We start from the raw sequence: 72,089 nt of genomic DNA, 5'->3' as shown, positions 1-72,089 counted from the left end.
CCTTCCTAATATAACTTGCCTTGGGCATGTTGTTTTATCATAGTAGTGGAAAAAGTTATAATATGGAGTTTAACATAAATGTTTTATTTGTGACTGAGCACTGCATATGTACTTATTCTCTGTACTTTGGTCAGTTCTAAGTTTCTGCACTGACCGTCATGTGCTGAGCAAAGAAAGTTCTCTGATTATTGGAGGAAGTATTGAGGCAACTCAACGTAGTTAAAAGAGAGGTTTATTTTGTGGTGTAATTTACAAGTAAAGGGATAGGTTACAGGGTCCAGGAAAGGGGAAGTGCAGTCCAGCAGTGTTCTCTGGAGAACTCTGCTCAGTCTACCTCCAGCATCCAGGATCCAGGAACCAAGAGAGCCAGCCCATGAGGATCGTGGGTCTTAAGGGCTCCTCTCTCAGCCCTGCCACATAGGTGTGACAGTTACCAGAAGCCTCAATGGAGGTAGTACTTCCAAGACAAAGCTGGAAGAGCTGCCCACTATATCTGATGATACCTGAAAGCTGCACTAATCAGTAGATGAAGAGCTAGAAATTTAGAGGGCAATTTGAAACTGTATACATTTAGAAAATTAATAGTAGCTAAGTTCACTTTGGGGTCTGTGAGCTCCCCAACCACAGGGTCCTGGCCTTTTCTACAGTATTAGGCATAGGTTTCCACCTCTGGAGTGGGCCTTAGCTTCACTTATAAAGCTGAAGATTACACCCATAAAATTCACGCCACTATTGCATCCTTGAGCATAACTTGCTGTGCTGGCCACTACTATAGCTCATAGATGAGTAAGACTATTTTAACTCTTCCCCTCCCCACAGCCTAAATAGGACCTTCTGGTGTTATGAAACTTTTTCAGAGGAGAGGAAGCTTCCTTGTCAGTAGCAACTTGATTTCTCCATGTCATAACGTGTGTGGTATCTTCTCCAATAGTGTTTTACCATCAGGCTATGGTGGGAAACCTAGACCAATGACAATCAATAGTCTGTGTTGTTTGAGGAGTTGCCAAGACACCCCTGACCCACAACTTGAGGGAAGATTTTCTACATCATGCATTGGTACTTTTATTTGAAAACATATAGTTTCTGGGATGAGCGTAATTCCCACTGTAGGGTAACTCTAATTGAACTCTATTATGTGAATATTTAGGATAGCAATTCTTATTTCATTGGTGTTATGGAGCAGAGCATATTCTAGACCTAAAAGGACAAGTTAAACTTTCCAAAAATGCATGGGATGACTTGAATTTAGAAAATAAATCATGCAAAATCAAATATAAAGGCACTGCATTTAGGATGAAGACACATTTTACCTAGCAGCTAGGTAAATAGAAGAACACAGAACTGGAGTAATGAACAAAAGCTTCTTTAAACAATAGAATAAGTACACCAACCAAGATCCTACTATTCAAATCCCTTGAACTATTTCATACAAAGTACTGAGGAGACTATCTAGAAATGGAACAAAAACAGTATGAGCTCACAAATAACTGTTATCAATGCATACTTTAGAAATATAAATAGAACTTCAAGTTAAAGACATTATTATTACTCAGGTTATATGTGCATAAAAAACAAGGATTATGGAGTATGTCCTTTGTAGTACATGCCAACATTGTCATTATTTGGCTTTTTACTTTACTCTTAGTCACCATAACACTTAAGATAACCAAGCATTATTTGGTATCTTTCATGGGGAGTTTAAGGATGTGTTTGCATTTAGGCAAACTTTTCTGTTAAATACTAAACAATAGATATCATAGACTTTGTGAGCCAGGGGTGCCCTATTACAACCATTTCGTTTTTGTAGCATCAGAGGACAAAGCAGCCACATTTGGCATAAAAGCCAATGAGGGTTTCTTTGTTTCATTAAGACTTTACAGGAAATTAAAAGAAAGGAAGAATGAAAGAATGAATGAATAAAGGAAGGAAGGAAAGGAATGAATGAGGGTGGAAGGAAGGAAGGAAAAAAGGAAGGAAAGAAGGAAAGAAGAAAAAAGAAAAAAAGCACATGATTAGCTGGTTTGAGAAGGCAAGCAGGTGACTGACTGGTTTTGATTTCTTGGATAAAGTTTGGCAACATTTGCATTAAATTTGAACTAATTTTCCCTGTGATTGTCACTTCTAATGTTTAGAAAGCTACCTGATAGAAACTGCAAAATTGTTTTTTCCCTAATGGCTGATAGAGCAGGAAAATCCTCACCACAAAGAAAATTCCTAAGTAATTATACATCTTGGATTTAGATTTTGACTCTGCTATGTATAAGCTCTATTATAAAGTTGCTTTTACTCCTCAACAAATTATTTATTGTATTTATCTTCAGTTGAACTGTTAGTTACCTTTCTTGTGGATCTGACAAGAAGCCTGACAAAAGCAACTTAAGTAAGGGTGAGTTTATTTTGACTTATGGTCTAAGGAGTTAGAGTCCATCTTGCTGAGGAGCCTGGTGGCAGTTGGTCACATTGTATCCACAACCAGGAAGCAGAGGGTGATTAATTCTGATAATCAGCTCACATATGTTCTTCAAATATTAGATGATTTTTTAAATAAAAATCTCAGGGCCAGATATCAGGGTAAAGCTGAAAGATTAGACAAACAGAACAGGCAGCCACTAGTTCTTACCTCTACAAAATCCTCAACCTAAAGAGAGTGAGTTCCTGTTTCTTCATGTCCTATATACCTTTCTCTGCTCTGCCATATTACTTCCCAGGATTAAAGGCATGTGTGCTTCTCAATCAAAGCTATGGGATCTCAAGTGCTGGGATTAAAGGTTTGTGCTACCACTGCCTGACCATTATGTCTAATCTAATGGCAGGCTCTGTCCTCTGATCCTCAGGCAAGTGCTATGGATATCACTCTATATAAATAAAACACTGATGGCCAGTGACCAGGCAGGAAGTATAAGTGGGACAAAGAGAGAGGAGAATTGGGGAAACAGGAAGGAGGAGAGACACTGCAGCCACCGCCAGGATAAGCAGCATGTAAAGATGCCGGTAAGCCACTAGCCACGTGGCAAGGTATAGATTTATAGAAATGGGTTAATCTAAGATATAAGAACAGTTAGCAAGAAGCCTGCCACGGCCATAATAATATAAGCATCTGAGTGATTATTTTATATGTGGATTGTGGGACTGTGGGGCTTGGTGGAACCTGAAGAGAAGCTCTCCAGCAACAGGCAAGTTTATTAGGAAATACAATATATCACTGCATTTCCCCTTTTTTGTCTAAAATAATAAAAGGTTATATCTAATATAAGAAAAACTATACACAATAAGTACATTAAGTATATACAGTATATGCAGTCAAGAATTACATTAATAATGTCCATTCTATTAACATTTGACAGATTCAGAGAAAATACTCCATTATTTATCCTGTTTTGGTGAGTCCAAAATGTAGTACCTAATTCACTTTCTATCCTAACTTGTATTACCAACTGAAAACTATCTTTTTGGTGTTTTTCAAACTTACACACTTTACACATCTTTAGCAAATTTCTTTTCTGAATTTGTTAATAAGGAAAACTATAGCTATCTAATCTTCAACTCCCTCAGGGACCTGAGAAGGAAATAATAGTACCTAAGTAAGCAGAAAGTTCAAACAAGCAACTTTCAAAAAATGTGAGAAATAACAGAAACAGCTGGCTCCTTAGACAGTCACCCCAAGATTTCTCTACAATGTTGGGGCATCCATCTTTGGCCTACAGTATATCTGACAGACTCATTTGTGAAGCAGGATTTTCTAAAAGGCCTTCCTACTTTGTCTTGGCAAGGTTCAGCAGTCCTTTCTTTTGCATCCTGCTGGTCCATTTCAGACAGCATACTGTAAGCAGATGAGGAAAAGGTATTTTCTTGCCCAGTGGCTAACCTTTGCCATAAAGAAAGTAAACTCCATATGGAGTTTCTTCAATGTTCATCATTTTCTCTAAAGTAGATCAGTGCTGCCAGGAGCAGATATGTCTCACTGTAATAAAAAAAAAAGAATCTCTGTTATTAAAACATCTTAAATACCATATTTTGCAGATTTCTGAAATGTTTAAGATGACCTGTTTATATAAAATATATTTCTGTTGGACCTTGAAAATATACCTAATATGACTACAAGTTCAATTGTAATAGGTGACTAAATATTTTTTATATCCCAATTAGTTCATAATAAGTTTCAATGACTAGCAATTTGCATTACATTGTTAAATTAACTGTATGGGTTCAATATCTTGAACCAGATTAGAAATGTATATACAGAATGTTCTAACAAACTAATCTCAAATTTGTATCAATATATACAATTTGTATGCAATATACAAAAATCCAATCCAACATATAATATTTAAAACTAGTAGTTACCTTTTAAAAGTAGATTCAATAATCAACTTTTTTATCTTATTATATCCATATTCTCGTCTTTTGTTTTCAGAGTAGATTCAATAATCTACCTTTTATCATATATATATATATATACATATATATATATTCATACATATATATGATATATCTTTTTTGTCTTTTCCTTTTTTGTGTTTTTTTTTCAAACAAGAATACTAAATCCAATCTCCTTTGTTTAGTCTTTTTTCCTGACTATTAACAAAATTTGTAACCAACCACCCTAAAGTTGGGACAAGGTTTCTGGCTGATTCATCCTTTTTATTCAGATGTCACATTTGTCCATGTTCTTCAAATTCCTTAGCTTTCATTCTCCTGAAAGACAAAAACAAAACCCTTCCCCAATCCTAATTTTAGGGAGGTTCCCCATCTAATCTCTATCGATTTTGATTTATAGTTTCTATTTAAAATTTTGTTTTACTTTGTAAAGGTGTTCTATCATTCAGACAAGTATGGTTTCTTACAATGGTCATTAGGTTCTTTAATTGCTCTGGGAAGGAGTTTCTTCCACAATGACAGGAAAGGACTGAAGAGAATTTGACTGCAAGAGGTCCCTCAGGGTGTTTCCTGGTGGCAAAGGCAAGGGATTACCTTGTCTGTCCCTTGTTGATCTACATTTGTTAGTCCAGTTTCTGCCTTTGCCACACCTTCTGCATAATCCAGAAGGGAGGGGTGTTCTATTGCCATTGTTCTTTGAAAAAAAAGCCAAAAAAAAAAAAAAAAAAAAAAAAAACCTTGTTTCTAGGAATGCCCTGTTTATAATCCCTTTTTAGGTAACCTTGTTTACCACAATTGAAACATCTGACATTCCTATTTTTTTTTCAAACATCTGGAAATTACCTCTCCTATCCATGCACCACCATGATTATGGGATTCAATATTTATTGTATCTCAGATCCATTCCTCCAAGGGTGTTGATCTTGCCTTTAATGGTCTAATTACCCTTTTGAATTGTGCATTAGCATTTTCAAAAGCCAGCAATTCAATTATTATCTGTTTAGTTTCTGAATTTGGTATCATTCTATTTACTGCTGAGGACAGCCTTTGTAAGTAATCAGTAAAGGTTTCTTTTGAGCCCTGTATAACTTATGTAAATGACTCAATTTTCTTTCCTACTTCTCCAGTTCTGTCCCAAGCATTCAAGGCCACCATTTGTCATAAAGCCAGGGTATGGGCATTATACAGAGATTGCCTTTCAACATTAGCATAATTTCCCTCTCCAAAAAGTTGATGTTCGAGCCGGGCGGTGGTGGCGCACGCCTTTAATCCCAGCACTCGGGAGGCAGAGCCAGGCGGATCTCTGTGTGTTCGAGGCCAGCCTGGGCTACCAAGTGAGTCCCAGGAAAGGCGCAAAGCTACACAGAGAAACCCTGTCTCGAAAAACCAAAAAAAAAAAAAAAAAAAGTTGATGTTCGGAGATTTCCATATCTCTGGCCCTACTTCATTGTTCAACGGTCTTAGCCTCATCCTTCCACTGGGTCCTCCATTGTAATTTGGTGACAGCTTCTAAGACAGCTGTAAATAAAGCTCTCAAGTCTTGAGGGATAATTCTATTACAAGTTGATAACGAATTTAACATCTCCTTCACAAATGGGGAATGCATACCACATGATACTATAGCTTTTTTGAATCTCCTCAAGTTTAACATTTGCACAGGAGTCCAGTCAGCTCTTACACAGCCTTGAGAATTTGGTAGTTACTGTAAGGTTTTGAGATAGATTAGAGTTGGCTGTTAAAAGCCTTAGGCTGTTTCTCTATAACCATATAATGCAATGCTGAGGTTGCCTTACCTTTAAATTCTTCTGTCTGGGTCTGAATTTCTCTATGATCTGCTTTAACAAGTTTTTTCTAAAATTTTTATCTTGGTCCTCACATAATCCAACTTTTTTAATGATAAAACAAAAATGATCAAACAAATAATATTTATAACTGACATTACATAAATCCCATCTACATTAATTACCCTCTTATTTAATTGTTCCATTTTCAGACCATCAATTGTATTATACAACAGAGATAAAATTACCTCATTGTAAAAAGTTTCCCATTTTTTTTTAATGTGGAAAAAAAATCTCTTTTTAACTAATTTCTTCCTTTAAGAAATCCCAGTTGTCTCACCAAATCTGCAGACAATGACGATTCAGATGTGAGGCTCACTGCTTCTGCATAGAACAGTAGAAGTGGGTTTTCTAGGCAGCTATGTGTGTGGTAACAGCCCAAGATGGGGATCCAGGGAGAGCCCACAACTCACCAAGAGAGAAGAATCCAAAGAGCCAGCCATCTGCATTAGGGAACAGGAGAAAAAGGCTAACTCCTACAGTTTTGGGAGCCCCCCAAATCCTATGGAGTTTACTGAAGAAAGGCTGCAACATAAATTTAGCTAGCAGGTTAAGGACTTTGGCCCATGTTGGGTGAAGACTCTGGCTGTGTGGAGATTAGGCCTGAGCTGGGACCTACAAGACCACAGGCAAGCAGCTTTTTTTTTTTTTTTAATTCATGCCATACAAGTTGGATACCAGATGTTGTATGAATTTCTAAAGGACTTTCAATAAAAACCCAGAGTCAGATATCATGGTGAAAGCTGAAAGATCAGGGTTCTTTCCCTAGTTCTTCCCTCTACAAAATCCTCAACCTAAAGAGAGTGAGTTCCTCTTTCCTCATGCCTTATATACCTTTCTCTGCCCTGCCATATTACTTAATGGAATTAAAGGCATGTGTGCTTCTCAAGCAAAGGCATGAGATCTCAAGTGCTGGGATTAAAGGTGTGTGCCATCACTGCCTGACCTCTATGTCTAATCTAGTGGCAGGCTCTGTCCTCTGGTCCTCAGGCAAGTTTATTAGGGTACACAATATATCACCACACACATAATCTTTTTTTTTTTTTTTTTTTTTCGTTTTACACAGTATAAGATCAACAGTCCATGAGAGGGTGATGCTCATATTCAGAGTTAATTTCACCTCCTCACTTAATATTCTCTGGAAATACCCTCATAGCTATACCCAGAGGTATGTTCTAAGATATTTAAGATTTAAGGTAATTTTATATATATATATATATATATATATATATATATATATATATTTCATGTGATGGTATTTTGACTGCATGTATGTGTATAAACCATGTATGTGCATGGTGCCCATAATGGACATAAGAGGATATTGGATCTCCTGGAATTGGAGTTACACATGGTTGTAAGCCATTATGTGAGTGCTAGGAATCATACCTGGGTCTTCTGTCAGAGCAGCAAGTACTCTGATGCACTGAGTCATCCCTTGTAGCCCTCCCCAGGTGATTCTAAAGCCCTTCAAGTAGAAATTGAAAATTGGTCATCACATTTGACTCCTAGGAGTGATGTCAAGACTTAGTAACAAAGTATGCAGAGTCCTCTCTGCTTCATTGTGCAAGAAGTACATAAAGACTTTGTTGGTAGAAGGACACTGAAGTGATCTCAGCATTGCATATACTTACCAAAGTGCATCTAGATTTTAGAAATTTGCTATATAGCACCATAAAACCTATTTTACATTTCTCTTTCCAGTTGTGATAAAAGCCCAAATTTTGATTTTAAAACTTTTGCTAAAGACAGCCCAAACTCTTGAACTTTGTAGCTTTTGCTGAAGGTGATTTTTCAGTACAAATAAAGAGCTTCCAGAAAGTCAGAAATTAATAAATGGATTTGGGTACACACTTAATGGCTCTCCCATTACTAGATAGACTAACAAGGTTCCAGCATGAAGAAAGATAAATGAGCTCCAGCAATGTAGGGAGGAATACATCTTTTTTCCAAGATAATCTTTTGCAGAATCAGCAACTTTTCTCTGATAGCTTTTTACTGAAGCCAATACATGAACCAAGCATAAACTAGTCATTCTTAGAGGGTATATCATGAAGAGAAGAACCCTAGGCTTGCTTTGGTTTTAATATGAACTCCTGGAGAGGTCCAAACAATACCAAGTTGTCCCAATCATCAGCATATCATTGGATTCATCAAATAAAAATTTATTTTGTAGAATATTCTGGAGTATCCAATCCCTTCTGCAATTCCAAGGAGGCCAAGCTGAAAGAAAATAGAAAAATCTAAGTATAGAGAGGGTATACTCAGTCTCTTATGCTTTCCTGACCATGGGGCATCAGACAGAATACATTTTCATGAGAGAAAATATATATTTCATTACCAAGTAGTTAATCAAAGAAAATAACTTTAGTAAATGAGAAACACCAATTGCTTTTAAAGGGTCTTCAGGTTGATTGATTGCCAATTTTCTGAGAAACCACTATATTGATTTCCGAAGTGACTACACAAGTTTGTACTCCCACCAGTAGTGGAGGAGAGTTCTCCTTGCTCCACATCCTCTCCAGCATAATTTATCATTAGTGTTTTTGATCTTAGCCATTCTGACAAGTGTAAGATGGAATCTCAGTCATTTTGATCTGCATTTTCCTGAGGGCAAAAGATGTTGAACAATTCTTTAAGTGTCTTTTGGCCATTTGAGATTCTTCTGTTGAGAATTCTCTGTTTAGATCTGTACCCCATTTTTAATTGGTTTATTTGGGTTTTTTGCTGTCTAGCTTCTTGAGTTCTTTGTATATTTTGGAGATCAGCCCTCTGTCAAACATGAAAATATTTCCCCATTCTGTAGGCTGCCATTTTGTCTTGTTGACGGTGTCCTTTGCCTTACAGAAGCTTTTCAGTTTCAGGAGGTCCCATTTATTAATTGTCCATCTCAGTGTCTGTGCTACTGGTGTTCTATTCAGGAAGTGGTCTCCTGTGGAATATGTGTGAAGCTATTTCCCACTTTCCCTTTTATCAGGTTCAGTGTAACTTGATTTATGATGAGGACTTTGATCCACTTGGACTTGAGTTTTGTGTAGGGCAATAGGTATGAATCTATTTGCATTCTTCTACACATACAAATCCAGTTATACCAGCACCATTTGTTAAAGATGCTCTTTTTTCCTTTGTATAATTTTGACTTCTTTGTCAAAAATTAGGTGTTCTTAAGTATCTGGACTTATGTCAGTGTCTTTGATTCAATTTTATTGATCTACCTGTCTGTTTTTATGTCAGTACCATACTATTTTTGTTACTGTATCTCTGTAATAGAGCTTGAAATCAGGGGTGGTGATACCTCTGGGAGTTCCTTTATTATACAGGATTGTTTTAACTATCCTGAGTTTTTTTGGTTTTCCATAGGAAGTTTACTATTGTTATTTTGAGATCTGTAAAGAATTGTCTTGGGGTTTTGATGGGGATCACAGTGAATCTATAGATTGCTTTTGGTAAGATGGCCATTTTTACTATGTTAATCCTAACAATCCATGAGCATGGGAGATCTTTCCATTTTCTGATATCTTCTCTAATTTCTTTCCTTAAACACTTAAAGTTCTTATCATACACGTCTTTCACTTGCTTGGTTAGAGCTACCCCAAGAAACTTTATATTATTTGTGGCTATTGTTAAGGGTAACAGCAAATATTTTAACAGCATTCCTGGAGGCACTGTAAGACAGTAACACCTTGACGATGTCCCTGTACCCATTCTTGGATACATCATAGAATGGTGAGTAATTCTGATAGCTAGTAATGTTCAACAAAGCATTTATGCTGTAGCACAATTCCATTAACTTCAGGTCCCTATGACTGTAGGCTTCATGCAATGGTGTCCATCCAGCATGGTCTTTAACATTTGGGTAATTTTCACTTACCTCTTGTAGAGTTCAACAGAAGGTATATCAACCTTAATAGAAGCAAAGTCTCTCCTCTGTTATTTCTTTTTTTCCCAATTGTAATACTGGTGTTGGGCCCTGGCCCCTGTTTTTGGGGAGCTGTTGCCTTGCTTGCTAACCTTGATCAGATGTCCTTCCTATGCTAATTCCCTGCTAGTTTCCTTCCTCCTAAGCAGCTTACCAAAGGTTCATTGTTTGTGTATCCTGTATATTGGTGTAATGCTAAATGTAAAACACCTGTAGCTTACTTTTGCCCTCCCAGTATCTTCCACTGTACTGTAAGTCTGTATTTAAGGCCTCCTCCCTCCTTCAATAAAGGGCATTCTACTGGGACGAATGACCCGCTGTCTTGTCTCTCTTTTTAATCCTTAGCCCCTTTCACGGACATGGTGAATGGGTAGTAATTCAGGTGTTGCTACATACTGGGTGACAGCTTCACTATAGAGAGGCTTGACATCATCTGTCTGTGAGTTGAATTACTCAGCAAAGGTGGTGAGGTATGCCTAGTGATAGTCTATGGAAGTCATCTGATACTTTACTGTTTCTCCTCAGTATGATATCAACTGGAAATGAAGGTAGTAAAGAACAGTCAACTAACAGTACATTTTTCTGAAGGAAGTAAAGTGTAGTCAGAAGATTTCCTGTGTCCCAGCCTGTTGGTGGTCAGGACAACTCTCTCCCAAAATGTGGGTCAAGAGTTTCCACCTAAAACCCAAGAAAAATAAAATAAAATAAAAATAAAACAGAGCTAAAAACAGCTTTCTAGTTGTGTCTCTAAAGGCCAGTTGCAGCTTCCATGGTGGGTTCATGGCATGCAGACCTGCAGCATGGTGGATTCTGGCCACGGTGCACAGAGGCTTCTCTAAGCTGTGCATTACACTGTGTGGTGGATTTAGCCTTTGCTAGTAGAGCAACAAACAAACAAACAAACAAAAAACCTGGGTCATGATGTCCAATTGTCTGTTTGTCTTGAGGTTTAGGATCCAGGTTGGAGTATAACACACTGAACATTCTGATCCAACACAGTCACTCATACAATCACTACAGGAAATGCACTCACAATCTCCTAAGCACATGGCTCCTTCAGAATATTAACATAGTGGGAACAGTTCAACCGCTTCTCCAGGCAGATGAGTGCCTCACAGCTGTGGGCTCAGGGCCTCTCAGAAGCCAGCTCCATGGTCAACACTGGAGAGGGCTTGTTCTCCAAGAGAAACCTTGACAGCTATCCCCTCAGAAGGTAAGAGGTCAAGTGAGCTTGGGTGCCACAGGATGTCCTACTGATGTCCTGATCCTTTTAAAGTGTACTTTTACAAAATATATATGACTCAATTTCCTCAAATGAGCATAACAAACCTATAAAAAGCTTAAGTGGTTAAATATACATCTTTTAAGTCAGTTTCTGTTAGCCTGAATAGATCATCATAAAGTTAGAAATTTATGAAACTTAGTCATCAAACATATTTTGTTTGTAAGTACTGTCATCCATGAACAAGGTTTATGGTTTTGTCCTCAACTGCTATTTTTACTCTTAGGACAGAAATCATTATATGAATTCCATTTTTATCCAAAATAGCTCCTTTAATAAATTATAAAAGTGACTGATATTGTCTCCTTAGGAAGACAAAATAGAATCAACCACCTTGGAGCCAGGTGTAGTCTCTTTAGTCTAATAAAAAATCTTTTTTCATAAGCAAGATTTGAATAAAATTTGCATATATGGTATGCTGTAGCAAATTAAAATTATCTATAACCTTTTAAAACTAACTTTACTGCTAGGGATTTTACAGAATAAAAGTATAATAATATACCCAATGGGTCTTACAAATCCTAAGATAAAGTTTACATTTCAACAAAAACATCAAAGACAGTAAACAAAATCAAGAAAAAGATGTGTTCGTATTTAGAGAGCCAAATGTTACACTTAGTTGTTAGTAACTTCTATTCAAAATAGTTTAACTCTTATCTGTTTTCAAACTTATGTGTCTACTTCTGGCATGTTCTGTTTTGTTGGCCTTCTCCCTGTCACAGAGTCAGTCTGACCCTGAACAGAGGCTTTGTGGGAAGTTTTTTAATGAACATACTTACATATGTAGTAGGCAGGCAAAATCTCATCTCCAGAACTAGCCTTTTAGTAGACTAGCACAGCACTTAACAATATTCCAATGTTACCCATACCCAATAGACATTCAGAATCCAGTGATCAAAGAGAAGGGGGGAGGGGTGGGGAGTAAAGGAATCTTAGGGATAAGTTTTTGAATCATTTGCTTGTGTGGTGGCAGAAACTGTCACAATCTGTCAGAATTTGAAAATCAAATGTGCCATTTTTTGGCCATTGATACTGAGATCAAGCCATTTGCAATAAGATAGCATGACTTCATAGGATCTCTAAATTCAAGGAAGGAAAGTGATTAGAGAAGATGAGTGAGAAAAATGAGAAAAAGAGGTCATAGACATGGTAAGGGAAGGAATAAGTACCACAGGGACAGAGTCTCAATCCGAAGGCATTCCCAAAAGGAAAGAGATTTGCTAGAGAGATTCCCAGGAGCCCCTGTCTATGGGATGGGGTGTCCAGTAGGAGCCTGATACACTTGTGTGACTTTTGTAACAAGTGTCAGAGAGACACAGAATGAGGTGCTAGTGAACCAGAAAGAGACAGAGCAGGTGCTCCAATGAGTAAGTGACAGAGCAGATAGAAGACTTACCCAAGTAGGCCAGGAGAAAATGTGAGTAAAGTAAGTAGAAGAGAGAAACACTAGAGAAGTGAACTTAATTGTTAAGAGTTAAATGTGGTGCCTGGCATAAACCAGCATAGGCAAAAGATCGTCAATCTGGAGGGTCAAATTGGCAGTTTGGTTTAGTTAGAAGGGGCAAGGCCCTTCAGAAAGAGTACCAGTGTTCACCTCCTGGGCTTTGGCATGAAATGCAAGCAAGGGCACAGTGAAACCATCAAATTGGACCACTTCATGGGTAGAAAGGCAAGCAGTATGGCAGTCAACAGGGTGGGGGTCTTTGAGCTGATAAAGGCTGTTGGATTGACTGGGAACTAGATACCTTTGCCCCAGATAGTTGACTTTTGAGGCAGATTAAGGGAGGTTCATGATAAACAGAATCCCACCTTTAGGCCTCTGTTTCTCAATAGCAGTCCTTCCACTTATCTGCCAAAGTCCTTCTGTTTAGGACATTGTCACCAACACTGCCATTTTAGGGGGCTGGTTTGGACTAAACATGAACCTATGGTGGCCATTCTCACTCAAGCCATCGTGTTTACATTTTAACCATCAGCAGAGAGACACAGTACAACCACACAAAAGATGGCATCTTCATTTTATCTTGACTTCCTAATTTAGCAGGAAAATGTTAAAATGGTGACTCTCTGATCCCAACCAAAATGTCCTTAATTATAATATCTGCAGGAAGATCTTTAGAAGACTGCTTCAAGTAAATACTCTGTCTGACTCTAAGAACTATACAATTTGAAAAGCAATGGTGTCTGTTACTTTCTCAAAGGCAAAGGAAGGGATTTCAGACTAGAATTCATAAAAAATACAAGCTTATTTTTATATATTGTTTTTTCTTACTGTTTTGTTTCAGTTGTGTATTTGTTGTTATGACTTTCTTTTCTTTCTTTTTTTAGACAGGATTTCACACAGCACCAGTTTGCTTCAAATTCACTATATAGCTGGAGTTCACTTTGAACTGCTGATCCTACTGCTGTTAGCTCCCAAATACAAGGGTTACAGGCATGGTATTTTACAGATGATCTTATTATATTAAAGTATTGCACAGATAGTTCTCAAAAGCCAAAAACAAACTTTAAATTATGAATATATAACTGTATAATATGGAAATATACTAATTGTATAACATGGAAGTATCTTTTCTCATTGTCACTGTGTATATTGTATTTAAGTTGAATTTTGAAAAATAATTGGACTTATCCACCTCAAAATAAAAATTGGATAAAAATATAAAGATTTGACAAATACTAGAAAACAAGACTCAGAAACCTGATGCATCAGAGTAGAAATACAAATGAAGTTAACCTTATTTTTCTAGATGTACAATACATAAGCATTTTCATAGAAGGAAGTGATGACACAGAGCAGAGAAGCTGCCTTGAATTGGGAACTAAAGGTTAAAGAATAAAAAGGCTATGTGTGTGTACAGACTTCCTGAGTTGAAACATTCACTTCTGGAGAGCTACTTATTAAGACTCATAAAGTGAATGAAACCTGAAGTAAAGCAATTTACAAATCTCAGGAAGTTCCTGAAACTTACAGGACAATGGTAAGGCAAGAAAATAACTCAAGTTAGTGAACTAAAAGGGAATAGTTAAACAAAGAACTTTCTTCAGGGAAGTTGGCTTGAGTCCATTGATGAAAACCATAAACTAAAACTGTATGGAAATAGGTTGGGAGTAGGGTAGGGAAGCTGTTAGGAAGTGGTACTCTAATGAAACACACAGAAAATATCAGATACAAAATAGAGTTCTCACTGAAAGCCCACGTATTTATTAAAGACCCCCAAAAAGTCAGTTTTAGCAATAATCTTAAAGTAATCCCCAAAAAGATTTCTTTCATAACATTCCTAATAAACACAGAAAGTAGTCCAAAAGGATAAAGTTCACTGGTAAGAAACTCACCTCCTTCTCACAGTACATTTCAGTAGTTTTCAGAAGGAAATAGGATTCAGACACTCAAAGTAATATAACATCAGAATAGCTGGCACTTGACCCAAAATCTAGAGAAATATAAGCCTGCAGAAAACTCAGTTTTAACTGGAACAAATCTCTGTACATAAGATGGAGATAAACAATGGCTTCAGGATAATTGTACAAAAGCATAAAAACAGCTAGTTGGGTTTAACAGAATATGCTTACTTAACCATGAATATACATCAAAAAATCTAAACTCATGAAAACAGAAGACCCCCCCCACACACACACACACACCGCCATAGCCTAAAGAACTCAAAGAAAAATAAGGCAAAACCACAGCAGTGAGCAGAGCCCTGATCATTCATGGAGTGATTCTAAGTATCTAAATACATGTATAATTTGATTACAAAAGTTTAAGTTTCTTCTACCTCTATCATGGGAGAAGAACTAAGCCTACTCATCTTGAAGGTTAAGAATGAAAAGGCACCAGGACTTAGCCCAGAGCCCTCTGTGTTTTTGAAACATCAGAAAGAATTTGGGGTTCTTTGTTTATTGAAAAGAGAAGTCCTTCCTGCCTTCTCCACTGTTACCTTCTTTGAGTGTCTCTTCTTTAACCTATAAAATGTTACTCAAGTTTGTATGAAATTATCCCTGTCAAGTGTACTGAGTCTGGATCCATCAGAGAAATAAGCTATGTGATCAGATTCCCTGGCCTGCCTTGGTCCTATTCAATTGAGAACATACAAACCATCCTTTCCAACTGTACCATTCATGACCGGGTCACAGGTGTTCATGTCACTTATATTAGAAAAGGGAGGTGGAATGGCAAGGATTCCGTTGAACTTGAAAAGAGACAATATGGAACACTGGTATATTGGAATGTTCAAGACACGCAGAACCGAGACAGAATGGGTATTGAATCATAGTGGTCTAATCAGTGCCAACAGAGACAGAATGGCTTTATAAGGCTTTGAGCATTGTCACTTTATTGTACAAAAGGAAGAAATAGTTCACATCTTTGGGGCATGAAAATGGCACTAATGGGATCACATTACCTATGGACCTAGAAGGAAAGATTACAGGGGAGGCTTTCACACAATTTCAGTCATCAGATTTAGCTGGGGAAAAAAAGCTATAATGAAGCACAAGGAGAGACTAGGGCACAGGTATAATGAAGAACTCAAGTACAGTCAGGAGGAAGTTTGTCATACCTCTGAAGTTGATGTCTGTGTAGATACCAGTGTCCTATGACTCCCTTGACATATTCCAAAGGTACTCCGTCAATACGTTATGGAGCAGGAAAGTCTTGTCTGCTGCCTATAGTACAGATTGTGGGTGCTAAGGGCAGTACAATGACCTTAGCAATAGCTATGAATTCAGGTATGAGGAAGAGAGAGCTGCTGGCTGATTTGTGATTTTGAAACCTCAAAGCACACCTCTACTGGCACACACTTCCTAAATTCCCTCATGGCCAAGCATTCAAATATATGAGCCCCTGGTAGCCATTCTTATTCAAACCACCAAACTACTATACTGAAGAAAATTCCATTTAGACTGAAACTAGGCTTCAAAACATAATGATGGATATAAGAAATGACAAAGGTATGCAAACATATGAAACATATTTTTCCTGTGTTTAAACTTCTTTAAAATCAAGTTGACAGCTGGGTGGTGGTGGCACATGCCTTTAGTCCCAGCACTTGGGAGGCAGAGGCAGGTGGATCTTTGTGAGTTCAAGGCCAGCCTGGTCTACAGAGCAAGATCCAGGAAACCCTGTCTCAAAAAACAAACAAACAAAAAAAAAAAAAAACAAAAAAAAAATCAAGTTGACTATAATACACTAATCATAAAATAAAATTTCAAGAGATACAGAAATAAAACATGATTGTATTATCAAGGACAGAGTGGGGAAATGGAAGGGTGATATTGATATGATCATCATACACCTGAGCTCTAACAGTATTTTCAGTTAGACTGAAGATATTTGGTGGTATATTAAAATTACATATCACCTTATAGCAACCATCAAAATAAAAAAATAGATATAACTTATAAGCCAATAATGGACATAAAGCTAAGTATCAAAATGTACTGTCTGAAAGATAAGAAAATGAGAAAAATGAAGAATAGATAAAAGAAACAAAAAAACCCATAGGAGAGTGTTGGGAATCCTATGTTCTCCAAGCCAAAGGCAGTGATGGTCAGAATTCTAGAGACAACACTAAGCTATCCACTGTTCATGATACACACTTAAAATGTAGAACATCCACATTCTGAAAGTCAAAGAATTGAAAATATTGTACAATTTATTGACTATAAGGAAATGTCAGATGTGGGCTAAGGGAAAGATTAATGGTGGAGTGTTTGCTTAGCATTTGTAAAACTCTAGGTTGTATTCTCAGCACCATCAAAAATAATAAGTAAACAAGTCAATAGGAAAAAATATCAAATAGCTGCTACTGATTAGTAGCAAAGAAGAGTTAGATTGAAGGTGTCAAAAGTGGCAGGGATGAGGGTATTGCTCCATACTGTTACTCATGGTAGCCTGCAGAGATTTTTAATAGTTCAGGGGTCTTGACTCAGGTAAAACTAGATCCTTGACTTCCATGAAAAAAAAAGAATTTCAGGATGAATCAGTATGAAGCAGAGTTGTAGTTTATTATTAGAAAATATTTTAGTGTACATAATAAGATTGCATAGGAAGATGGCAAGAATACTCAGGGCATGGATATATGAAGGTGTACATTTCACAGAAGAGTCTTCATTGCCTTCACAATAGTCATCTTTGGGATTTGGTTGGGTTTTATTGTTATTATCATCAAAGTGTTGCTAATAAGATTTAATGGGATGTAATTGTTGAGGGGGAACCTGATAGAATTACAATAGATAAGGTTAAATTCTGGGTGCAGGAATATAGAATATTTTCAATGTAAATAAAATTAATAGTTTTTTTTTTTTTTGAGATTCCCAGAAAATGTCTGAGAGAGCACTGAGACTTTCCCCAAGCTCACATGCATTTGGGTTTAATCATGGTTCATTGCTAATGTTATTAATTGTTCTGGAATCTTTAATTCAAGCAGGCTCTGGGGCGAGGGTTCCGTTCCTGCCCATGTCTTCCTCATTTTTTATTTTTAGCCTGCCACAAAGGAACTTGACCATCTTTTAAACATTAATAATAATAGAGTCAATAACAAGGTCAACAATCTTATAATAAATTTCCATAATTTTTTTATTGGTTCTTTGAGAATTTCATGTGTTTTGATTATATTCAGCCCTCCCAATGCCCCAACTCTTTGCAGATTAATCCTCCATTTTCTACCAACCCAGTTTTGTGTTCTTTTATTTTTTAAAACACATCAAGTCCAATTTGTGCTGCTTATATGTTCTTTAATAGGCAGCCTTCCACTGTAGCATGATCAAACTACCAGAAGCTACACTCTTAGAAAAAACTAACTCACTCTCTTCTAGCAGCTATCAATTGCCATAATTTCTCAGCTAGGGGTAGAATTTTGTGCCCTTTTCCTTCCTCTATGCCTTAATTTGATGTGTTTGAACTTGTACAGGCCTTGTGCATTCTGTCATAACTGCTGCAAGTTCATATATACAGATTCTCTGTTAGGTCCAGAAGACACTATTTTATTGTAGTCATCCATTGTCTCTGGATTCTATACTCTTTTTGCTTACTCTTCCACAATGTTCTCTGAGACTTTGGAAGGGGGGATGTGATATAGATGTCCCATTTAGGGCTGAGAACCCTAAGAGTTTAGGAACCTGTGGATAGGCAGATCATGGGCAAGAAAGGAGAACCTAATTGTTATGTGATATTTCATTTGTGTTCTGACAAATAAAGCTTGTCTGGAGATCAGAGGGTGGAGCTAGCCACTAGTTAGCCATAGAGGCCAGACAGTAGTGCACACACCTTTAATCCCAGCATTTGGAAGGAGAAATTAGGAAGATCAGAAGTTGAAGGCCACCTTGGGCTACTCAGGATTGAACCAGTCTAAAAGAGAAACAGAGCTGGGTGTGGTGGGGCACACCTTTAATCCCATGCCTTTGATCCCAGCACATGGAAGGCTCACTCCTTTAATACCAATACTGGGGAAGTAAAGACAAGAATATAAGGTGGGTGGAGACAGGATCTCTCCCCTATTCTGTCTGAGATTTCTTAGAGGTAAATCTGCTGGCTGGTGCTCTGCTTCTCTAATCTGCAGGCAAACTTTATTTTCAGAACACAAACAAAATATCATATAACACCTAAAAGTATTTTTCTCATTAATATGCATTATATTAAACAGAGTCCAAATTACTTATTGCTATACCCATAGATTAAAGTATCTCTTAACACTCATCAGAGAAGCTTTATTTGTAATAGATGCTGATTAACATAGAGATGCACAACTGGCCATATCTCAACTACTTTTAAAATAATTGAACCTATACAGAATCTTTTAACTGATCACAGTGCAAATAATTAAAAATTCAGAGATATATTTAGATAACTGTATTTTAAAATCTCAAAATATGTAAAAATCATATAACATGGGAAAAATAAAATCAAAGAAGAATAAAAAGGAAGGAAGTAATGTTTTGCAATGATTGATAATGGCAACACAGCATAGTAAAGCTGTGTATGGTATAATACTACTGGAATAATTCTTTGAGGAAAACTGTAGTTTCAGATTCTTGTATTAGGAAAAAGGAAGCTCTAAAAGTAAATATCTATGATACCTATCACTTTAACAAGCTAGAAAAAAATGTTACAGTAAGGTGGCTCAGAGGTTAAGATGGCACTGGCTTTTCCTCCAGAGGTTCTGAGTTCAATTCCCAGCCATCATGTTGGCTCACAACCATCTGTAATGAGATCTGGTGCCCTCTTCTGGCCTACAGGCATACACGCAAGAGGAACACTATATACACAATAAATCAACAAATCTTTTTTAAAAAGGGCCCTTTAAGGGAATGTCCTATTGCCTCTTAGCCAAAACAACATAATTTACCTCTAGGTAGAAATATGCTATTTTCTCCTCCCTTAAGAGTTAATAGAGTTGGCTGGGCAGTGGTGGTGCACGCCTTTAATCCTAGCACTCAGGAGGTAGAGGCACTCTGAGTTCAAGGCCAGCCTGGACTACAGAGTGAGTTCCAGGAAAGGCGCAAAGCTACACATAGAAACCCTGTCTTGAAAAACTACAACAACCAAAAACAAACAAGCAAACAAACAAACAAAAAAAGAGTTCATCGAGTTGGGCCTGTCAATCACCTAGTCAAGGGTCTTTCTCTCAGAAATGTTTACCTGAAGCTGTGCTAATGAAATAGAAACAATTAGCTCTTTGATAAGATAAGATATTCTTCCTTCCCCAAATGCCCAACCCACTTAGTCCAGTTACTATGAACCATCATGAGGTTCTGTTGGGTCTGAGTCCTGACTTAAAAATGCAGAATTTTTCTCTTTTTCCTTTCCTCTTCCTTTCAGATGTTGGCCAGAACCTAAGTATGCTTTCTTTCTCTGGGTCTCTGTGATTCCTTATTCTTTCTCTATAATTCTGTTCCTCCCATGTGGCTAACTGCAGCGACAGTGAATTATTAGTTGGTTTGGGCCAATCATGGCTAGAAGAACTGACAATGATGAGCTGTAAGGAATTATTTTAAGAAGAAAACATCCTTGCTGGGCAGCGGTGGCATACGCTTTTAATCCCAGCACTTGGGAGGCAGAGTCAGACAGATCTCTACAAGTTTGAGGCCAGCCTGGTCTATAGAGTGAGATCCAGGACAGGCACTAAAGTTACACAAAGAAACCTTGTCTTGAAAAAAAAAAAAAAAAAAAAAACAAAAAAAGAAAAAGAAAGAAAACATCCTAACATCTTATCCTCACTTCCCTCCTACCCCGTGTGTGTGTGTGTGTGTGTGTGTGTGTGTGTGTGTGTGTGGTGTGTGTGGGGGGGGTTGCCAAATTATCCTTTTGGTTTTGTAGAAATATATATATGTTTTTTTCCATGACTCAGAATGGAACCCAAGACCTTGCTCATGCTGGGCAAATTCTCTACCACTGAACTATGCCCATATCCTCAGTCATATACTCCTCCAATGTTAAATACCATATATTCATTACTACTACCTTCTCATTAATTTGTTATAAAATATTAAGAGCTTGTCATGTGACAGACAGTATACTCAGTATACTTGAGAATCCAGCAATGAAAACCCAAGATACAGCCTCTGCCCCTATAGAACTTGTAGTCATCTGGTAACTTCTTTATTTTCCATGGTCTTTTGGGCTTTCTAGCTTGCTTACCAACTTTCATTTACATAACATGTTGTATACTCTGCATTTGTGTGCTCAAATATTGTAGTTCTTTTCAAAGTAAAATTTAAATGCCTGGAGACACAGTGAATTTTCCCTGTGCTTGGAGTCCTTTTAGTTTAGTCTCTGTTCTCAGATTAAATTATCTCCTTTTCTAATGGTATTGGTTTAATATTCCTTGCATTATTAATGAGATATCCCATCTGACTAGACTCCAGACTCTTTAAGTAAAAGGATCTTGTCTTACTAACCCTTTTATAGACTCCAGTATTCAGAAAAAGTGTCTGTATCATAGGAAGCAGGCATTTATTAATTAAATGACTACACAAATGTGTCATTGTAGTATTGGCAACATTATTCTCTATGTTTTAATATTTTTTACCAAATAATTCACTAGACTATTTGCTTCTAATAGTGGACTTTGAGCCAGATGAAGCCTTCCACATCTAATTCTAGCTTGTGGCCTCTATGGTAATCTTTACTCACAAACCTTATATTCAAGCGTATTAAAGACCACATATTAAATAAAAGCAGTTAGGCTGTTAGGGAGAGTGTAATGCCTGTTCACATGGGAAAACATAGCTGTAAAGTTTGAGATTTAAATATTATTGCTCAGAAGGTTTCTTCTGTTGAACCCAGTTTCCAGAAATCTAACTTCCATAAAAACTGGGTATTATATTCTAGGAAAAAATAATCAACCTTTCTTCGGAGAATGGCCACAACACCAAATATATGTCCTCTCTGATGAATGAGTTTTGGTGTTCAGAACTCAGAAGCAGACAGCTGTCACAGTGCCACTAAAGAGTCCTCTCAATTGGAGCAGATGGCACTACTTATTTGACCATCAGATGTTGTTCTGAAGTATCAGTTAGCCAACTGCTTCAGAGAGGTATGAAAATAGAAGATTTATTTAGGGCCTGAGGATTCAAGCACAAATGTTTGTAGCCACAGAGTTTAAACTGATATGGAAAAATTACAATCAACCAATATCCAAGGCAGTTCCAGTAGAAGGTGTGGTGTAGAGCCCCATCCTGCATATGAAGGCATAGCTGGAAAGCATTTCTGTGGCCAGCTGGCTTATAATCTCTTCTATGCAAGCTTCCCCTGAGATATGCAGTAGCCACAGGCATACTCATACATTCATACACCCCAGCAAATGCATTCCTACAAGTACAGTTGCTAATTAGTCTGAAATTTAAATAGAATATCTCTTAGAAAACAGCTGGGTCAACTGTGGCAGGTCTGTAAAAATACTCACAGTATGTGTTGGTGGTCTACATCAGAAATAACAGTCTTTTCTGGCTTATCTTTAAGGTAGCAGCTGCAGTTCTGTGTTCCTTTTACCAATACATCACAATCTGGGCCTGCTGCACAGTTACATGGAGTATAATGGTCAGATCACAGGTATGACTCATTCCTCATTAGAATCAAATCGAATTAATTAATACTCTGCTCACCACTGCTCATAATACAATTTTAAGTACTTTCATAATAGTGATATATCATTAATTGCATATAGAATTTAAAGACAGTTCATACCGCTTATTCAGCAGAATGCTAGGGCATTGTAAGTTCTTTGTATAAAATAAACAGGTTCCGTTTGTGTTCACACTGAATGCCTACAGGAGAACAATGAATCAAATTCTTTAACTGAGCATCACATTCTATCCCACATCTCTAGAGTAATGGCAGCATAGAATCCCCTAATGAATCCACATGCATTCAATAAACTATATTGAATGTACTAATGACAACTGTGATGAGTAATATGCTCTAAGCACTGGAAGATAATTTGAATTTTAAAAAATATGTATTCTTTAATTTACTCCTATAACAATTCTATAGGTATACAATTACCTCATTTTATTAATGTGGAAACTGAGGGTGATGGTGGTTAATGTATTTGCTAAAATATTAACATACTTACTATTGCTTAAAACAAATGAAAGAAGGCAGAGCTAATATTGGAATCTTGGCAGCTTAGGGTCAAAACCTATTTGTCATTATCATTTATTATATCTTCTTGGTAATTGAAAAAAACATGAGGAATCAATCTTGATTGTATTAGAAAAACATGTAATTTACCACTACAAATTATAATTTTTAGGAACGACAGTGGGCTATTAACATTATCATGCTCCTAAGAGCTCATGGAAAAATAAATTTTAGGAGGGCTGAGTAGCACACATTGCCAGGCTGTAGCTCCCTTCTCTAGACTGAACAGAACTAGAGAACTACTAACAGCAGAATCTCAGAAAGCTTCAAAAAGGTAAAAGGCATTGACATCATTGCCCATTTTTCTGGCATTGTTCTTTAATTTCACTTTCATCTGACAGTGTGAGGTAAGAAAGTGTCCACAGAGATGTCAGGGCTTTCTAGAGAGCATAGGGAAATCTGGGGAGACATATGTGTTGTGTTACCATAGTGGAAAGCTATCCTTTATCCAGGAGGGAGAGTCCATTGAGGCACTGCTAGAACTTATATAAGGGGACTATAGAGGAAATTTTGATAACTTTAAAAAAGTTAACCATTAACTAACATTTTATTATAGTACACAAAGACTGTGAGACAATTTGATATCTTTTTTATGTTTTTTTTTTTTTTTTAATTTAGAGACAGAATCTCTTTAAGTAGACTATGATGGTTTGGAACTCTCTATGTAGCCTAAGCTAGCCTTAAATACAAGACCCCTTTGCCTGCCGTCTAAGTTCTGGGATTATAGACTTACACTCCCATGTCCAGTTTGCCAATTCCAATTTTGTACAGTAAAGGGCAATCCTACAGATATTGCAGTTTCACAAGGGTAGTTTGAAACAAATAAGTAAACATTTTGCATAGTAGTTGGAACTTATTTTATTTTTTATGTTAAAAGTACATTTCATTGTTTTAGAATATTATTTTAAGATGTGTTACATTTGTTTGTGCTCTGAAACATTTGTTTAATGATATAAAGATGTATTGCATTCTTTTATGTTGCATTTGTTTAACTCTGTGAAGCTATGTTACTATGCCTGTCTAAAACACCTGATGGTCTAATAAAGATCAGAATGGCCAATAGTGAGACAGGAGAAAGGATAGGTGGGGTTGGCAGGCAGGGAGAATAAATAGAAGAAGAAATCTGGAAAAAAAGGAGGAAGAAGAGTAAGAAGGATCAAGAAGGCACATGTCAGGGGCCAGCCACACAGCCACACAGCCAGCCACAGAGTAAGAATGAAAGTAAGATACACAGAAGTAAGAGCAGGAAAAATCCCAGAGGCAAAGGGTAGGTGGGATAATGAAAGTTAAGAAAAAGCTGGCTTGAAACAAGCCAAGCTAAAGCCTGCTCATTTATAATTAAGAATAGCCCCTGTCTGTGATTTATTTGGGAGGTGGGTGAAAGGTCCCACAAAAGAGTAAAGAGTCAAAAGAGCAAAAACAACTGACAATATTTCTTCTTTCTAAATAATATCTGTTTGTACCCACAGACCTAAGATGTTTTCAACATTAGTCAGAGAGACTTCTTTTTTCAATGGAAACAGTCAATGGAGAGATGCATAATTAGTCAAAAGGTTGACAGTAAGAGACCAGTGCTCAGCCTTGAATGGAACATCTACATTAACCCCTTACACTATCAAGGTTCAAGAAACCCTGGGGAAGTAGAAGTGGAAACAATATAAGAACCAGAAGGTAGAGAGAAGTGCTGTAAAGTACTGTCTCTTGAACATGACATGGCTATTGCATTCATGCTCTCACCACAGCTGTGGTTACCTATGCAAGACCTGAGCAAGGTCAAGCCAACAAAAATTCCTACATAGATGGAGGAGATGCTTTCCAGGCCATATCCCTGACATGAGGAGCTTTTGGCAATGGATACCTACTGGGAGAGGAAGAATAAATCATTTTTGAGAGTGTAGCGACTGGTAGATTTTCCATGTTCCAGTGGGTGGCCACAGACTCATGCACAAATGGACAGCACTAATTCAACTTGGATTATGAAAAGAGAAAGAGAGAGAGAGAGAGAGGAGAGAAGGAAGGAAGAAAGGAAGGAAGGAAGAAAGGAAGAAAGGAAGAAAGGAAGGGAGGAAGGAAGGAAAGAATCACATAGAATATAAAAAGTTAAGATGTATAGATGGGGGGCTCTAGGGGAACTGGAAGATTGATATAATCAAATTTCATTGGATATTGTCAAGAATAAAGAAAATGTTGTGGAATATTAATTGATAAAATAAAATTAACCTGGGGTCATGAGGCTGAGTCAGCAACTAGATGGCAAGAAGTGTTAGGGAAGAACCATATATAGATAGGAATTTTAAGTGAGGGGTGAGCAGAAGGACACTCTGTTTGGGGGGGGTGCAAGTTAGGAGAGAAGGTTAGCTACTAGCTATTCAGCCTCTCTGAGCAAACAGAATTTCACCTCAATCTTTGAATCTTGCATTATATAGAGGAATAGAGATTTAAGTAAAGCTCTTTTTTGTAGCTGTGATAGAGCCAGTGCCTGAGGGAACAGAATTCTCACCTGGCTGTGACCAGTGTTGCCTAACCACTGCTGAGAGCTGTGGAGGTGCAATTGCCAATTAGGACAGCAGTTGTTTAAGGACAGCTTGAATTGAATGAAAAACAACATTTGCCACCCCACATTGGGTACCAAAATGTAGTTGGTTGTTTTTCACTCTTTTCAGGGCAGGGTGGTATTGAGATCTTTTCTTATAAATTTCCTGCCTTAGCTTGGCTTATTTCTAGCTAGGTTTTCTTAACTTATATTATCCCATCTACTTTTTGCCTCTGTGATTTTTTGTTTTCTTACTTCTGTATATCTCACTTTCACTCTTACTCCATGGCTGGCTGTGTAGCTGGGTGGCTGGCCCCTTCTTTTCTCACTCCTTGATCTTTTTTACTTAACCATCCCTCTTTTCTCACTCTATTTATTCTCTCTGCCTACCAGCCACTCCTACCCTTTCTCCTGCTTTGCTATTGGCCATTAGGCACTTTATTAGACTGGTCAGGTGTTTTAGACAGGCAAAGTAACACAGCTCCACAGAGTGAAACAAATGCAACATAAAAGGATGCAACACATCTTTACATCATTAAAACATGTGCTTCAGAGCATAAACAAATATAACATATTTTAAAGTAATATTCCACAAGAAAACATTTTAAAGGCCTTTGCAGATATGCCCTGTAATTATTCCAGGTAGTCATTGCATCAGAACATTTTTAAAATTCTAGTTGCTTAAGAAGGAAGAAATATGAAATGCAGAGGATGTTCTAAGCTGATCATAGGTGGTGTTTTTGTCAGGGTTCTATTATTGTGAATTAACATCATGACAAAGGGAACTCTTACAAAAGAAAATATTTAATTGATCTTTATTGCAGTTTCAAAGATTTGGTCTATTATTGTGATGAGGATCATGGGAGCATACAGACAGACATGATGCTAGAGAAGCAGCTGGGAGTTCTACATCTGGATCCAAAGGCAGCAGCAAAAGAGAATACTACTGGGCATGGCTTGGGCTTTTGAAACCTCAAAGGCCACCCCTAGTAACATACTTCCTATAACAAGGCAACACCCCTCGACAAATAGTTCTACTTCCTAAGCATACAAATCTATGAGCCTATGAAGGCCATTCTTATTCAAACCAGTACATTCCACTCACCAGCCCCATAGGCTTGCTGTCTATAACAGTCTCAACATTGATTAAAAGTCCAATGTCCAAGTCTCAAAACTCAAGGTAATCTCTTAATTGTGACCCTCTACAAAATCAAAACCAAAAAACAGATCATATACTTCAAATGTACAGCATTACAGAATATACATTACAATTCTAAAAAAGAGTAAATAGAGCATAGTGACAAAATACTGAACCAAAGAAAGACCAAAAACCAAATGAGCAAACTCCAAACACTGCATGTCTATGTCTAATGTCAAAGCAATCTTTAAATCTCTAATTCCTTTCAGCTTTGTTGACTGCAACACTTTTTCTCTTTTGGAATGGTTACACACTCTGTTAGCAGCTCTCTTTGCTATGTATTCCAGGACACTGGCATCTCCAACATCTCTGATCCAGATCTTCCAGAATTTCAAAAATGCAGACATTAAAAAGCTAATCCATTGCACTGTAATTTTCCAAGCTGAATTTAATAGGTATGTGTTTATCCTATATATAAATTCTTTACTTCCTCATTTATGAATGATGTTAATAAGATCACACAAGTAAAAATAATCCATAATTAAGTAAGTTTGAAAAATATGCCATCTCTATTCTATGCGAAAACTCTAACATACCTAGAAATTAGATGTTACAATCTATAATAAATATGCATCATTTAAATTTAAATATTGTGTTCTAAAATCAGTTATGCCATTGAAGAATGACCTTTCAGCACCTTTGTATCCTTTACAAATGTTAGAGAATAATCTAACTAACAGCTAGTTTATGGTCATATTTTTACATAATGTCCTTAGTGTAATGTTAGTTGATTACTGTTTCCTCATAGTGTCCTCACTGTGTTGGAAGAAGTCTCGTCATTTCTCACTTAGAAAGCTACTTGTCTTAACATACAACTGTAGATTTTGACCAAGCCCATTAAACTTACTCAGGGAATTTACACCTATGTCCCAGACACCATCAATTAAAGACAAGCTCTAGGGATGAGTATAGGAATCTGTAGGACTGGAATGTTTCCCAGGTAATTCTAATATGAACCCAGGCCTAAGAATCAGAAACACAGGGCAATGGTTCTCAAACTTTCTTGAATGTAGCATGACTCCCATGGATACAGGCATTTGTAGAGCTGATGAGTTGTTCTTTAAACAAATCAGAACACCACATGATCTTGGTGTAGTTCTTCCATGGTTGTCCTTCAACATGGCAGGACATAGGCTAGACCTAGCACTCAACAGCAGGACAGTCAAGTAAGAATCCCATCTTCCTGAAATGGGGTGTGTGTGAATATTGAAACCTTCCCTATTTTGTTTCCATTTGCACACAAAAGGACTTTGAGATAATTCTACAATTCTGGCAGCAAGGTCTTGATCCATTTTGAATGTCTCCGGTAGCCAGTAGATAGGGTAGGCATATACTCTGGCTATTAGCTTCAGCTGGAAGAAGAAAAACTTGCTACTTTAGCAGTGTTCTTTGGCAGTTCACAAATCTGACTTCTCATCACAGTTGCTCTACATCTAGCATTTAGGAAAGTGATATGAAAACTCATGAACATAATTCAGTCAACATGGCCAAGCATCTGTATTTGGTAATAATTGAGTAGGTCCCATCAGATCAAGCTTCCTTAAATAACAAGTACAAATTTGGGACAAAACATGGGAAAGAGCTACCACTAAAAGAAAACAAAATGCTAGAGCACTAAGTAGTAGTCATCACATATAATTAAAAACTAGTATGAACAAAGTTTAGCACTCAAGGTGGCTTTTAGCAAAATGGCTTCTCACTGTTGGCATGCAAACAGGCTTAAGTCAGAAGGCATTCCTAAGTCATGAAGGAACCAGGTGAAACAATACAAAGCGCACTCAACCCCACCCATTGCAGTCCCAGTTGCAGGCCAGCAGGCAGGACTCCTGCAGGCAGGCTGGACTAAGACCAACCCCCACCAGATCCTGTAACCTACAAGCCCCACCTCACCCTCCAAACCCCCTCATCCTCCAAGATCACAGCTACTCCCTGAGACACAGACTCCACTGGCTCCAGTAAGACCACGAGCTCCCATTGGAACAAGAGTGCCAACTGGACCAAAAGAAGCTCTCTCAGACACAGTCACCATTTACACCAATTGGATAAAGAGATGGATAGAAGCCAGTGCAAAAACACATTCAACAACATAAAAAGCAATATGGTACCACCAGAACTAGTCTTTCTATATCAGCAAGACCTGAAAATCCCAACACAGAAGAAGCAGAGGAAATCGATCTTAAAAATGACTTGAAGAAGATGATAAAGATCTGGGTAGTGGTGGCTCATGCCTTTAATTCCAGCACTCAGGAGGCAGAGGCAGGCAGATCTCTGTGAGTTCAAGGCCAGCCTGGTCTACAAAGTAAGTTCCAGGACAGGCTCCAAAGATATACAGAGAAAACCTGTCTTAAAAAACAGAAGAAGAAGAAGAAGAAGGAGGAGGAGGAGGAGGAGAAGAAGAAGAAGAAAAAGAAGAAGAAGAAGAAGAAGAAGAAGAAGAAGAAGAAGAAGAAGAAGAAGAAGAAGAAGAAGAAGAAGAAAGAGGCCTGTAAAGAGGAAATGAAAAATTCCCTTAAAGAAATTGAGGAAAACACAAGCAAAAAATTGGAGGAAATCAGTAAATCCCTAAAAGAAAGCCAAGAAAAAGCAATCAAACAGGTGAAGGAAACAGTCCAACACTTGAAAACTGAAATAGAGGTGATAAGGACAGAAATTGAGGGAATGCTGGAAATGGAAAATCTGAGAAAATGAACAGGAAGTACAGATGTAAGCATAACCAACAGATTGCAAGAGATGGAAGAGAGAATCTCTGGCATTGAAGATATGATAGAAGGAATAGATTAATCAGTCAAAGAAAACACCAAAGCCAAAAAAGTCATAACACAAAACATAAAGGAAATCTGGGACCTAAGAATAATAGGATAGAAGGAGAGGAATACCAGCTCAAAGTCACAGAGAACATATTCAACAAAATCATAGAAGGAAATTTTCCCAACCTAACGAAGGAAATGCCTATGAAGATACAAGAAGCTTACAAATCATTAAATAGACTAGAACCCCAAAAATGTCCCCTCACCACATAATAATCAAACAAGTAAACAAACAGAATAAAGAAAAAATATTAAGAGTTAAAAGGAAAAGGGCCAAGTAACATGTAAAGGCAGACCTGTCAGAATAAGACTTCTAAATGGAGACTATGAAAGCTGGAAGGTCCTGGACAGATACTATACAGACATTAATTGACCATGGATGCCAACCCAGACTATTATACCCAGCAAAACTCTCAATCACCATAGATGAGTAAACAAAATATTCCATGATAAAATGAGATTTAAACAATACCTATCCACAAATCCAGCCCTACAGAAAGCACTAGAAGGAAAAATCCAACCGAAAAAAGTAAGATGCACCTATGAAAACACAGGCAATAGATAATTCCACACCAACAAATACCAAAGAAGGGAAAAATACAACACTACAACCAAAAAATAACAGAAATTAACAATCACTGGTCATTAATATTCCTTAATATCAATGGACTCAATTTGCCTATAAAAAGACACAGGCTAACAGAATGGATACAAAAACATACTTCTGCTACATGTAAGAAACATACCTCAACTTCAAAGACAGATACTACCTCAGAGTAAAAGCCTGGGAAAAGATGTTCCAATTAAATGGACTCAAGAAGAAAGCTGGTATAGCTATCCTAATACCTAACAAAATAGGCTTCAAGCTAAAATCAATCAAAAGAGATAAGGAAGGACATTAGATATGCATTACAGGAAAAATCAACCAAAGTCTCAGTTCTGAACATTTATGCCCTGAATACAAGGGTACCCACATTTGTAAAAGAAACATTACTAAAGCTTAAAGAACACATCAAACTCCACACACTAGTGGTGGGAGACTTCAACACCCCACTCTCACCAATGGGCAAGTCTGCCAGACAGAAACTTAACAGAATAATTAGGGAACTAAAAGATATTTTAGTTCAATTGGACTTAATTAATTAATTAGGGAACTAAAAGATATTTTAGTTCAATTGGACTTGATAGTTATCAACAGAACATTCCACCCTAACACAAAAGAACATACCTTCTTCTCAGCATACCATGGAACATTCTCTAAAATTAACCACATACTAGGTCACAAAGTAAATCTCAGCAAATACAAAAAAAAAAAAAAAAAAAATAGAATAACCTCCTGTATTTTATTGGACCACCATCTAAAGTAAGATTTAACAACAAAATTTACAGAAAGCCTACAATCTCATGGGAACTGAATAATGCTCAACTGAATCACCAATGGGTCAAAGAAGAAATAAAGAAAAGAAATTAAAGACTTCCTAGAATTCAATGAAAATGAATGTACAACATACCCAAACTTATGAGACACTATGAAAGCAGTGTTAAGAGGAAAATTCATAGCACTAAATGCCCACATGAAGAAGTTGGAGAAATCTCACACTAGTGACTTAACAGCACAACAAAAAGAAACAAACTCACCAAGGGGAATAGATGCCAAGAAATAATCAAATTGAGGGCTGAAATCAATAAAATAGAAACAAAGAGAACAATACAAAGAATCAATGAAACAAAGAGTTGGTTCTTTGAGAAAATCAACAAGATAGGCAAGTCCTTATCCAAATTAACCAAAAGGCAGAGAGAGAACATTCAAATTAACAAAATCAGAAATGAAAAGGGAGACCTAACAACAAAGGAAATCTAGAGAATCATCAGGTCATACTTCAAAAACCTGCACTCCACAAAATGGGAAAATCTAAAAGAAATGGACAGTTTTCTGGATAGGTATCACATACCAAAGTTAAATCAAGACCAGATAAACAATTTAAGTGGACAACTAAATCCTAAGGAAATAGAAACAGTCATTAAAAGTCTCCCAAGCAAAAAAAGCCTAGGACCAGATGGTTTTAGCACAGAATCCTACCATATTTTCAAAGAAGAGCTAATACCAATACTCTTCAAATTGTTTCACACAATAGAAACAGAAGGAACATTACCAAACTCCTTTTATGAGGCTACAATTACCCTGATACACAAAAAGATGCAACAAAGAAAGAGAATTACAGACCAATCTCTCTCATAAACATTGTTGCAAAAATACTCAATATAACTGGCAAACTGACTCCAAGAACACATTAAAAAAAACTTGTGTACCATGACCAAGTAGACTTCATCCCATAGACGCAAGGATGGTTCAACCTATGAAAATCTGTCAATGTAATATACCATATAAACACACAGAAGGAAAAAATAAACACATGATCATCTCATTAGATGCTGAAAAAGCCTTTGACAAAATCCAAAACCTTTTTTATGATAAATGTCTTGGAGATATCAGGAATACAAGGAACATACCTAAACAAAATAAAAGCATTTTACAGTAAAGTGACAGCCAACCTCAAATGAAATGAAGAGAAACTCAAAGCAATTCCACTAAAATCAGGAACAAGACAAGGTTGTCCACTCTCCCCACATTTATTTAATATAGTACTTGAACTTCCTTCCAGCTAGAGCAATAATACAACAACAACAAAAAAAAGAGATCAAAATGATAGAAATTGGAAAGGAAGAAGTCAAACTTTCACTATTTGCAGATGATATGATAGTATACTAAGTGACCCCAAAAATTCTACCAATGAACTCCTACAGCTGAAAAAAAAAACCCTCACTAATATGGCAGGATATGAGATTTGTAGGGCCCCCTGTTTTGGGTAGCTGTTGCTTTGCTTGCAGACCTTGACTAGATGTCCTCTCTATGCTGATTCCCTGCTGGTTTCTTTCCTCCTGAATGCTCACTGGAGGTTCTTTGTTTGTGTATCCTGCATTTGATGTAAACAGCTTAGATGCAAGAATGTAGAACATCAGTAGAGAACTTTTGCCCTCCAGGGGTTCTCCCATTGTGCTGTAAGCCTGTATTTAAGGTTTCTTCCCTCCTTCAATAAATGGCATTTGGCATTCTGCTGAGATGAATGATTCGATTAGCTGTCTCTTGTCTCTGTTTTTTGATCCACAGCCCCTCGCTTGGACAAGGTGAATGGGTGGTGGTAGTATGGGTGTTACTGCTACAAGATTAACTAAAAAAATAATAATTAGCTCTTCTATATACAAATGGTAGGTGGGTCGAGAAAGAGATCAGAGAAATATTACTCTTTACAATAGCCATAAATAATATAAAATACCTTGGGGTAACACTAAGCAAGTGAAAGACCTGTATGACAAATTTAAGTCTCTGAAGAAAAAAATTGAAGAAGATATCAGAAAATGGAAAGATCTCCCATGCTCGTGGATAGGTGGGGTTAGCATAGTAAAATGGCAATCTTACCAAAAGCAATCTACAGATTCAATGCCAAATCCCAACACAATTCTTCACAGATCTGGAAAGAACAATTCTCAACTTCATATGGAAAGACAAAAAACCCAAGATAGCTAAAACAATCCTGTACAATAAAGTCACCTCTAGAGGCATCACCTTCCCTGACCTCAAGCTCTACTATAGAGCTATAGTAATAAAAGCAGCTTGGTATTGGCATAAATACCAACAAATGGACCAATGGAAATGAATTGAAGACACTGACATTAATCTGTATACCTATAAACACCTGATTATTGACAAAGAAGCCAAAAGTGTACAATGGAAAAAAGAACGCATCTTCAACAAATGGTATTGGAATCAAAGACCTCAACATAAATCCAGTCACACTGAACCTGATAAAAGAGAAAGTAGGAAATAGTCTTGAACACATTGGCACAGGAGACCACTTCCTAAATATAACACCAGTAGCACAGACACTGAGAGCAACAGTTAACAAATGGGGCCTCCTGAAATTGAGCAGCCTTTGGCAATAAGGCAAAGGACACAGTCAACAAGACAAAATGACAGCCTACAAAATGGGAAAAGATCTTCACCAACTCCACATCTGAGAGGGCTGATCTCCAAAATATGTAAATAACTCAAGAAACTAGACAGCAAAATACTAAATGATGCAATTAAAAGTTATATATAATTTTACTATATTAAAGTTAAAACCTTCCTTTTTGATAAGACAGAAAAGGGGAAGTACTGTGGGATACCTTTCTGTAGGCTGTGAATATATGCTGTTCCCATTGGTTAGTAAATAAAGCTGTTTTTGGCCTATGGCATAAAGCTTACAGTCATGTGGGAAATACAAGGGAGATACAGAGAGAAGGGTGGAATAAGAAAGATGCTGAACTGCAGCTACTAGATGTTTTGGGAATTAAGGAAGTATTTACCCTTTTCTGTATTTTGTACCTTGAACCATTTTGTCCTTAAAAGGGAGAGGTCTTTTGCCTCTCCCCTCGATTGTCTATAAAAAGCCCATGAAGAATAAACTCGGAGTGATTGTGGTATTGACTCAGAGCCCTCCTGAAGCTATCCTGAATCTCTGTCTTTTTCTTCATCTACATCTCTATTTTTCATATCTATTATTTTTCAATCCACATTTCCCTATACCAAGGACCGTCTGAAGATCAGTTGGGCTGGATTCGGCAACTGAGTCAGAAAAGTACATTAAATTTAGACAAATATTTTAGACAAGGATAGTTATTGGACTTTTGTATATCCATGTATTTCTTAGAAATAACATCAATGGCCAAATTATAGGTATGAATAATGGTGTTGGGAAGTTTATACAATGGCATGATGCCATTGCCAAAATCACCCACCACAGTTAATAAAAGATACAATGTTTCTTATGTGTGATGTTTTTAAATATTTTTCCATCAACATTATCAGAATTATGCTGAAGGAAAAACAGAAAAATGTGGAAATGTTCACATAACTGCCTCTTGGCTAGGGAATTATTTTCCTTTATTTTGTGCAGATTTCATCTACTTCATGGATAATTTTGGATATTTCACTAGAGGAATGAGTATTTCATAGCTTAGATGGAAAAGAAATCGTGGCTCATGATGAGCTCAGGGCTACACAGCTATGGGCTACAGCTGGAAGAATGTAGGCGAGAACAGCAAAAATCAGTCATGACAGGAATCTGAAGACACTCAGAAGTCTGGCATTTATAACTAGTAGCACAACAGTCATGATGCTGGCTATGTAGAGAAATTGGAAGCTAGCAAGGACATGCAGAAGGGATGTGTGCCAAGGAAAATCACAAGGATAAATTTAAGAACAAAACAAGACAGGTGATCATATATTCACATAAAAGGTTAAAAAAAATCAGGAAGATTAAAAATAGCCAGGGAAGCAGGCTTTGAGAATAACTTCCCTGGACATCAAGCTTTGATACTGCACTAAGAAAGCAATACAACTGAGGAGCTGCCAATGCACAGCCCATAGCCAACATAGCAAACCCAGCATGAAATGGGTAATAACCAGGTAGAGATTGCTGTAATCCCTCTGTAGTTGTGCTAGAAGAGAGTAGATATCAGCAAAGCAAGCATAGGGAAAGTAAAGAGAAATAAGTGAACTAAATGTGCATGTACCACCAAAATTCATGTATTAAAATTATAATGACATATGATGGTATTGGAACATGTGGCCCTGGAGAGCCCAAATAAATGGAATTAGAGACTAAACAAAAAGAGACACTTCCTTAATGAGGACTTATATAGTGAGAACCTGGGATTATATAGAGAAGCCTCACCAGACATCTAATCAAACTTCCACCTTGGTATTCCCAGTCTCTAGAAGCAGTCAGAATAAATGCATACTCTTTATAAATGATGTAGTGTATCCTATTTGATTACAGCTGCTCAGTGACAGAAAATTATAAGACCTTGCATATTTTCTATGTAAAAAAAACCCACCAGTACATAGCAATACAAACAGGTAATCTACAAACCACCTTATACATAAGCATATGCCCTTTTATTTGAGACAAATTAAATTTTCCCCTTGTTTACATATATTTAACATTATACAAAGAATTTTCTTTCTTTTTATAATCTGCAGAACAATAACCTAGATCCTTTTCCATTATGGAATGACATAGGTATTTGTTGTATTTTGCATAGTACAACTCATTAAAACACTTCCATTTATTGTCTTGCTGACATCCCATTCTAGAAATATTAGCAGCTAGATTTGCCAACACCCCCTGACCTATTATAAAACTCTGTTATCGGTGTATCCTTTTGAAGCTTCACAATTACACAGCTGAAAATTTGCAAGCTATGAATGACCTACAGCTAATGTGAAGTGAAAGGGAGATTCGGGGGTATTTTCCCATGTCTGCACAGCTTTTAACAAATACAAAGGATTACTCAGCCATCAGCACCATGACTATAAATGCCTGTCAGTGTTAATAACAGAATAAAGTTCCTGTGGCAGCTTTGGTCCATTTTAGAGTTTATCTTAATCAAGTATATTATTGGTTATATTCAGTTCATTTAAAATTAACCACATATCTGTTCTAATGTTGCTGGAATTGACCTTGCATGTCCACAGAGATAATAAGATTAAGGTGAATGAAATAATGAATAGTGTAACACAGCCTAATTATATACCATACCCCCATTCACCTTAATTTGAGAAAGAGTGGAAACTGGATGGAATTCAAAAGGCAGCAGATTGAAGTGGATAAAAAGACTCTTTTTATGTAGTACATAAGGAGCTTTCAGAATTCATTGCTGCCAGATATTTCTCAGGCTAACATTTAGTAAGGTTTCCAGGCAGGAATAAGAAAGACATCTGTGGCTACACTAGCTGCATGTAAATTTGTAGATACTATCAATCCTCATGCTGGTAGCCATAAAATCATCACCAGCTGGTACTGGGATGGAAAACCTCCCCACTGCATGATTGGCCAGCTGCACAACATGCTGTTGTTGCAGTTCAAAGACAAAAGAATCCAGAAAGCCTTAGGTGTTGGCCTTTGCCAAAGCAAAGATGGAGCCCAGGACAGATACTCCTGGTGATCTGTGGACTGCACCCTCACCCATTTCTCCTTCCTATATCTGTTTGTGATCAGATGTGATTTCTTTCATCCTGATATAACAGTGATTTACCCTAACCACATTTTGTTTGATGTTACCCCTGACTTGGTATACACTTTATTGTTCATAAATGCAACTAATCTCTGCTGTAAATAACAAGACTACCTTTCATTTCCAAGATGGCAAGTGCCCGGTGTTCCCTTTTAAAGTGACCACAATGGTCAAGGCAAACACCTGGTCTTTGCTAATGGGAAGCAGGGCCAACCTATTTGTCAGCCTCCTCCCTGACACCTGGGTCCTTTAATTCCATCTGACATATTCAGGCCATGCTCAGATCTTACAAAAGACTCAAGAAAGGGCACTGATCCTTCTGTTATCACTGATGACTTACTGTGTCATTCTTTCAGTGGATTTACACACACACACGCACAACATCTACTTCTGAGGTTCCAGTTGCAAGATGACAGAATAATGAGTGATTATTTTCTTATCTCTCCTAAGGTCTAAAAGCAATGTGTCTGCAGATTTAATCCAAATAAACAGTGTATTTTTACATTAAGGTCAAAAGGTTCTTGAATACAGTAATAAATATCTGCTTAAAACAGAGACTTACACAAACTCAAAGTTTCCAGGGAATTGAAATTGGCAAAGCAACAAGATGCTTATTTTTAGTTTGTTCTATAGTTAAAACCCAAGTTGCAATTTGTCATTTTAGAAAAAGCTAACAAAATGACAGCACAATAATAAGTAACACAGAAATGATGCCATAAAAGTGTAGATCTGCTCTCCTCTTCCAGTGTCTAGTTCAGTAAGCATATAGGCTAAACTGCTGAAATCTTGATATCTCTAATATTTTCCTGACAGACGAAACATTTTCATTTTTGAGCAACCTCACAGAATTGTTTTTCCCTGTCTTTTATTTTAATATGTTATTATTATATTATTTGTTACATATGACATACTATTATAGCAAAAATGGTATAATTATCAACCTTTTGACACACTTAGAATATAATGTGAATGAATCAGGTCATTGTGCTGTAGTGTAGCTTCAAAATGTGCATTTATATTTTCAAGCTTTAGGACTGGAAAGCTAAAATAAAGAGCTATAGGAGTAGTCCTGGCTGGAGAAGGGTCCTCTGTGTTTACAGGACTTACTTTCCATGTGTTTATAAGGCAAGAGGGCTCTTGTCCCTCTGTTATTAATAGGGTGATATTCGTACTAGAAGATGGGTTACACATTTCATTTAACCCTGTTCAGTCCCTCAGAAGCTGCAGCCTCATACAGTCACAATGAGAGTTAGAATTGCCCTATGTAAATTTAGGAGTATACAATTCTTTTAAAATTTATCCTCAAATAAGTTTCTGTTTAACTGAAAAACATGAAATTTCCTACTGAGATCAATGACATTTAATATTCACATAAATTATAATTTTCAATAAAACACATATCACAGGCTCCCAAGGCAATTCACAATGAGGATTTCCAAACATATTTTAGAAAATGTGCCCTTTGTCAGAATAAGTAAATTTCCTCTGAAGATGAATATATTGTTTAGAAATAATGTCTTAAGAATCAACAATTTCTTTATTAAAAAATCCATATCAATCCAATGCTTCATCATTCTATAGGGAAAATATTGATGCCTTTTGTGGAACAACTCAATGCCCTTCTGTGGTGGTTTGAATAAGAATGGTACCCATAGCTCATATATTTGAATACTGAATCACCTGGGAATTTTTGAGAGGATTAGAATGAGTAGGAAGGGTTGTCTTGTGGGAGTAGATGTGGCCTTGTTGAAGGAAATATGTCACTGGTGTGGGCTTTGAGGTTTCAAAAGCCCATGCATGCCAGGCCCAATGTCTCTCTGTCTGCTGCCTGTGGATAAAGGTGTCAAGCTAGCAGATACTACTATAGCTCCATGTCTGTTTGCCTGTTGCCATGCTTGCTTCAATGATGATAATGGACTAATCTTTTGAAACTGTAAACAAGCCCCCAATTCATTGATTTCTTTTATGAGTTTCCTGGTCATGGTGTCTATTTATAACAATAGAACACAAAATTAGACAGAAGATGGTACCAGGAATAGTGTATTGCTATGACAGGCCTGACCATGTTGCTGTTTGGAGGAATATGGAAGACTTTGGAACTTTGGATTAGAAAAACGGTTGGATACTTTAAGCATAATTTAATGAACCATACTCATGGGAGCATGGGAGATAATGCTGAGGGAGATTTAAACTATAGGACCCAGCTCAAGAAATTTAGAGGAAGAGAATGTTAATAAGTGGCCTGGAAACTATTTTTATGATATTTTGACAAAGAATGTGGCTGTCCTCATCCTAAAATTTTCCTGGAGGCCAAATTGAAGAATTTTGGATTAATGGTGTTGGTAGAGGAGATTTCAAGAAAGCCCAGTATTGATTGTGTCACATGGCTACTAGTGATCACTCTTATGAACATCTATGATAAAAAAGGTGATGTGGATATCACTCTATATAAATAAAACACTGATTGGCTAGTAGCCAGACAGGAAGTACAGGCAGGACTAACAGAGAGGAGAACTGAGGAAACAGGAAGGCAGAGGGGGAGACTGCTGGAGCACATCCAGGACAAGGAAGATGTAAGGTACCAATAAGCCACAAGCCACTGGCAAAATATAAATTAATAAAAATGGGTTAAATATAAGAGTAAGAGCTAGACAATGATAGGCCTGAGTTAATGGCCAAGCAGTTTAAATAATATAAGCATCTGTATATTTATTTTATAAGTGGGCTAAGGGACTGCTGGGGCTTGGTGGGACCTGGAGAAAAAACTCCAGCTACAAATGGCACCCAATGTGTTGGCAAGAGTTTCCACCTAAAACCTGAGTAAAAAGATTCTCAAACAGAGCTAAAAACAGTTCCTAGTTGTCTCTTTCAAGTTAGGAGCAGCCTGTGTGTTTGAGCTACTATGGCGGGTTCCTGGTGTGTGTGCTCAACCTGAAGTATGGTGGGAATGAGGCCTCTGCAAGTGGCACATTAAGCTGCATGGTGGATTTAGCCTTTGTTAGTACAGAACAAAAAGAAGTTTCTGGGCTACACACTGCTTTGATAGAAGCATAGACCCACTATTTCTGAGAGTTGATGGCTCCCAGAGCTGGCAGAAAACATACCACCATCATGTTGGGAAGTTGAAGTGGGCGGAGCCAGCAGCCACAGCATCCTTTCAGTCTTAGAAGGCTGCAGTTTAAAGCAATAAGTTCACAAGAAGACTGATTCAGATGGAATAGTTTACAATGTATGTAAAAATGTACATAGACTTGAAAGAGAGAGAAAAATGAATATATACAGTTATATAAACAAATAGATAGTTTTTAAAAATAAAGTCTTTAAAGAATCAGTAAAGGTAAATAAGCCACATAAAGATGGCTATCACACAGAGAATCTGGACTATGTTGTCTTTGATATTTGTAACTGAAGAAAAACATTTGATTGTAAAAGCTCTTGAGTTATGCCAAAATGTATACTTTAAAGGTACCTTGACTTCAAAAGTTGGATGTAAGGATATGTTGCTTTGGAAAGGAGGCTCTGCTTTTGTTTCCACAGAAAGCCAGAGGCTATGGATTTGTTCCAGATTAAGATACAACAGGTTTGACCAGCCAAGACCACCTGAAATGTCTCTGATGACACCATGGCCCAAATGATCCAACATCCAGAACCATTTCAAGGCAACTGGCTCAGATGATACACCCTCACAGACTATTCCATAATCCTAAAATTTTCTTCGTGTCCCCATAAGATACAGTACCCCCCTCCAGCAGGAAGTAGTAAGAGAAGCTACGCCCAAATATACCAAGCTGGCTTTGGAGATGGAATTGACTCATTCCTTCTCTAAACCCAAACATATTCCTAAAATAAAAGGTTAAAAGATTCTTTTGTCCCATATCGAAAGAGCCCTCTGGTGTTGGACAGATAAAAATCAATATTTTTATTCAAAACAGGTTGATTATAAATGCAATCTCTTTCTAAAGAAAAGGGGATGTGATATAGATATATAGGGCATGGATATGATAGGATAAAAGGGTAAATTAATGAACCTACTATTAAAGAACAACTTGTTTGTAGTGGGTAGCCATTCCAGCTTTGATCTGAAAGTTCCAACCCCCATTGAGACTTCAGCAACTTTCACGCCTACAAGGCAGGGCCAAGGGAGGCACCTGGAGACCTGAGATCGGGATGGACCAGCACTCTCTCTGTTCCGGGACCCTGAACAGTGGAGGTGGACTGAGCAGAGCTCCAGAGAACACCGCTGGACTTTGATATACTTTCCCCAGACCCCGCGACCTACCTATCCCTTAATTTGTAAGTTACGCCATTAAATAAATCTCCTTTTAACTACATGGAGTGGCCTTAATAATTTCACCAATGCTTGTTTAAAATGTTTTACATTGGTATATATTTTAGTTTATTGATTCAAGTTTAAACTTAATTTTGCTCTAATATATATATATATATTCTTGTTTGAGTTATTACATTTATGCAACTCATTTAGATTAGAATAGATAATTAAATAGATTAATAATTAGTCATCTATGATAATCAGACTTAAAGCCATGTTTGTTAAGTCTTCTTGGTACACATAGATATATTTCAGATAGATAAGTAATCTTCAAATACTTCAAAGACCTACAGAATATGGCATTTAAAATTTTTTAAAAAATTTAGACTTTCTAGACAGTGAGACATGTCTGCTCCTGGCAGCACTCGATTTACTTCAGAGAGGAGGATGGGCATCAAAGACACTCCATAAGGAGTTTATCTTCACGTTGGCAAAAATAGCCATTTGGGAAAGAAACTGTTCTTGCCTAGACTGCTTGATTGACTGTACATGCAGGACCCATAGAAAGATGACCACTGAACTTTGCTAGACAAAATGGTCCTTCAGGTTCCTGCTTCACAGAGAAAACTGCCAGACATTCTATAGGACACTGAAAAAAATGACCAAGAGACTCTAGCCCTGTGGGCTGAAGGCAGATGCCCTAACTTTACAAAGGAACATGAAATGACTGTCCAGGCTATCAGCTGTCTCTGTCTACTCTGCAAGAATCCTGAAATTTGCTTGCATCCTTCTTCTGTTTCTCAGGTAATTTTAAATCCTTCTTAGGTCCTCGATGTAGTTGAAGCTAGATGGTCACAATTTTCCTTAGTTACGATAAAAGATAAGTTAGCTATAAAACCTTAAACTCACAAATATAAGATAGATAGGATATCTTCTTGAATATTGTAACTGTAATTCTTGTTCAATAATTGTTTTGTTATATGTAATTTTATTATGTTAAAGTTAAAACCTTCCTTTTTGAAAAAGAAGAAAAGGGGAAGTGCTGTGGATATTGCTCTATATAAATAAAACACTGATTGACCAGTAGCCTGACAGGAAGTATAGGCAGGACTAACAGAGAGGAGAACTGAGAAAACAGGAAGGCAAAGGGGGAGACTGCTGGAGCCACCACCAGGACAAGGAAGATGTAAGGTACCAATAAGCCACAAGCCACTGGCAAAGTATAGATTAATAAAAATGGAGTAAATATAAGAGTAAGAGCTAGACAATGATAGGCCTGAGTTAATGGCCAAGCAGTTTAAATAATATAAGCATCTGTATATTTATTTTATAAGTGGGCTAAGGGACTGCTGGGGCTTGGTGGGACCGGGAGAGAAAACTCCAGCTACAAAAAGGAGCACATGAGCAAGGAGAAATACAAAGTGTACAGTTTGAGAAGAAAAGGAGTACCAGAAAATATAATGGAGCTAAGTTCTGCGCTTGACAAGATAAAAAGGTTAAAAAATAATCTGGTGCTGACTGCAGGGCAAAGTGCTAGATGATACTCAGATAAGATTTCCAGCTGTGAAAAGAAATTAAAGAAAAGTTTAAGCAGTGAAGGAAACCATCAATAACAGAAATTTGATGCAAGTGTAATTGAAGGAGGGTATAATGTTCCAGTTCCATTAAGGTGTAGAACTTGGCAGTTTGGGCCTTGTTATAGCTTTAGAGTCAAGAATACAAGAAAGGGTTGTGTAGTCTCCCTCCATGGTTAATGAAAGCCACTGAGGCCAGGTGTATGGCAGGGAAGCCCCCTCAATGGAGGTCCAGAGAGGCCATTGCATGAAGCTTTGAAAGTGAAACCTGGATTGTATTGGAGACACAAAAATGTTAGAGATGATGCCGGAGTCATGGAATACCTGTCAAGGACCTGTTAACAGTGTACGCAACCAATCAAAGAGAAAGAAGTATGTCATAGTCAAGTAAGCTGTAAGGAATTAGAGATCTAAAGAGCACTTTCACATCAGACATGGAGATGGAAAGTTTTGACTTTGCCCAATTGGTTTTCAATCTTGCTTTTGTCCAGTATTTTGTCACTATGCTCTGTTTCTTCCTTTGGGGATGGTAATGCATATTCTGTAACATTGTATATTAGAAGTATATAATCTTCCTTTTTATTTTTATTTTATAGTGGGTTATAGTTAAATGATTGCCATGAGTCTCAGAAGAGACTTTGAACTTTTAAGAAGTGATGAAACTGAAAGATTATGGGGACTTTTGGAGTTGGACTGAATGCATTTTTACATTACAATAAAACTACAAGCCTTTGGGCATGAGAGAGTAGAATGTGGTAGTTTGAATAAGAATGGTCTCCATAGGCTCATATGTTTGAATGCTTAGTCATAAGGGAGGGGAACTGTTTGAAAGGATTAAAAGGATTAGGAGGTGTGGCCTTATTAGAGAATGTGTATCACTGGGGACAAGCTTAAAGGTTTCAAAAACCCATGTTAGGCCCAGGCTTTCTCTCTGTGCACACGGAACAGGATGTAGCTCTCTGCTTCTCCACCACCAAGCCTGCCATGCCTATGCCAAACTCCCCACTATGAAGATAGTAGAATAAGCCTTTGAAACTGTAATCAAGTCACTAATTAAATGCTTTCTTTTATAAGAGTTGCCTTGGTCATGATGTCTCTTCACAGCAATAGAACAGTGGCTAAGACACCTTCCAACAATTGTCCTACTGATAGGGACTAAAAATTCTGAGATAAATGCTAAAAATATCATTTTGTGGCCTCTGGAGGAGGTATGTAGATTTTAGGGAAAAAATTCTCAGAGGAAACATAGGAAAATTCAGCTTGTGTCTTCTGTTCTTGTATATTGTGACCTGCATGGCTTTGGGACTGACATGATTGGAAATGAAGAAATGATAGACACATGTACAGACAAGATGTAACCAAGTAGAAACTCATCAGTAATGACCCCAAAACTGAATGCTATTATACACAGCACAAACAAACCAAGGGATCATCTAATCTCAGTAGGGGTCTCTGTAGAGGAGTGTTCTCATCCAGAATGAGAAAACTGTGGTCAATACTTTCTGTACAGACTGGTAAATTTAGTTAAAAATCAATCTTTAGTCAACATCTATTCTAAGTCCAAGGGAAGGCCTTGACATTCCCCTAAGCATGATTCAGGGAAGGCTCTGTCATTCCCATGGGTCTGTGACATTGTTCTTGACATGATCATGCGTATGCTAACAGTACACATTCACTTAAGACTTAAACATTTTCCCACACTGGTGGACTTAGATCAGTGAGGAGAACCTTGAGTTTTGATATTCTCATAGAAATATTGCCAACATTCTGTCCACAGGAATAAGGGAAGGGAGCCAGCATCAGAGATGATGGGGAGTGAGCAAGAATTATGGGAAGTGGTTATCTAGAGAAGAGGCACCTAAAACATGTATATAACCTCTTCCCCAATATCATGTCCACCCCTACACTGCATTTGTGTGAGACGAATTGTCCTGACTTTTATAGTATCATTCCAGACAACAAAATTAAGAATCTACCCTCTATGGATATAGAGTTCACCATCTGTATCTGTCCATACTCTCATGCAAGAACAAAAACAATCACTATACAATCATTTGAACTGCTTCCTTCTCTTCCTCATGCCTCCAGTTCACCCAGTATATCATTTATACTGCTTCATACATGCATAGACAACCTTAGTAGCACACACCTAAAATTCTGGCATTAGGGAGGCTGAGGCATAGCATGGCGAATTCTAAACCAGGCTGTTGTACATAGATAATTCCAGACCAACCTAAGAGAACAAACTTCTGTCTTGAATAAATAATAAAACAAAAATTATATTATGTACAAAAATATATGAACCAATTTTAAGGGAGAAAAAATAACATTATAACAAGGTATACTGAAATTGAAATTGACAATACAATAATTGTCTAAATATAGATATACATGGGTAAAGGAAACCATGACTGTAATGAAAGAAAAACACAAATAAGTAATAACAGAGAAATAGAATAGAATAGAATAGACTTTAGAAGTAAAGATACAAAATCAGAAAATCAAATTTTGCTAGCTAGGCTTAATAACAGAATGGAGGTACTAGAAAAAAAACTCCAGTAGATTTTAATTTCAGTGAACTTCATCATGAGAAATCATATTGATGAAAACACATAGAAAATAAATTCAACTTTAAGTTACAAAGACTTGAAGCAGACCATCAAGTTTAATTTACATGTGATGACAAGCTCAGAAGCCAACAGAAAGGAATGAGCCAGACAGCTATCAGCGTAAGTAATGGTTAGAAGCCCACAAAGTTGGTGATACATGGATTGCAAAAACTCAGTAGGTCTTATACAAAATAAATAACAAAAAATATTCCAAAGGCATATTTTATCAGACTGGCAGGGACCAAAGATAAAGCAAATCTTGAAGTTGGAAAACAGAATTTAAAAAGAATTGGTAAATTACCTTCAGAAGCTGTCATGCAAAGAAAGTAAAAAATATCTTTAAGTTATTAAGTAAAAACAGTGAGCCAAAAATCAATAAAAATGTTCTTTTGCAAAGAAAAATCAAGCCTAGATTTCTATATCCAGAAAAATATCTATCAGTATGAGGAAGAAATAAGCATATTATATACAAAAGAAAACAAAGAGAATAATCACTGTACTCATACTAGGAAAATTTTAAGACAAAATTGTTTCAGCTGGAAGGATATTAAACTAGGGATTAAAAAATAGTGACAAAGAAGAATGCAGAAGTACTGCCTGGCAGGTGGTGACCCTGTTGCCTCACCTACATAGGATAAGGCAGGAACTTTTAAGTTCAGGAATTCTGGCCTTAATGGCACTATGCAATTAGGTGTTTACACTAAGTTAAACATAAACCTGGTGACTTCCCAGAAGTGAAGATCACCACAATACATAGAGAGGAATGAACTTGCTCAGCTTAGAAATGAGAACTATCAGTGAGTCAATGGAAGAAAAATACACGCAGTGGTCTAAAGCAACATGTAATAAACATTGGGAGTCCATGAGGAAAATGGTTCTAGTTTGAGGCTTCTTAAGTTATCTGATTAAAAGATTATTCATCTATTTATCATCATGATGTATAAGTTTTCACCCACATTGATTTCTTTTTTATTTGACAGGCTCTGCCTCTCAGTTGCTGGGATCAAACTCCTGTACCACCATCACTTGGCCTTTGATTTCTTTTCTTAATTGTGTCTACTTCTTTAGCAGACAGAACAGAAATGTGGACTTTTCTACCTTCAGGATGAAGAATACTTGTTTATAAAAGTGAGTCAATAATCATGAGTAGAATAAAAGGATTATTTTGATTCTTTAAACAAACATCTAATGAATGTCATAGTAGAATATATTTGTATCTATGGATAGATTCTAATACACACTTATTAAACGTCAAATTAATTAAAAGACTAAAAAGGAGATAAGTATATAGCTAAATTGGTAGAGAGTTTGACTGGTGTCTTCATAAGGGTTTTATTGTTAAAAAGAGACACCATGACCATAGCAACTCTTATGAAGGAAAATATTTAATTGGGGCTGGTTTACAATTCAGAAGTTAGGCCATTATCTTCATGGTAGGAAACAAGGTGGCATTCAGGAAGACCTAGTGCTGCTGAGCCAAGAGTTCTAAATATGGATCTGTAACAATAGGAACAGAGAATGAACTGCTAAGCTTGTCTTCAGCTTGTGAAGCCTTAAAGCCTATCCCCCAGTGATACATTTCCTCCAACAAGGGCACACACACCTTCAATATTGCCATTCCCTATGAGTGTATAAGGTCCATTTTCATTCAGCCTATCACTCCTGCCATACAGGAACCTGGAGTTAAAGTCCCAGAACTTCACCAACCTGGTATGAATCTTCCTGCAACACCAGAACTTGGAAGGTGGATATCAGATGATCAGGCATTCATGGCTGTTCTTGATTATATAACAAGTTCATGTCCCAACAATTCTCTCTGAAAAATGTTCTGGCTAGCTTTCATAATGCCAGAAGGTTTCATGCATGCTGCTCATAACCTATGAGCAGCAATATCAACCCTCTAGACATGGTATGACCATTGGTGCAAGAGTGGCATGACTACTGTGTGGACAATCACCCACCCTCTGCTTAGATTTGAGGCCTGCTCCATAGGAGGGAATTAATGTCTTGTATTATAAATCTAACCAAAAGCCCATGGCCCTAGGGGGAAACATAGTGCTGTTGTTTACCTGAGAAGACACAGTGTCAAGCTGTCTTCCAGATGGTTATTTTTATGCCCATAGATAAATGATACTCCTTGGTTCTCTTTGCAGTGAACAACAGTGAATACAGAGTCTTGAATCTATTCAAGATTCTGAGAATAAGGGACAGTTGAATGCTTAGCCCTAAAGAGAACACTTATTATCTCCTACCTTAGGCTCTGGTAGCATGGTAGGAGATTTGTGCATACAGAATGTAAGAGCTAGATGATAAGGATAAGCCTTTGAAATCTTATCTTCTGGCATGACACAGCTATTATAATCCCAAACTCATTGCAGCTATGGTTGTCTGCACAGGGCCAGCACAAGAGTGGGCTTGTCAATAGCAGTCATAGATAGAAAAAGGACTTATTGACCCAGTCTCTCCCTGCTGGTCTATTGGTTACTGATGGATTCTGGAGGAGGGTGAGTCCTTGACTTCAATTGTGTACTTACTGGTAATCCCACTGCACTCCAGGATATTGCCAAGTCCACAGTCACAAGGACAGCAGTGGTTAATGGGTCATAAAACAAAACAAATAAACAGGAATGTGAGAAAGGGATTATTAGGGAGGAAAAGGAAGTTGACAAACGTGGAATAGAGATAAGAAAGTGTTATGGTGAGTGTGATCAAAATGCTTTATATACCTGAAAAAATTTATCAAAGAACAAATTTAATAATACAAAATGTGTCCATCACAGTGCAAACACATCAGTTCTTTTGATGGTGGCTTGTTCCAGGAAGGTTCATAGATCCACAGCCTACAACAAGGAAGTAATCCTCAGAGTATGGCATGGATAGGCTAATTAATGTTATTTAGTTCTTTATCTTTGCTTCTTCAGGAGGCACAGGCCTATAATGTAAGCTTCTGGAAAGCCTGAAGTAGGAAGATCACAGATGCAAGGTCTGCCTGGTCAACTTACTGCATATATTTCATGTTTCATTCCTCTATTTTTCTGTTGATCAACATCTAAGCTGATTGCATATTTTGACTATTAAAAAAGCAGTGGAGCAATTAAAACAGATGTGCATTATTTTAGGAGTATGGAACATTTTAAAAGCATAGAGACTTCAAGTGAAACATGGAAATATTTTTTTTCTGCTGCAGAGATCTTTATAGAAAGGATACACATAAAGCACTAAAAGTGAAATAAATTCATAAATAATGGATGAATAAATAAGCTCTTAAATTAGAATCAATATACCACAGAATATATAAGGAAAAGTCACAACCTGAAAGAATAAAAGAAAAGTTCTGCAAAATCAGAGAGCAATTAAAGAAAAAATAGCTCAAAAAAAAAGTTGTAAGTAAAAAAAAAAATTCCAAAAGAGAAAACCATAATGATCAGAAAACAGGAGTGTATATGTTGCCGATTAGTTTTAAGTTTCCATCACCATGGCACTTCATCCTGACTAGCTGAGCAAGACCTACACCCTGGAAACATAGCACATTAGTTACTGAGTAGAGCAACAGAACTCAAACTTTCTGTGGGAAAAATGTGTTAAATCTACTTCAAAGAGTGATTTGATGTCAGGTTAACTGAAGATTCACTTGTGCTGCCCGACAGCAGCTACAGCTCTACACACAAACTTGCGGGAATGCTGGCACAGGTCACGTGAAAATATGTGATTATGTGATTATGTATAACCATTGCAATATTGTGGTCATAGAAAAAATATAATGAAGGGTATGAATAAATGATTTAATCTTCATGAAGGAAATAGTAGGTAGCAGAGAAACTGGAAAGTGTTATGGATAAACATAGGTACATCTTAAGGTATAATATTAAAAAAAACAGCTTCAGTTACTTCAAAATTTAAAACATATTTAGTAAATCTATAAATTGTCTAAGAGTTCATATGTTGCCAGAAATTATCAAGAGTTGTACATGCATGTTATAAATGCTAAACATTAAACCCAGTATGTTGCTTTCTCTTGAAAGGAAACCTGTGCACCCAGGGAAGGCCACATCATGACAAAGAGAAGAGATAAAATGTAGATGTAATTCTGAACGGTTTTATTAAATAAGAAACACAGAGCCAAATGCAGAGTTAAAATGCCCAGAGATCAGAGAGCAGTAGCTGAGAGCTGAAACCCAGACTGCCTTCTTACCACCCGCTGCAGCTGCCTACTTCCTGTGCGTCTGTCTTTTTATTGACTTTCTGTTTTGCCTTCTCATTGGTTGTAAACCCAACCACATGACCTCCTTGTCACTGCCTGTCTATATAGACCTCCAGGTCTCTTTGGTTGGTATTGAGATTAAAGGCGTATGTCTCCATGCTGGTGGTGTCCTTGAGCACACACAGACCTACCTGTCATGTGATTGGGATTAAGGGCATGTGTTACCACTGCCAGACTTCTGCTAAATGGCTTTTTATTAACTCTGACCCCCAGGCACTTTTATTTATAAACATACAAATAAAAGCACATTTCAGCACAAATAAAATATCACTATAATAAAATATGATTACAAGTTTGCAGAAGATGGTGAGTTGAGTCAGAAAATTACAGAACTGAACTTTCTATCACAATTTAAAGAAAAATCACTAATTGAGACTAATGCATTGGCTAAGACTATTACACTATGACTGAGATTGTCTCTTTTTGTTACATGCAGCTTCTTCCTTACTAGCAGAGATAGGAAACGTGTTTTCTCTTGTGTTCCATGGCCATTTAACAACATAAACATCTTATCAGCTTTTATAAGAACGTATAGATGTTTGTACAGTGTCCACACAAAGGCAAAATAAGGAATGCATCCATGTAGTAACATTCATAAATGCTTGTGGTTACATTTTTGATCTCATAGTTTTGGCAACAATAAATTCACTTCTTTTTAAAATATGTGACAATGGGTCTGGAGAGATGGCTCAGCAGTTAAGAGTCTGTACTGCTCTTAGAGAGGACCTGAATTTGGGTCTAAGCCTCATGATGTAATTGCCCAGAACCATCTGGAACTCTAGATGCAGGGGTTCAAATGCCCTTTTCTAGAGTCTTCATAGGCATCTGCCCACCTGCGCGCGCACGTGCGCGCGCACACACACACACACACACACACACACACACAACATATATATATATATATATAGAGAGAGAGAGAGATACAGATAAAAATGAAGGAAATATGAAAACTCTAGCAATGAGAAATGACATTTTATCAATATCTCCTGTAACTTGGTGTCTGGGCACATTTATCCCTTGAGCCTTTCAATTGAAACAGCCGTTTTACATTTGAAGAATTGCCTCTTCACTGTGACTTCTTAACAGTAAATCTCTGCACATATTTCAGCATGATGCCTGTCATCCCAAAGATTCAGAATGCTTCAATTATGTCAACACAACATCTTTCATATTTTGTTAGTAAGCTGGTTTTTGCAAAGTATTCAAAATTCTTTAGACAGCAGTTTGCAAGCCTTTCATCTTATAATTGTGATGTACAAAAGGAAGTGCCTCAGAATTTATTGGCAACAAGCTGAAAAAAAAAACTTTGCCCACAGAAAACTACTGTGTAAATAAGCCTATACCTAAGACCTAATCTAAATGTTCAAGTGCAAGGTCAGAACTTTATTTATTTAGTTTTTTACTTTTTTCCATTGGGATATTAAATTTACTTAAATATATGTGGGACTCCACTAGTTAGGTTATTTGAATATTTCCTTATGATAGAAAAGAGACTGTGGGTTTTTAAAAATAGGTTACTAGTTTCACTTTTCATATTCTAGAGTCCTGCCTGATTACCTTAACTAAAATCCAATTCTTTGTTTTCTAATTATATGAAGTTGGTTGTTTAAAGCTTTGTTTTAACTATGATGCACACCAAAACCTGTGAATACATTTCCCAATATCAGAAAAAAATTTGAGCTAACTACTGGGACTCAATTATTTTCCTTAATCATTAACCTAAACCACAGTCTATATGGCTCCTCAAGAGGAACTCATAAGTCCTAGCTTCATGAGATTTCCTTGTTCTTATTTTTTATCCTCTGCAGCCCCTGCTTTATCAGGTGATGGGCAACACTATATCCTACCTTTACCTATACTAATTTTCCAACTAAAGTAACCTCTATCATAATCCATTGCTTATTTATTAAAAACCCTTAATTGTCAAAACTCTATTTAAACTAACACTATTATTGTATAAAATCATTACTTCAATTAGACAGTACAGATTAAGAAGAAATCATCTTCATAATAATCCACAGGTAAAAATGCCCAGTTAGAACAGGATATTTCCATGAGATAATCCCAATACAATTAAAGACAGTGGCAAACATGTAAGGGTACAGCAGTAGCAAGAGATATTCTGGAGCCAAAGCCCGTCAGAGCTCCCTGGAGAACCCAGCTCCTGAAGCCAACTGATGCCTGCTGCTCCTCTGACATGGCCACTGGCATTAAAATCCTCAGGGGAAATCTATGTGAATAGGAGTCCAGAAGAGTGCCACAGAGGCTCCAGGAGCCTCACTCTGCAGAATTAACCACATTAACTCTTCCTAGCAGCATCTATGTGTTAAGGATAGTGATTCTAGCCACAAGAGTCCATTCAAGAATCAGTGTTAATGGTGGGGCTTAGACCTCTAGAGAAGTCACCCATGGCCAGTGATGAGAAAATACCTTACCCTAAGGGTCTTACTCAGCCTAGATGTCAGCAACAGCTTATTATCTTACCATTCTATTCTTATTTTGTTCACCACTCACTGTCAACTCCTTTCATATTCCAATGCCCTGACTCAGATAGTGAATCCGTTCACCTCCTGTTAAACTTTTCCTATTTACATCACTCTGTGGTTTCTAGGATCTGATGGGATGGTGTGCTGTTCAAGTCCAAATCTCATACCTGAGACAAACATCTGGAGAAGAGCATGGAAACTGTCCTCAAGATGTGAATTAAAATTAACAATCAACAGCAAGTTCTATGCCTATTAAATTATACTTTGAGAATAATTAAAATATCTCTGACACTAAAAAAACCAAAATTGTTTTAAAAATAGATGTTCACTGAAAGGAAACAGACTTAACATCTGTAAAGTGGGAAATAACCCCAATGGGAAGAGCTAGGGAAAAGTTACAGTAAACAGAGAAGCAAACACACATGTTATAAGCATAAAGTAGACTTCTCTTTATCCTTGTAATAAACATGCTTATGTTTGACCTTCTGTATGTTATTGCACAAAGATACAGAAATAGGTTGAAAAATGAATTAGACAATCTAATTCTGAAAGTCATTTAGAAATGTAAGCAACAAACATAGTTTAAACAATATTGAAAATCAGGAAACATGTTGAATAGCTAGCAAGTTGTATCCTCTCACATTAATCCATTAAGAAAGAAAATGCCCCTACATACTCAGCTATAAGCAATTTGATGGGGACACTTTCTCCACGAGATTCCTCTTCCAAGATAATTCTAGATGTTTAGCTGCTAAAAATCCAACTAGGACATCACCCTGATTTCAGGATTTATTTTTCATCTGCAGTAATCAATGTTGCATGGCAATTACAGACCCATAGATACAGAACAAAGAAAAGTCACATAAATATTCCCAGTGGACTTCTGGAAAATATACTTGTCTCTTCTAACTCAAAAGATGAAAGATAGCATTTTCAACTATGGTATACCATAGTTAAAAAAAAAAACCTCAAACCATATACAAATACATTGTAGATTTAAATGTAAAACAAGGAAAAACAAAAAAGGTATTTTTGGCTAGAGAGTTCTAATAATTGACAACAAAGATATGATCTATAACAAAGAAAAACTGATAAATTGAACATTGACAATATTAAGCTTTTCATTCCATCTAACAGGATGTAAGTAAGGTAAGATGACATGACATAATAGGAGAAAATATTAACACTCCACAGAAGATTCATATTCAGAATATATAAGAAACTAAGAAAACCCAATTGTAAAAGTGCTAACAGTTCATATAGTTAAGGAGACATATTCTATTGGAAATGCTCAGCTTATAGTGAGGCATTTAAAAAATGTTCTAGGTTGGGAAAATGCCTAAGTGTATGAGGGCCTTTGTTGTCCAAGCATAGGGACCTGATCCCAAGCAGCCTGATAAAAAATTGGATGTGATTGAACATTCCTATAACCCCAGCACTGAGGGCTTAGAGGTAAGAGGTTCAGTGAAAGGTCCCATTTCAAAGGAATAATTTGAACTGTAACAGAGAAAACCACTCAATGCTTCTGGTCCCTGTACATTTACACCATGTTCACACCTGCATATACATGCAAAAACACACATATACACAACCTATATCCCATTTCAGAAATGCAAATGAAAACCACAACTGAGACACCACTATAAACCCAGCCCAGGATCTGAAGTGTCAAGTGCAGATTTTAGTAAATACTGTCTGCTTGGAAACTGAGTTACTTATACAGAGATCCTAGGGATGTAAGTTGGAAACCATTCTGAAGACTGTTTTGACAGTTTCTTATAAATCTAAACTTGCAACTACAATGAGCCCCAGCAAATGGGTTCCTAGGTTCTTATGTCTCAGAGAAAAGAAGAATTATAGTCACATAAAACATGCATACATTTTTTATGGCAGATTCATTCATCAAAGCTCCAAAGCTATGTGAGATTTCCTGTAAGGATGAAGGAATAAAAGGCAGCATTACATCCACCATACCATAGAAGGACCCACTGTAGATGTTAACAACCGTCTTATTAAATAAGAAACACAGAACCAATGCAAAGAAGAAAGCCAAGAGATCAGAGCTAAGAGCCTTACCCATCTGCTGCAGCTAACCTCTTCAGCCAAGAGACCTACTTCTTATGTTTTTATCTTTATATAGACTTTCTGTTCTGCCTTCTCATCGGTTGTAAACCCAAACACATGACTGCTTCATCACTGCCTGTCTGTACAGACCTCCAGGTCTTCTATGGTTGGTATTGAGATTACAGACGTGTCTCCAATGCTGGCTGTATCCTTGAACACACAGAGATCTACCTAGCTCTGTCTACCAAGTGCTGGGATTAAAGGCGTGCACCACCACCACCCAGCTTTTGCTATGGCTCTAATAGCTCTGATCCCTGGGCAACTTTATTTATTAACATACAAATCACATTTTAGTACAAATAAAATATCACTATAACCCACAGATACACATGCATACCTAGAGTGAGCTCTAGGGAGTTAGACAACACAAAACACATCCCCAAAGTTACATATCATACAGTTCATCCATATAATAGTCCTGAAAAGACAAAAGAAAAAAGACTGAAGAACCAGTTAATGGTAATCAAGAAGTCTACATGGCCAAGACAAGTCAGTGTGAAAGATTCTCATGATGATGGAGCTTTTCAAACCTGGCTGAAGAGTGGATCTAGTTGTCCCATGGATTGCCATGAAAGGAAATTGTGCAAGGGATATTTCGATCTGCTTTAGTCATTCCTAAAATTGAATACAAACCTATAATTACTTTGAAAAAAGTCAAATCAGCAGCTGGAGAGATGGCTCAGACATGAAGAGTACATGTTGCTCTTACAGAGGACCTGAGTTTGGTACCCACACTGATAATGGTGGCTCATAACTACTTGCAACTCGAATCCTAGGGGATTTTATGCTCTCTTCCAGACATTGCAAGTATCTACACCATGTGACATACACACACAGAGAGATGAATGTGTGCACCTACACATAAATTAAAAGATAAAAATTTCAAGGCATTTTGTAAAATATAAGGCAAAACAAAGTTGTAAAAACATGCTGCATGCATACTGTCATTTACAATTGGAAAAGACATTTTCTCTCAATGTAAATTGGTAGCACTATGCATCTATTAAACCTCCAACATGAAGGAGACTGAGATATCTAATGTAGGTGAGAACTTAAAGTTGGGAAAGAAGAAAGAGTAAGGACTATTGGGGATTCAAAATACAATGACTCAGTAAAACAGTTGGCAGTTACAATTTGGAAATACAAGTGCCATGGGATCCAGCAATCTGTTCTAGACACTTATGACAGAACAGAAAGAGTCAAAGCACAAGATATCACAGCCATCCAGTTGTCAAGTGAAAACAGTAGTGCAAGTGCTCGTAGTTCTTTGAAAAGCCTTTCGTGGTACCCAGGAACATTGTCAATGTGCTTACTTTGTGAATTAACAATTCTGCTTCAAAGTTGTATGTGTTAGAGAAACACAAAGACTACAAAAACACCTGTACTTAGATGTTCACTGTAATATTATAATCAAGGGGAAATACAAGAAAAAAGGTATAAATAAGAATACCAAAAGAGCTAGGGAGATGGCTCAATCAGTAAAGAGCTTGCTGCTAGTGTAAGGAGCTGAGTTTGAATCAAGAAGGCATATAAAGCTGAATGTGTATGTTTAAAGACAGCCTATGTATGCAATTCTATTGTCTCTGTAAGAAGATGGGAGGCAGACAGGATAATCCATGTAGGCATATACAGCAGAGAATAACAGAGACACCATGACTCAAACATAGTAAAGGGCAAGGACAGACATCCAAAATTATCCCCTGACCTCCATATGTGGCATAAGCATGACTGAACTCAGATACACAAAGGTACACACACATACATGAACACATCATACACAATCAAAAGAACATCAAAAAATTAGTGGAGTATTTTGCCATAGATTAGTAATGAATAAATTAAAAATTGGACTTTATATTTAAAACAGTATTTATTAATATATCTCAGAAATATATGGTGTAATAAAAATTTTATGAGCAAGTTGCAAAACAAGATCTCTACATAGTGCATTGATATAAACAACATTAAATGTATTGACAAAAGGCTGCAATTAGTTATGGACATATATGTATATTTTTTAAAGTATACATATTTAAAAATGTAACTGTAAACTTGTCTCTGTGAAAGAAAAGATGCACTGAGGACAGTTTATGAAGGAGCAGAAGTTTTATCTAAATCAGCAGTCCGCATCCTATTGTTTGTGACACCTGCTGGTCGTGAAGAGTTGAACGACCTCTTCACAGGGTTCACATATCAGTTTTCCTGCATATCATATATTTACATTTGATTCATAATAGTAGCAAAATTACAGCTATGAAGTTGCAATGAAGTAATTTTATGGTTGGGGTTAACTGCAACATGAGGAACTGTATTAAAGGGTCATAGCATTAGAAGGATTGAGAACCACTATCTATATGTATTAAAATTACATGTAAGTATGTATATTGTATCAAACATTTTTAAATCCTGATGTTAACAATTTAAAAGCACTACCAGAATTTGCCTTTATAATATTCTATTTAAAAATATAATCATATGCAGGATAATGCTAGTATTATATGTGGTTAGGCTCTGGGCAAGGTGTTTCCTGGTTCATTTTTTTAATAAAAATTTAAAACAGAGGCTCACATAAATTGCAATGTAGCAAGGAAACTATTCAAAATAGAGTAATAGTAAAGATCAGAAAGAAATGCATCATCAAGCATGACAACAGACCACATGAATGGGAATAGTCAAGGCCATGATTATTGCTTGGAGCTGCTTTTTTATGAGGTTCAAGAGGAGGAGTTTGATTGCTAATGGTTGTGGCACAGGCCTTCTCTCTTTTGATTGGCAGGCTTGGATTATGTGTGGTTTTGCTCTTTACATAGTTACTTTCCCATGATACATCGTGTTTCAGTTGTATGTATACCAAATTATGCATAGGTGTGAGATGGTAAAAAGGAGATTTCCCCTAAAAATTCATTTGATAGACACAATTTGCCTAATTGCACAGACACAGAAAAACTTACCTTCATACCTGGATATAGCTAGAGGAAAACCGAATAGAATATCTTTTAAGTTTGACAGTTGTTGAAGGGAGGAGAAACATTATTGATTATTCAGAGAACAATAATGATGCTGATGACAATAATAATGCAGTTTGATGCAGGAACAGATCCTAGGTTGCTATTAGTGCTAAATGCATTTTTGGGGAAGATGTGTATGTCCAATACAAGCAGATAGTGATCTGAGATTGCCAAGTGCATTATTAGAGTAGGGGGCATGTGCATGTCCGAAGCCTAGTGGAACCCTGGGTTGCTGAGCTATGCTTGTATTTGTCTCACTAGCAAGTTTTGCTGTAAGCTTCCAATATGTGCCTAAAGACATCAGCATCATGATTTCATTCATGGTCTTTGTTTTCAGTGGAACTTGGATTCTATCAATGGTCCACCATTGAGATGCTACACAACTTTGGAATGCTTACTCAGTTTCAATCTGGGCTTCTGTGTCCTCATCTTGTGCATAGGTTATGTTTAAGAACTCCATGAGGTGATAAATAATGTATTGAGTTACTTATCATCTATTCATATATAGCTATTTTGGTGGTGCCTAACACATTCATCTTTTCACATAGAAAAGAAGTAGGTACAAGTATGACTTGTTTTTAAAGGAACATTTATTTCCATGTTATATTTGCCTAGATTTTAATTTTTGTGAATGCTATTCATAGCTCAAGACATAATGAAACAGTAGCAATTTGTTCAAACATACTCTAGGATGCACCAACTTAAATTGTATCCCTTCAAATAATGTACTTTCCTGCTCATTTAGAACAGAAACCAAAAGCCCCTCTTTAAAGGAACAGAACATTCCAGAAAAGATAAGATACCCAGTAGAAAGTCTTGTTTATGGGACAATTTCTTTGATTTTGCTTTTTAAAATATTGACTGCACTTGTTTCTTATTGATGCTTTGCTTTCAATAAACAAAGAGATGTCCTTTCAATCCATGTATGTGACCAGACTGCTTTCATAGAAGCCTGCAAACTGGAAAAGTCTTGATCTGGGTCATGGTAAGCAGCTAAGATTTATTGTCCCATCTCTGAACTTTGGAATAAATGTCCAACAGTCACAACCAAAAACTCAGAAGTTTTAGACAGTCTCCCAAAGTTGCAGGCAGCCACATTTTGACTTATTCTTCAAAGAAAATTATAATATCAACTCACACATCCTTGGAGATATTTTGGCAAGAAAGCCAGAAATAAAATGTCACATGCCTAAACCACATGTGAAAAATTAGAATATAAATAGGAAATGTGGAAGAATTTTTGCAGCTCCTCAAACTATAGTAGATAAGCAATATCTTTGTAATGTGAAGAGAGCCATTTCCATTATCAAAGGGCTTTGACAAGTAACTTCCCACGCAGCTTATCAAGCCAAATGCCAGGAACATAGCCAGAATACTGATTCTGTTCCTGCTTTTGTTGTGTGGGAAGGGGCGTTTCCTGCATTTAATTCAGTGATGGGACTGACAAACTAATAGGTCCCTAGAGTCACTATTGATTTACAGAAAGAGGGAAAGAGTGGGAAAAAAAGCAACAGAGAACTTTACCTTTTTTCCCTGTTTTTTATGAATACCTATTTTAACCATGATGGGAATTATTGTCAGCTGTTTGTCCCTTGTCATGGTTTTATGTCTCTTTCTCCTCTTTTATAACACAAACATTGCTCCGAAGCCAATTTGTCCTACAAAAGAGAGCTTGAAAAATCTTGTGACTGCTCAAAATAGATAGCCCTGTGGACCTTTGCTCTTAAATATCAATTTTAAACTTGGAAGAGAGCAGAAATATGAGCTGTGACAAGGTCATTTGAAAAGTGCATTCCTGTGCAGTGTTCTCTCTTCCCCATAGGACTGACTGGTATTGACTTTCCAATTCAGTTGATAAGAGAGTTGATGGAGAACTGTGCAATAAGAGGATATAATCTCCAGCTCAGTGACTTCTGCCTTTCCACATGTTTCTATGCTTATTCACTTTTAATTGGCAATGCTAACTGTATGCCTTATTTATTAGAATGTGATGTTTTGACCAACCTGTACATCAGGTTGATCCCTGAATTCTTAGCATTACTCCGGTGGTACATACTTTGGTTTTAGCAGGGAAAACCAGGATCACCAAAGAGTCAGCTATACCATATTTGTGTTCCACAGACTGTTTTCCTAAATCTAATATTCTCTGTGTATTCCTTCCTAACCATGTCAGCTTCCTTTCTTCCTTTATACCTGAGTCTTCTTTTCTACCATAATCTCCAACTATATAATCTCTGGTACGCCAGAGACCCTGGGTGAACACAAGTTAGTTGAAAGAAGAAATGGAGGGCTAATCTAGATGCACACTGAGTAGCTTATATATTTGGATTCTCTTTTAAAAAACTAAACAGCAATTTATTTGGTGGTGGTGGGGGGGCTTGTACACATGCATGTGCTGTAGCCTGTGTGGAGGTTAGAGGACAGCCTTCAAGAATTGATTCTCTCCTTCCACTATTGAAACCTGGACATTAAAAACAGGTCATCAGCCTTGACAGTAAGTGATGTTACCCTTGAGCCACCTTGGAAAAGTAAAAATAGAGGAAAGAATATGATCAAAACAAATTACAAGAAAAAAGCCAATAAATTAAAAAATGAATGAATAAACACATTTTTAAAAACTTTAAAGAATTTCTACATCTCGGCTAGCAACCTCACCTTTCTGCACCCAGTTGTGAACATGAACCATGGCTGCGCAGAACACACATCCCTCTGCACCAAATGACAGCCAGTTTGTACTACTTATTGGTATGTATGCCATTTCCCTTCCTGGAGCCTTTCAGTCACATAGTGCTTCCACCCTGTGATTCCAGAAGGCAAAACGGAATCCTTTATTTTTAGCTACTTGTTTCCAAAACCCTTTCAGCCTAGAGTAGCTGCTTCCAATTGTAGGAACAGTCCAATTAACTCAAAATGCCATTAATTTTTGATATGTCAATAGCTTAAAATATTAATTTCATTAGGAAGTAAAACCAGTGAGCAGTTTATTTCTAGTATTTCTCCAAAACAGACAAAATATTGGCTATAAAGTAGGTAATTCATTTGACATTGCCTCCCCTCCCCCAGTTTTTTAATTCTATTTTTAGAGATTGCAAAATCCAATGATCTCTTTTCCTATTTTATTTTCCGGCTTTATAGTTCAGAAGGGACTGCACTGTTTTTCTCCTCACTCCTCAGAAAGTAATCAAATGCTAGGGGTGTGTGTGTGTGTGTGTGTGTGTGTGTGTGTGTGTGTGAGAGAGAGAGAGAGAGAGAGAGAGAGAGAGAGAGAGAGAGAGAGAGAGAGAGAGAGAGAGATTGGGAAATTATTCTGCTTTATTCATTAAAAAAAAAAGTGAGAAGTAACTCCCCAGATCCATAAAGGCTCTTTGGAGCAAAGTGATTCAAAGCAAGGTGCTGGGCACCATGGCAATTCAGAGAGGGATGCTGGGCAATATGGTGACTCATGCAGTAAGGCATTTTCTACTATCAGTGGATATAGATCAGGAATAATAGTATATAAAATTAGAAACAAAAATAGTTCACTGATACCTTGGAGGGGAAGAAAGGAATACTAATTATGTTTTACTTTGTGAAAATTATAATCCAACCTCTAAAACACCATCAAATTACTTACTTGCATTCAGAAACTCTCTATGGGTTTATGAGTATAAAGATTTGCCAAAAGTCATATTAAACAAGAAATTAATACTTACTAAGCAGCTAATACAGTAACTAATAAATAATAAATGTAATGCAATACACAGGCACACACTGAAAAATCTACTTTAAACATTGTAGAGCAGTTATTATTTAATTGGATGAGAATCTAGCCCAGTGATAGAGCACTTGTCTAGCACTTACATGCCCCTGATTCAATCCCTAGTACCTCAATACTACTACTACTACTACTACTACTACTACTACTACTACTACTACTTGCTGAGGGCCATGGGAGTATGCAGCAGGTGGCAACTAGTATTCAACAGGTTGACCTACCAGATGAATAACTCTGATGGGAAGCTCCACTAGACAAAGTCTGCAGAGTCACAGGCTGTGGAAATCAGTTGATTTTTGTCTGTAACTTCCTCATGTGCCACCACAATACCTAAAAAGAACAGCTGTGGACTTCCTTCCTCAGCCCACTGGTAGTGTGTTTTACATCTTTTGAGCACTCATTTAGCTGTGGATGGTTAGGAAGATGATTTCTGCTTACACTGTATAATTTTGATAATAGTGGAATATTTTTCATAACTGACACAGGAAAGTAACAATATTCTCAGTCACAAAGACACCTAATTTTAGATATCAGAACAAATTCCAACAAACTATCTGCCCCTGCAGAAAATACTCAAGAACAAATTCCCAAGTCTGCTAGATCAAAGTCGTGCTGACATCATTAAGACATAACCCTCTGCAATAATGGACTTTTTGCAAGTACTCGCAACCCCAAGTTTCAGCCAACTAACTGTTCATTGTTAAGTCCTGAATTTCAATATCATTTTCTGTCTGAGAACCCTGGCCAACTTAGAACTATATACACTGCCAAATGTTACTCACTAGCCAGTCAGCATACCTTACTGGCCTGAGAGAAACTGTGAGACTTATCATGTGTTATGAGAATGGGTTGGACCCTGAAAATGTAACATATACTTGTCCATAGTTTGGCCATGAGGGGAGTAGAGTGAGTACTGAGTGTGTGAGTTTATGTGTGTGCTGAGTGAGGGATATAGCTGAATGGGTAGAGAAAAAAGTGTGAGAGATGAAGAAGAAGCATAAGAGAAGTGTGAGAGAAAATTGGAACTAAAGAGAACTGGAACTAGAGAGAATTGGAACCAAAGACTTTGAATAGAGAGAATTGTAACTAAAGAATTAGAACTACAGAATTGGAACAAAAGAAGTAGATTATAGGTAAGAAATCTTTCTATCCCCCGCTCTTTTCTTAATTTTTTTCTTTTTTCTTTTTTCTTTTTTTTTGGTTTTTCAAGACAGGGTTTCTCTGTGTAGTTTTTGCACCTTTCCTAGAACTTACAAGACCAGGCTGGCCTTGAACTCATAGAGCTCTACCTGCCTCTGCCTCCCTAGCACTGGGATTAAAGGTGTGTGCCACCACTGCCTGGCTCTATCCCTGCTCTTAAGAAGTCTTTCTCTGAGTCACCATGGGTAGCAGTTCTGAGAGCTGGACTCCTGAAATGCTAAAACTACTACTACTGCTACTACTACTACCAATAATAATAATAGTAATAATAATAGTAATAATAATAATAATAAAATAATAATAATACTTTATTTTGTTTCAACTCTATATAATTAGATTTAGTTTAGGTTTTGAGATGGGGTCTTACTGCATAGTCCTGGCTGGCTTACAATTCACTACATGGATCACTTTGGCCTCTCTGGCATAGAGATCCACCAACTTCTCCCTCTGGGGTGAGGGGATTAATGAATTGTGCTACCATACCCAGTTCATATAATAATTATAATAACAATAAGAAGCACACTACCCACTGCCCCACTCTGTGTTGTGCCCATTACATGTATTTTCTTTCAGTACATGCTTGCCAATTCTGGAAAGTAGGAAGTAGTTGTTCTACATTGTTGATGAAAGAAAAAAAATTGGAGACTGAAGTATTCCATACATACCCATTTGAGTTGTAAATATCATTCCTTGGCTTTGAATCCAGGTTGTTCTGGGCTAATTTAAAATAGATGATCCCTGCCCTGTACCAGGTCTGCTCTCCACAGAGGAAGTGATGGTGCAATACAGCTCCTGATGATGAGATGATAGAGAAGTGGTTAGATGTCTTAAAGCAGATCCAGGGGTTTATTACCATCTAAATGGTTAAAATTTATTTAAATTAAGTTTATGGAGACTTGTTTACTTGCCATATTCCATGTTTTAAAAAAAACGGTTGTGCGCACACAATTTTCTGACTTGATTAAGATACTATATTAATTACCTGGATGACAATACTCATTAAATATATTTTAAAAAGCTGGGTGACATTTGGCTAGTCTATTATGCAATAAACATCCAACTGAATTTAAATTGATTTTTGCATACCAAATCTAAATAATTATTTGTCAAATGAAATAGGAAAACTTAAATTGTCACAGACCAACATGAAAATGACTTGATAATAGAAAACATTATGGGAGACACCTGACTTGGCTTCTCACCATATCTTCTCACAAGACTTTCAGAATCAAGCAATCCCTGGCCAAGAAACAAAAGCAAAATTGTCCTATTCCTCAGTGGATTTGGATGAAAACTGGTTACAATTTTCAATCATATACAACTCCAAGAGGAGACACTGGAGGAGAACAAAGCTTGGTTTGTAAGGATTCACACAATGGCAAGACTGAGAGTTTATTCTGAATTGTGGGTCATCGATCATGAACTACCAAATGGAGTTCAACATTTTTAACCTGGAGACTTGGTCATGTTTAAGTTGGGAGATTAGTTTGTCCTGTAATAAAACATAGAACCTTTCATTAAAAAAAGAAAACATTATGGAAATTTCAAGAATTGAGAGACTTTGCCTGATTTCATTTGGTTAATAAATAAGTATGTCCAGGTATTCATATGTGATTAGTATTTGATATCCAGAAAGGTTAACAACTTTGAAAGCAAATGATTTCTCAAAGTCACAAATAGAGACAGAGGACTATTTGGTGTATAAACCATCTCCTGCACCTTCTCAGTAAAAATGTCCTGCACTGAACTATATTCATGTACAGAGATGACAGCAGCCAGATAATGTATTCTTGGCATATAATAATATCATTGCCTGTCTTAAGCTGTGTGCCTTGCTATAATAAATCACTATGAAGAGGGTAGTTTATAAATAGCAGAAGTGCATTTATCATCATTGTGGAAGCTGGGAAGTCCACAATCAAAGGCATCTAAATATTACATGACTGATGATTAGGCTTCTTCACTTAAAAACTTACTTTCATTTTTTATGAATTTGAGTGTTTGCCTGTATAGATATATGAAGACCACATGAGTGCTTGGTGGCCAGAAAGTCATACTGATGGTGCCAGATCCCCTGGAACCAGAGTTTCAGATGTTTGTAAGTCACCATATGGGTACTAGGAATTGAATCAGATTCTCTGCAGAGCACAGGTGCTCTTAACCACTGAGCCACTGCCCCAGTTCTTTCACTTTACTTTTTAGTAGGCCACTTATTTTCATGTGATTGAAAGGTCAAGTATCCTCAAGTGCTAAAAAGTCCTCTCTCTCTCCCTCCCTTTCTTTCTCTTTCACATATGTATCTGTGTTTGTAGATGTGTGTGTGTGTGTGTGTGTGTGTGTGTATGCACCCATGTGTGTAAGTGCCTTTGGTAGCCAGAAGAGGGCATGAGATCCCTTGGAGTTGGAGTCACTGGTGATTGTGAGCCATCTGACTTAGCTGCTGGAAAAGAAAAAAACAAAACTCTGGTCCTCCACAGGAACATAAAGTTGTCTTAACCTCTGATCCATCTTTCCACCTGTCCAATGTTATTTCCTACTGCTTCTTTCATTAGAACTAATTTCACCTGGTTTTCTTTACATAAACATCTTAACATAGAACATTTGGTCTGATGGCTGAGAGGCTGTGTTTCTAACAAGTACCAGGAACTGAAGCTACTGATCTGAGAACAAGAACAAAGAGCAAGGCCTGACTACTTACCTTTTGCTTTTCCTGCATGCCAGCCATGCTGATTTCTTATATTCCCTAAGAATCTTCCTTTTTCCATATGACCTCAAACTTGAATACCTTCTATTTAGACTTCCATCCAATCATCTTTCTACATGCCATTTGTACATTGATTTAATCTTTTTTGTTATATTCTGATGTTACTAACTTCTCATATTGATAGCTCACTCATTTTTTAAAATGAAGCTTAGACAAGTTGCCTAACTAACTCATCCACTCTTCTACAGACAGTATAGGCTAAATCTCAAGTTAGTCAATGGTTATCAACACTGGTTGTACATTAGAGCTCTTTTCAGTACAAGATTAATCCTATACAGTCTTACTTAACAGGCCTGAGGTGAGGCATGGACATCTTAAACTCTGATTTTTTTGAATGTGAAGCCTATGGTAGGTAGACTGGTTATTCTATGTTGTCATATTAGGTTGGTTGAGATTTCAGTCTTGGTGTTTAGAAAAATGTTATTTTAATAAGTGTTATTCCACAGCATGAATAGTAACCGCCATGCTCTACGAGCATTAGAATAGTCTCTGAATCATTTAATACATTAAGACACATGACTAGAAAAGCTTGAAGAGCCTAGGATTGATTAGGTTTTGTGAATGGTCAGTGTTTTTCAAAAATTGTCAATAAAATTTTATTTGAAAGAAATACAGGAGAAAGGAATACTCTTACAGCAGATAATTTGGCAAATGAGTTCAAAAGTCAGTCACTTATAACACCATGGTGGTCTGTGACACAACAATGACTGCTAAACTCTAGCAAAGCACCATAAATTTAATTCATGAGTCAAGCCTGTCATGGAATTTATGATAGAAAAAAAGATCATGGATCACAGTTATCATGAGTCTTCATGAACATGTACATGAAATAGTTATGAAAGAAATCTTCTAATGCCACAGAAAAAAAATTAGGGACTAAACAGTAAATTCAAAGATCTAGAAGGTCAGAGTTCACTGAGAGGAAGGAACACTGAGCTTGAATTCTTGGCCTTGAAAGACCTATGAACAAAATGCGTGTGTGTGTGTGTGTGTGTATGTGTGTGTGTGTGTGTGTGTGTGTGTGTGTGTATGTGTGTGTGTGTGTATGTGTGTGTGTGTACATAGAAAAGTTCTTTGACGTCACACAGGCCAAGACCTAAGATGAAATAATATTCTGTTTCTAATGCACCAGCATCATTAAGTCTATTTTCTCCTGGTTGGATTCAAAGTTACCATAGGTAAAACTTCCATTTGGAGCTATTATAGTCCTATTCCACATGACTTTTTTAAAAGTAATTACTTTTGTATCATATTTCTTTCATTACAATGCAAAGATCAAAAATAGGCACGTTTTCCTTATTTTGGATGCAGTGGGGTGGCTAGTATACTTTGCCTTTTGTAACTGATGTGGCTTAGACATTATTATGCACTTCTATAAACACTGTGTCACTATAATGCTTTAGGTTGGATGTCTGTGGTTCTCCTTCCTAGTCCTTTTTTCCTGTGCATGCCATTTTCATACAAAATGGAATTCTCTCTTCTTAAGCAAAAGACTTCAAATTATGATTATGCTTTTTTCCCTGACATTTTAGCTGATTTCTCTCCCACATGTATGATAGTTAGATTTTCAATATGTTTTCATTGGTGAAAGTGTCACATTGTAGTATTATTGCTGGGTTAATAAAGATACCAGGTAAGATTATTTGATCATGATAAAAAATCACAATGCTTATTGAGTTGGAACAAATACATCTTTGTAAAACCAAATGAATAGAATTGAATTAAGCTGCATTAAATGAAATCAAATATCTCTATGCCTTATATTAACATATGCCACATTAAAATTCATTGAATAAAATTTGTGGGGAAATTAAAGAAAATTACAGTAGCTGTTGAAAAGGAATTTCCCATAATTAGTACAATTTCTTCTATGTTTATGCTAACTGCTGCTATGTTAATAATAAGACTTTTGTTTCATTCTTAAGTTTCTTCCCTATTAATCAAAAAAACATTGAAAGGGGAAAATTCTTCAAAACTGTCTACAAGAGCAGAATCACACTGATACCCCAATTAGACAAAGACACAAGGTAGGAAGACTGTATAACATTATCTATAATAAACATAGATGTCAAAAACTCAGCAAAATATTAGTAAATCAAATCCAACAGTATATCAAAATTTTATTCATCATGATCAAATTAATGCCAGAAATTCAAGGCTAGTTCAATATACATAATCAACAAATATAATACATCATTCAACACAATGAAAGACAAAAATTGTAGTATTAATTTTGAAAATACTACTTTTAATTCAATAACTTTTTGTGATAAAAAGTATGAACAAATTGGGGATAGAATGAGCATAGATTAATATAGTAAAGTCTACATAGTGGATGGAGAAAAGCTAAAAGATTTGAAATAATTTCCCTTCTAATGTCTGAAAGAAGAAAAAAATGATTTCCACTATTATACCTTGAATCTAAAGTAGTTCTAGAAGCCTTAGCCAGACAATTAAAAAAGTTAAAGAACTAAAACAAATGGGAAAAAGTCAAATTTTTGTTATTTGCAAATGTAAGATATATAGAAAAGTCCGAAGATGGTAGTAAAACATTATTGGAACTGAGTTCAGTAAATTTTGAGTGTACAAGATTGACATATCAAAATCAACAGTATTGTTTTTGTCCACTGAGGATCTGGTTTACTAGTGGAAAATTTGCCTTGCTTATGCAAGGTGCAGCATTTGATCACTACTACCACTACCCACAGCAACAAAACCTTCAAAAATCCATAATATTTGTAAGCCAACAATAATTGTCCTTGCTAGGTTTCTCTGTTGCTGTGATAAGATACTGACCAAAGCAGCTTGGGGAGGAAAAATGTCATTAAGTTTACAAGTAATTGTACATCATCAAGAAATACCAAAGCAGGACATCAAGCAGAAATCTGGAGTCAGGAAGTAAAGCAGAGGTCGTGTAGGAATGTTGTTTACTGGCTTACTTTCCATGGCTTGCTCAGTCTGTCTATATCACCCAAGACCACCTACCAAAGGGTGTTGCCGCCCAGGGTGGGCCTTGATACAACAATTATGTGTCATGAAAATACCCTACAAACGTGCCCCTACAGGCAATCTGATGGAGGCAATTTTTTAGTTGACTCTAGTTTGCATGTAGTTGACAAACACTAATCAACACAGTGATATTATTGAAAAGAGAATTTTAAAAGGAATATCATTGACAGTTATTGGTGAAATTATTATGGCCACTCCATGTAGTTAAAAGGATGTGTAACTCACAAATTAAGTGATAGGTAGGTCGCAGGGTCTGGGGAAGGTGTATTGCAGTCCAGCGGTGTTTTCTGGAGCTCTGCTCGGTTCACCTCCACTACTCAGGGTTCTGGCACAGAGAGAGTGCACAGAGAGAGTGCTGGCCCATCCAGCTCTCAGGTCTCCAGGCGCCTCCCCTGGCCCTGCCTCTTAGCCGTGACAGTTGCCAGAGTCTCAATGGGGGTTGGAACTTCCAGATCCAAGCTGGAATGGCTACCCACTACATCTCCCCCTTTTTGTCTAAATAAGAAGGTTCTAAACTAATACAAGACCATATACAAAGGAATGGTTATCAAATATTGTCCAGGATTAATGAGGGATAATGACCTAGATAAGATGTAACTACAACCAATGCAAACAATATCAAGCAAGAAACACATACTAAAATCCAGAGAAGTATAGAGCATAGGTAAATGGCATGTTATAAAGATCATTCAAAGGTGTCCTATCCTAAAGAACCTGAATCTAATACTTAATATGTTCTATCTAAGATATTATATATACTAAGTTGTAACTATAACTGCTAGAGATGATAAGATAAAAGGGTAGATTAATGAACCTACTTTTAAAGAACAACTTGTTTAAAATGTTTTACATTGGTATAGATTTTAGTTTATGTTTAAAATGTTTTACATTGGTATAAATTTTAGTTTACTGATACAAACTTAAAGTTAATTTTGTTATACTGTATATATATATATATATATATATATATATATATATATATATATATTCTTTTTGAGGTATTATGTTTATGTAACTCATTTAAAATTGTAATGCATAATTAAAAATAGATTAATAATTAGTCATCTATGATAATCATATTTGTAGCCATGTTAGTTAAGTCTTCTAGGTATACATAGATATATTTCAGATTCATAGGTAATCTTCAAACACTTCATAGACCTAGAGAATATGGTATTTAAATAACTTAAAATTCTGTTGACATGAGACACAATTGCTCCTGGCTGCACTAATTTGATCCCGAGAGAATGTTGGGCTTCTAACATTTCCATTTGGAAGTTTGTCTTTTTGGCACAAAATGGCCTACTGGGCAAAGAACTGCCCTTGCCTTGATGGCTGACAGTACGAATGCAATGCTGTCCTTTCTGGACAAGTGGGACACAAGGAAAGCGACCACTGTACTCTGCCAAGACAGGGTAAGATGGTCTTTCAGAATTCCTGCTTCTAAAAATGGTCTGTCAGATACTCTAGGCCTGTAGCCAATTTAAATGCACCAACAATGCTGAGAAACATTAGGTGACTGTCCAGGCTGCCAGCTGTCTTGGTCTACTCTTGCAAGATTCCCGAAAGTTGCTTACATCCTTCTCCCATTTCTCAGGTAATATTATATCCTTCTAAGGTCTTTGATGTGGTTAAAGACTAGAGAGTTGTAATTTCCTCAGTTATGATAAAAGATAAGTTAGATATAAAACCTTAAACTCACAAATATAAGATAGATAGGACATCTTCTTTAATATTGTAACTGCAATTCTTGTTCGATAATTGTTTTGTTATATGTAATTTTACCATGTTAAAGTTAAAACCTTCCTTTTTAAAAAAAGAAGAAAAGGGGAAGTGCTGTGGATATCATTCTATATAAATAAAACACTGATGGCCAGTGACCAGACAGGAAGTATAGGCAGGACAAGGAGAGAGGAGAATTGGGGAAACAGGAAGAAGGAGGGAGAGACATTGCAGCCACCGCCAGGACAAGCAGCATGTAAAGATGCCGATAAGCCACTAGCCACGTGGCAAAGTATAGATTTATAGAAATGGGTTAATTTAAGATATAAACTGTATTCCATGGCCATACAGTTTATAAGTATTATATGCATCTGAGTGATTATTTTATATGTGGATTATGGGATTGTGGGGATTGGTGGAATCTGGAGAGAAGCCCTCCAGCAACAGATAGTAACAACAAAAACTAAAATTTATAGCCTAGAGATAAATTGAATCAAGGAAGTGAAGTACCTCTCACACTAAAGTTGCAGAAGCTGATCAAGATAGAGCTCTTAAGAAATGTGGAAATCACCAATGATTGACAGGAATTGATGCATGAAACAGTCCATGCAAGTCCATATTAAATGGTGACTGCAATTAAAAATGACCAAATTTATGTTTTTTTCATAATTTTGTGACTCTTTTACTTAACAGTTTGTATATCAGTTAGTTATCTGTGAGCTTAGTTTAAGCATTCAGAGTCTTAGCACCCATTCCTAGTTTGGTGTCCAGTATTATAATGTGATAGTGAAATAAAATATTTGAAATGAAAATACTATGATTTAATAACAATAATCTCAAAATTATGAATGATTATATCATTATCTTAAAATTCAAATCTCAGTTATGACTTAAGTAATCATTGTATTGCATCCATCTCAGCTGCAGGAAGAACTGGCAGCTTCTAACTAGATAGACATCATGTTCTTTCTGAATGAAGATAGTCCTTGAAAAGCATTTTATTTATTCGTTTATTTTTTAGGTTGTTGTTAGGAGAAGTATCTTCTCCTCAGAATGAGACTGGATGAGGGTCAATAGATCAACCCCAACCATACACAATTTCCATTTACCTTCTCTAGTATCCTCAGGTTCAAAGCTATCCAAGAGAGATAGACTGATTTACAGAAATTCTCTCCAGGAAGAGACTGTATAATTTTTATCGTTCTCTCAGAAAATAAGTCAAATTTATTATCTCTTTATCCTACAAGTAGCAACTGTCTAAAATATTTATCTTTTAATTTTTTTAATCCCTCTGTGCTGTTTGAGTGAAATAAGGAACAAAAATGGATTCTGTCCAACAGTGCCTTGTGATAGTCTACTGTAAACCTGCCTTTAAGCAAAATGCACACCACAAAGAGCTATGGAACAGACCCTGGTTAATATTGTGTGTTCTGAACTTCAGCTTTGCTTCTGTACTCTTAGGAGGCAGAAGTTATTCAAATAGAAATATGTTTTTTGATGCTGTTTGGTTCCTGTCAGTACATTATGCACTATACAGGCAATGAAGATAATAGTATTACCTAGAAATTAGACATTTTTGGAAAAGGAGTGCCAATTCTGAATTATATGACTATATTGTGGATGTCTGATGGATGCATGCTCTGCACAAAATGGAAGGAGATGGTCTCATTAGTTAATTGAAAACATATATGAGAGGCATCAGAATTTTTATTTATTTTAAGGTACAGTATGGAGAGATACCAGGACCAATTAATTCAAACCACAGCTTACACAATGCAGAGGCCAAGACTTCTTTGGTTCTTATTTCTTGTTCAGTTTTTAGTATCATTACAAGATAAGTTCTGACAAGCCCACTACATCTTAGAAAATAACTCAGGAAAGTTGTCCCTGTTGCTGTCATCATAACACCTTAGTGTTATTTTGATGCATTTGCATCCACCTCTAGCTCAGTTGCCCACTCTCTCAGATGAGCCTCCAGATTTGACTCTGTCTTCTTTGTACTGCAGAAGCAATATATAACCAAGTGGGGCACAATAGGAATCCTGGGGCCTCATACAAACCACTGCATTTACATAATCTCTGGTTGTTCAGTAGGTCAGCTGAGAATGTAACAGCTGCCAGAAGGATTGTCTAAGGTTAAATAAGATTATATATGAAGAAGTGCATGGAACTTAAGATTATTAAATAAATGATTTATAGTCATAAGACACCTGCATTCAATCCCCTGCTTGGGCACTGAATAGTCATAAAAGTATGGGATAGTGACTACCACTCTGGGTCTCCACTACCTAATTTATAAAATATTGATGGTGAGCTGTCTTTTGCAAAACCACACAGAAAAAGAATCACTGATGTACTAAGATGTCTAGCATCATGTGAACTCAAAGGAGCATTTCAGAGTCATGAGCTATTTTCCATGTTTAAACCTAGGGATGACTTTGAAATAAGGCTTAGTACTGAGGCCTCAATGGGCCAAAGATTTGAACATTAGAAACACTAACCATACAGAGGCCCTTGAGCATCCATCATGCCTGCTTCCTTGACTCTACTGTTTACAACCAAACTTAGCACATACTAAACTGAACTCC

General features: G+C 36.8%; 1 pseudogene; it reads left to right on the top strand.

Moving 5' to 3' along the window:
- Window positions 1-42,868: 42,868 nt before the first annotated feature.
- Window positions 42,869-63,370, top strand: LOC114686252 (annotated as a pseudogene).
- Window positions 63,371-72,089: the final 8,719 nt, after the last annotated feature.

Source organism: Peromyscus leucopus, chromosome 6 (assembly GCF_004664715.2).
Source record: "Peromyscus leucopus breed LL Stock chromosome 6, UCI_PerLeu_2.1, whole genome shotgun sequence".
Classification (NCBI taxonomy): domain Eukaryota; kingdom Metazoa; phylum Chordata; class Mammalia; order Rodentia; family Cricetidae; genus Peromyscus; species Peromyscus leucopus.
Note: the sequence above shows the minus strand (reverse complement) of the source record. Positions and strands in the feature narration are given on the sequence as shown.